Source organism: Salvelinus namaycush, chromosome 13, assembly GCF_016432855.1.
Source record: "Salvelinus namaycush isolate Seneca chromosome 13, SaNama_1.0, whole genome shotgun sequence".
Classification (NCBI taxonomy): Eukaryota; Metazoa; Chordata; class Actinopteri; order Salmoniformes; family Salmonidae; genus Salvelinus; species Salvelinus namaycush.
Window position 1 is genome coordinate 25318966 of NC_052319.1, and position 72089 is coordinate 25391054.

A 72089-nucleotide genomic window follows, 5' to 3' on the forward strand; every position below is an offset into this window, starting at 1 on the left:
TTGTCGAATGAATAAAAAGTGATGTTTGTCCTCCCTGTTGTGAAGGTTTGAAGTTCCCGGGTGGCGACGAGCCCACCTGATACAGGTTGTATAGAGGGATGGACCTGAGGGTTTAACATATTCTCGTTTTTTGGTTACTAATGTGTCCAGGGGTAGTTCTTGGAGTGGTCTCCTTTTGGTCCTTGCTCATCCTTATCGTGGGCAAACTTGCACCGCCCACTCTCGATGGTGCTATCCTTACAGCTACAGGGGTCTCGGGACTTACGAATAATTGGCTATTATTGGCTGAGGAGGCGGGCAAGGCCACCCACCAGAGCTGTGTGGTATGTATGGGAGCCCGTCCACTCCTACGCATTGTACCGGCTACCCTACCTGATGTATGTCTGCTTCCTGTTATGAAGCATGACAACCCAACTGCCAACTGTTCTATGTGGAACAAGGTTTATCCTATTGTTAAAAGTACCAGACGGGCCCCGATGTTTTCTTCTCGGGTTGCCAGGGCTAATTTTACTTGTATAAATATGTCCCTTGGCCCTCCAATGCTGGGAGCACTACCTTATGAATGGTGCAATAACACCCATAATCCTAATGCCCCTTTCCAACCTGTGTCTAGAGCTGATGTCTGGTGGTGGTGTGGAGGAAATCATCTATATGACCGCCTGCCAGGGAATGCCACTGGTCTTTGTGCTCTTGTCTCTCTGCTTCTTCCTGTTTCAGTGTATCCTATGGAAGTAAAGGACCTGATGGCCCGTGTAGAGAGGGACGGGGATTTATCCCGGTCCAAAAGATCAACAGGAGTGGATCCTGGAGACCCCACCTATCTTGATGCCATTGGGATCCCTAGGGGGGTGCCAGATAAGTATAAACTTGTGGATCAAGTGGCAGCCGGTTTTGAGTCATCAATATGCTGGTGGTGCACCATTAATAAGAATGTCGATAGAATCAACTACATTCATTTTAATGTCCAAAAACTAGGCAATTGGACCCAGCAAGGCTTTGAGGCGGTACATGGCCAATTGGCGGCTACCAGCTTGATGGCCTTCCAAAACCGCATTGCAGTAGACATGCTACTCTCTGAGAAGGGAGGTGTATGCTCTATGTTTGGTGAACAGTGTTGCACCTTTATACCTAACAACACCGCCACTGATGGTAGCCTGACCATTGCCTTAGAAGGCTTGAGGACTCTTAATGGTAAAATGAAATCCCATTCTGGTGTAGATACCTCCATGTGGGATTCCTGGATGGATGCTTTTGGGAAATATAAAACCCTGGTGTCCTCAATTTTGGTTTCTATCTCAGTGTTTGCAGCCATTTTGGTTTTGTGTGGTTGCTGTTGCATACCATGCATTCGTTCACTCACCACTAGGGTCATATCTAAAGCCATTGACCCAACAAGCCCTTCCCAGATGTTTCCTCTTTTAGGGGATGAAGGCCCTTCATCTTTTGAGGACAACAACATGCCTGCTGCTTTTACCTTTTTCTAGTTTATGTCACGTCTCTTAGGAGACGTGAAGAGAGGGCATATGAAACTTTCTCTTCAAGAAAGTTTCTGCATATACTACTCCTGCTTGATCCCATGTTTATGTCACGTCTCTTAGGAGACGTGAAGAGAGGGAATCAAAACTTTTTCTTCTGGAAAAAGTTTCCCTTCTTGTGCCTGGATTCGCTTAAAATTTATGTCACGTCTCTTGTGAGACGTGAAGAGAGGGAATCAAAACTTTATCTTCTGATAAAGTTTACTCTAATTTTGCCATTTATAGCTTTTGTCCTAGCTTTTGTCACGTCTCTTATGAGACGTGAAGAGGGGGATTTGTAATAAATACCATTTAAAATAACACAAGCATATTGCTATTACATTGTTATAACTAACTTCTTTCAAAACAGGGTTTCTCACAAACTCATAAACAGATACAGAGACCCACACACACACCCAAGGACAGAGGGCTGACGTAAACCTTTCATAAACACTGATAAGAAAAGGGTGCTTGGGTCTGCATTTCACGAGATAATAAGACACACACACACATACCCAAGGACAGAGGGCTGACTACGCACACACAAAATCTCCTGCTTAGCTGAACATTTGGTAACAAAGAACTTTTGCTACAAGACTCAGAAGGATGACGCCCAGCTCATCAGGACCAATCTGAGAAGACAACAACCTGTCCAGAACCAACCAGAGGACCAGAACTTCCAGACTCAACCTACTTTCTGTGCTGTATAAAATGTCTATGCACTCTGTTATCTGGGCTTTTTCTGGAGGTTCCTTATGAGCTAAATGAACGAGTCCGTATACGCTTGTACCAGATATCTTTACTCTTAAATTAAACTGTCGCTTGTCATACAATTTACCACCTTGTCTGAATCGATCCTTGACCGGCTCACCCTTCTCCATATCCCATTATCAACAATAATCCACCCCCAGACATAAAAATCCTGAAATCCCTGTCAATTTGGTGAAAGACTATGTTCTATCAGTGGGGGGAAAAAATAAAAAAATCTCCGTGATTTAACTTCTCTGTGATCCGTCTGTGAAATCAGGAAATCGTGTAGAAACGCGTCATACATGGTTCTGTCACTGGGGATAACACACTATCGCATTTCATATCGGTTTTAAAACAATTTACTGCACTCCAGCTCGCCAAATCAGCCAAAAGATGGTAAGGGCACACGTGTCTAGAACACATCCATCCGTTTATATCGTCATGACAACGTATATTTCGCTTAGATGTGCTCAATCTAAACAGTGTACCAAATTATTCAACAGTTTCTTCTTTAAGTACCATCTCGTAATGCGCCCTGTGATACTTCACATGCTGATATTGGCTTTGGTATTATTGTGTGTAGCTACGTTTGCTAGCTAGCTACCTTGCTAGCTAGCAAGACCAGCGATAGCATTGTATTGTGGGTTTTGCAGCGATTTTCACATGTTGCTACCAACCTCGTTATAATGACAAAGTGAAACATTTGTTCACAAAAAAACATTATTTTCACATAGCCTATTAGTGTTTTTTTAACACTGTTTAACACTGTTAATCATAATAATTAGTCGTCCGGGGTGGATTATCCCTTGAAGAATGTCTGTGAGTCATAATGACATTACTACCCTGCTATAAGGTTAATGAGCAGGAGCGACCGAACCGCATTCTGAAAATGACAATGCCTCTCGCAGGTGACGACAATCTAATCCCGCCCTGTAAAAAAAAAAGATGATGTTGTTGCATTGAATGGCACCCTATTCAGTATCCACTAGGTCTATTTTGTGAAATAGCCTACACTTATCTCCCTCACTAGCTTTAAGCACCAACTGTCAGAGCAGCTCACAGATTACTGCACCTGTACATAGCCCATCTATAATTTAGCCCAAACAACTCCCTCTTCCCCTACTGTATTTATTTATTTATGCTCTTTTGCACCCCATTATTTCTATTTCTACATTGCACATTCTTCCACTGCAAATCTACCATTCCAGTGTTTTACTTGCTATATTGTATTTACCTCGCCACCATGGCCTTTTTTGCCTTTACCTCCCTTATCTCACCTCATTTGCTCACATTGTATATAGACTTTTTTCTACTGTATTATTGACTGTATGTTTTGTTTATTCCATGTGTAACTCTGTGTTGTTGTATGTGTCGAATTGCTATGCTTTATCTTGGCCAGGTCGCAGTTGCAAATGAGAACTTGTTCTCAACTAGCCTACCTGGTTAAATAAAGGTGAAATAAATAAATGTAAAAAATTTAAAATATTATACTGGTGGTACCCCGCCCTCACGGGTGGTAAATGATTGAAAATGTATATTTAGATTCAATGCAATTCTCGCTGCTGCGTGTGTAGATGGTGCATGTTTTGATTGGCCTAACCCATGTTATCCATATCTACAGTATTAAAAAACAGCAGTTTACAACAGAAATATAATTCCTATTGTGATGCGTAATGTATCTTTGGACCGCCAAAAACTTTTGACCACTAATGGGTGCATGGAATTGTTGTTTCTGTCTCATTAACATATTTTGAGGCGTGCCTTGTAAGAGGATCTATTTGTTGCACCCGTGAGTGGGAATGCTGTAACAATTTAAGTCGACTGTGATTGGTTATAATGTGTCATTAATTTACAATGTCTAAGGGACAAATTGGAATGACAGCTCATCTTAAACCTTAAATATGGTTGAGTTTTTTGATTTGTACTTTTGGTCTGTTTTGCCCTGTAGTTACTGCCAGTTTGGAAGCCTTTCTTAGGCCTCTAGAAGTGTGCCAAAATGACACATTGACAACGCCCACAACCTAATCTCTTGTGGACAACTACAAAACTAAATGGTGTAATTTAAATGAGATTTTCGTTTCTGGGTTGCCAAGATTACCCACAAACAAACAACATAAATATGAGTGTGCATCATGAATGAATGACTACACACTATTAATGTTATTCTGAGAGAAATTTGAGCCGTTTACTGCTTTGGAGCAGGGGCGGCTTCAGCTTGTGCAGGGACCTCTTCGGCTTTTACAGTGGCTGCTTCAGCTTTTACAGGGGCCACTTCAGCTTTTACAGGGACCGCTTCAGCTTTTACAGGGGCCACTTCAGCTTTTACAGGGGCCGCTTCAGCTTTTACAAGGGCCGCTTCAACTTTTACAGGGGCCACTTCAGCTTTTACAGGGGCCACTTCAGCTTTTACAGGGGCCACTTCAGCTTTTACAGGGACCGCTTCAGCTTTTACAGGGGCCGCTTCAGCTTTTACAGGGGCCGCTTCAGCTTTTACAGGGACCACTTCAGCTTTTACAGGGGCCGCTTCAGCTTTTACAGGGGCCGCTTCAGCTTTTGCTGCTCCTTCTTTGGGTGGACATAATTTCCTGGAGAAAACAAGAGGTTTTATTATCATCACGAACTTTGTTGGATGTTTCACCAGTGCTGTGAATAGACTTGTACAGTTTTATTTTTGACTGGAACAAATTGCAAAAGTCACTGAAGTTGGAGACTTATATTTCCCTCACTAACTTTAAACATCCGCTATCTGAGCAGCTAACCGATCTGCTGCAGCTGTACATAGCCCATCTGTAAATAGCCCATGTAATCTACCTACCTCATCCCCATATTGTTGTTTTTACTTACTTTTCTGCTCTTTTGCACACCAGTATTTCTACTTGCACATCATCATCTGCACATCTATCACTTCAGTGTTATTTTGCTAAATTGTAATTATTTCGCTACTATGGCCTATTTATTGCCTTACCTCCTCACGCTATTTGCACACACTGTATATAGACTTTTTTTCTATTGTGTTATTGACTGTACGCTTGTTTATTCCATGTGTAACTCTGTGTTGTTGTTTGTGTCGCACTGCTTTGCTTTATCTTGGCCAAGTCGCAGTTGTAAATGAGAACTTGTTCTAAACTGGCCTACCTGGTTAAATAAAGGTGAAATAAAAAATATATAAAATATATATATTTTTTCAAGGTAATACAAATCTGCTACTTACACTGTATCTGTTGAGTCCTTTACAAAACCACACACTTTGCTACTCTGCTCCAACTGCTGTTTGAGAGTGGTGATCTCCCCAGTCCAAGCCTCCTTTTCAGTTTTGAACGTCGCTGAGGAGACCCGACAAGGAGAGGAGATCAGAAGAGAGGAGCAGAGAAGAGAGGCAAAGGGAAGCCACTTCCGAAATGCACCCAGAGAGAGAGATGCACTACGTTACAGTGGCTGACATGTTACCAGATTTCCCCACCTTGTGGCACAAGTGGCTACAGGAATAACAACTCTACTAGAAAAGACTCACATACCTTCAATATCACTCTGCTCCTTCTGTATGGGTGCAAGTTCTTCCTCCTTTTGTTTCTTTGTGCCGAAGGTGAGAGATAACACAAAACATAGTTAAAGGGGAAAAATAACATTCACGCCTATTGTTTGCTGTACATACTAAAAATCCTTATCTGAGTCCTTCAAATCCTTCTACTCAGCACTTTCCACTGCGCACAGACGTCAATTCAACGTTTATTACACGTTTGTTCAACGTCATTTCATTGAAATTACGTGGATTCATTTTTGATTCAGTCAGTGTATGCCCAGTGGGTTGACAAGCACCATACACCAACCTGGGTCAAATGTTAAATACTTTCAATTGCTTTTTTGATTGCTCTGGTTTAGTGCACCCTGGTCCAAGCTACACAGCCCGAAGCCATTATCATCACTGTTCAATGCTTGGGGTTGGCACTTTTGGGACTATTCCATTGGATCCATTGTACCAGGAAAACAAAATCAAGAACAGCTCCATTATTTGACATACCTGTATGTTCAGTATTCGACCCAGGTCTGTCTAGTGAAGGGCAGCCCTGTACCTGGAGAGCTACTGTCCTCCAGGTTGTCGCTCCAACCCTAATTTAGCACCTGATATTACTTTTAGCTGCTCACCAATGCCTTATCTAGCTGAATCAGGTATGTTAGGTAAGGGTTGGACTGAAAACAAACAGGACGGTAGATCTCCATGAAGAGGGTTGGGCAGTCCTGGTCTAGTCTTTATAGTACACCAATGGTCTATATGTACAGTATTTAACCCAGGTCTGTCTAGTATGTATAGAACAGTAATGATCTGTAGCTCACCTTGTCTGCCTGGCAGGCCTCGACCTCAGTCTTCTTCTTCTCCTCCTCTTCGGTCAGTTTGTTCACCTCTGCCCCCATCTCCTCCACATTCTTCTTCTTCCAGTCTAGCTGCCCCTTCAGCAGGTTTTCCAGCCACTGCCTCTCCTTGAGTTGGTTGACGCGTGCCCGCTGCATCTGACCCAGATGCAGGTTCTGCAGGGTCAGCTTGGCTTCTGTCAGGTGCTGGCCAAAGACGATCAGGGCCAGGCCCATAGAGACCAGGATAGTTAGGCCTCCTAGCACCAATACAACCCTCATGGCTGCCTCTGGGAGTTTGTGTGGGTGTTGGTCCTTTATGTTCTTTCAGTCTATGTATTTGTCCCTGTGTGAATGTATGTGTGTCTGCTGGACTTTTTATGTGTATATACTGTATGTATATCTATATATCCTACATCTTTACAATATTAATTTTGTGTGGCAGAGAGCACAGTGACTATTAAACGGTTTACCTTATTCACTGAGTCAATGATAATGTGTGGTTGTATGAGTGAGTTTCTATGACTCGTTTGTTACCATAGTCCTCCCATAGCCTACAGCATGAAGCCTGAAGCAAATCTATGAACTGCTTTGTATGTAATTGTGTTCCTTTTCCTTTTCTCTACAGTATATCTGAGGCTTACTGTCATTCCTGGTCCTGTATTCTTCTTCCTGGGTTGCCTCTAGCTTTCTTAGTTCAAAAGATGCTTCTTAATCCAAATTGAAAGCACTGTTAAAGAACACAAAAAACACTTCAAACCTCAAAATCTGTGTAAAGAGTGAAGAGGATGTCTTGTCCAGCTCTCTAGCACCACCTCCTACCACTCCCCACCTCCCTTTATCTGGTTGTGTGGTTGGTTATGATTATGGCATAACCAGTTTGACAGTTCCGACAGGTAGGATGGGTCTAATCACGTGGCTAAGGTGTAAGAGAGGATTTCAGGTGAACAAAAGAGCAGAGCAGTCGCGGATAAAGTCAATCATAAATCACTTCGGTTCAATACAAGTTTGCAAACAGGGAGACACCTCTCACACAGAAGCCAAGAAAAACGTCTAACTTGCCTTCTCCAAGTAGGCCCTAATATTCCAGTCTCACAGCACCAATGTTCCGTAAACATCATCCTGGGATCATCCTGGGAGTGACAACAAAAGACAGTGACTTTGCTAGCTGCTACAGAATGACAGTGTTCATAAGGTCATAAATACAATAACATACAGAGTATCAGTGTCCTCGATCCTTGTACATCCAGTCTGGCTTCAATCACTATATTATTAGTTTAGTACATAACATACTGCACCGAGCATATTGACTATCAACCCTGACACCAAATAGAACACTGCAAATCATATTTATTACAGAAAAGGGAAAACATACATCTCAATTTATTTTCTCTTCCAAAAAGAATTGTCATAATCGTGTATTTGCATATATATGCTGTATATAAACAAGTGCTTGACTTGGGCAGAAGCTCACCAGAGCTGAGTACGGGCACCTCAAATTTTCTATACCTGCACCCAAAATGATTATCGGTACCTATTTCAGTCCAAGTATTGTACTGATATAAACTATATGCTGTTTGTACACTCTCACAACTTTACATTTTATTAAGCAGTGAAACAAAGTAACAGCAACAAGGAGGTAAATCATGAGTGGTTCTCCACTGCAAATACACATCTTCTTATTCCAAACCAGTGTTCTTCAATATTCCATTGGGTATTCTATTCTGCCATTTGGTCTATGTATTTACATAGGCCACATGGTTACAGTAATAAGTCAGTAAGGTATGTAATTTTGCCCTCTTTTCATATTGTAACGACCCTAGTTTATAAGGGTGAATATCGTCTCTGCCACTTGAGCATGTTTTTGTGTGGCACAGTCGATGGCTAGCAGGGCTTCGGGCCAGAAGGTTGGGGGATCAAGCCATGCTTCCGGTCTGTTTCATTACAATTTAGTATGAGCTATTCTTAATGGGATAATCCACCCCCAGAAATAAAAATTCTGAAATCCCTGTCAATTTGGTAAAAGCCTATGTTCTATCAGTGGGGGAAATAAAACAATTCTCCATGATTTAACTTCTATGTGAACCGTCTGTGAAATCAGGAAATCGTGTAGGAATGCGTCATACATGGTTCTGTCACTGGGGATAACACACTATCGCATTTCATAACGCATTTAAAACAATTAACTGCACTCCAGTTCGCCAACGTAGCCAATAGATGGTATGGTCATACTTGTCTAGAACACATCCATCCGTTTATATCGTCATGACAACGTATATTTCGCTTAGATGTGCTCAATCTAAACAGTGTACCAAATTATTCAACAGTTTATCCTTTAAGTACCATCTCGTAATGCGCCCTGTGTCTATGGGAAAAGTGTGAAAGGACTCTGTACTTGCTCTGAGCAGAGGCAAACTGCAAATTGAACTCGTGAGATATACTCCTTAATTGATAGTGCAGTTTTTTAGGCGATTTTACAGCTATCTAACTACATCACATGCTGATTCTGGCTCTGGTATTGTGTGTAGCTACGTTTGCTAGCTAACAAGCCCAGAGATAGCATTGTATTGTGGGATTTGCAACGATTTTCACATGTTGCTACCAACCTCGTTATAATAACAAAGTGAAACTTTTGTTCACAAAAAAAATATTATTTTCTCAGTGTTTTTTTTTAAACACTGTTTAACTTAGTGGTTCGGGGTGGAACCAACGGCATTCTGAAAATGACACCTCATTACACAGTACTTGCTTTGATACCGTATTTATATTACAATAGGTGTACTGAAATATTAAATATAGAAGTGAACTTGCTTGCCACCCAGCTGCCTGTAAATTATGCCTACAGTTCAGAAGTGTTTGTGCATATATTATGACGACATTTTGTGATGTTTTTGTTAGTTTTGGACTTTGGTAAGGTTTTTTTCGGCTGTTCGGGCACACCCTTTCGTCCACGATTGGTCAACTGTAGGGATTCTTCAATAAAGTCTTTGTCATTCAACGAGAGACGATTCGTTTTCATGCACATTTTTTTCATAGAAAAATACTGCCTCAAACATCTTAGTTAGATGTAAAATAGCATGACTAAGATCTCCTCTGCAAAAACATCAAAGTTAATGACAGATTTCTTTCAGTTATGTTAGAATCATTCAGACTATTTTGAGGAAGTGTATACTGGCTACAGTGTCAAAATTGACAAACAGTACTATTGTGGTTTTTTTATTTCGTTTTTCAAGTGAAGCATCTTGTTCAGTTCGCCTAGCTCAGGGTTTCCCAAACTCTGTCCTGGGGCCCACCCTGGGTGCACGTTTTGTTTTTTTGCCCTAGCACTACACAGCTGATTCAATTAGCCAACTCATTATCAAGCTTTGATTATTTGAATCAGCTGTGTAGCGCTAGGGGAAAACCCTAAACGTGCACCCAGGTGGGGGCCCCAAGACTGAGTTTGGGAAACCCTGGCCTAGCTGACTTTGGCTAGCCGCCAGCCAAACTGAAGCATGTATTAATTTAGCCGATTTGAAAACGTTTCTCAAACGGAATGAAATTGGGATAAACATACCTTAATTTGTCCAATAAAAACTCTTGTTTGCAACTGTTGGACTAATGATTACACCCTAGATCAGCTAGATGCAGGCAAGAAAAGTACATTCTGTTCATAGCTGTATACTATCTAGTCCTCACCTTCAATGTTTTAAATAAATATAGTGTTTTTGTCACGAATCCCGCTTCCTGAGTCTGTGTTTGCCTGTGTTTCTGTCCTGGAGTGTGTTTCCGGTGTCCTGGAACGCACCCTGTCTGGTTGCCGGGCGAATTAGCTTGTTGGGAGATTGATGTTCACCCGCACCTGTATCCCATCAGTAATCTGCACACCTGTCCTGATCATCACCTCTTCCCTTCAAAAGCTCTGACCTGACATCCATTCCCTGCCGGATCGTTAGCCATGAATAGTATGTGGTGCCATAGTATCAGACTCCAGTTGGATAGTATTTGTTTTGTTATTTTTGTTTACGTATTGCTTGCCTTGAACTTACCTCCGTTTGTTTTGCCTTCAGTTACTCACCCGGATCATTCACCCCATTCCCGCCTGGTCGACGGAGGATTCCGCTACTCCATTGGATTCACCTATTTACTCCCATCAATTCACCACCGATGCCCGCTACGCCACCCGGATCTATCTACCCATTCACATTTTCTTGTAAATAAATACTCACCTTCTTCCTACGCTCCTTGTCCTGGTCTGCTTCTGGGTTCAATTTTGAAGGTCCGTGACAGTTTTAACGTAGGCTATTTATTTATTTGTTAAGGACAGATACAATGATTCAATGTTTTAATTGTATCTATTCCTAACAGATTAGGCTCTCATGATCTATTTATCTATTATTAACTCTACTCTAAAACTCTTATAAACCATCTAATAATAAAAAGTCAAAGTCGTAACAGTTTTAGTTAAAAGCCCATCTTTTATTCAAGCAGACTTTGACATCTCTACACTACGGCCGTGAGGGAGAAGCGGAAAAGGGCGGTTAGGCCAGGTAGGTTACCCGACCTGTCTAACGCCTCCTGCGGCTCCCTCTCCTTTGATGCCAGATCACCCTGGGTCGGCGGCGCCCGCGGACAGGGTGGCTTGTGGGTGCTCTGCGATGACGAACTTTGGGACAGGTAGGGACATCTCAGGGCATTGTGCCCTCTTCTATCCCTCTTCTCCGTTTTATCTGGTTGAAGGTCAGGTTGGGCAAGGTACAAGTGGGAGGGGTGGAGTTCTCCTTTCGTCATCCTCGTCTTGATTTGATTAAAACAAACTTTAATGGATATTTTTTTTTAAAGAAGTAAAGTAAAGAAAATAATAAAATAAAATAGAGGAGGAGGGGTTGGGTAGAGGGTACGAACCCGGTTTAGGGTAAGGGTTTTGTTTTGGGGTAAATAATTGTATTTAAAATTGTCACGTTCTGACCTTAGTTCCTTTTTTATGTCTTTATTTTAGTTGGTCAGGGCATGAGTTGGGGTGGGCATTCTATGTTGTTTTTCTATGTTTTGTACTATTGTTATATTTCTATGTGTTTGGCCTAGTATGGTTCTCAATCAGAGGCAGGTGTCAGTCGTTGTCTCTGATTGGGAGCCATATTTAGGTAGCCTGTTTTCTATTTTGTTTTGTGGGTGATTGTTTCCTGTGTTAGTGTTTGCACCATACGGGACTGTTTCGGTTGTTTGTTTGTACTTTTGTTATTTTGTTCAGTGTTCTGTTGATTTATTAAATATCTCATTATGGACACTTACCACGCTGCACATTGGTCCGATCCTTGCTACTCCTCCTCAGACGAAGAGGAAATTCGTTACAGAACCACCCACCAAAAGAGGACCAAGCAGCGTGGTAACCAGGAGCAGAGGATTCTGGACTCCTGGACTTGGGAGGAAATTTTGGACGGCAAAGGACCCTAGGCACAGCTGGCGGAGTATCGCCATCCGAAAGAGGAGCTGGAGGCAGCTAGAGCGGAGCGGCCCACTACGAGGAATTGGCGCGAGGTAACGGGCACGAGAGGCAGCCCCAGAATTGTTTTTGGAGGGGGCACACGGGTAGATTGGCGAACTCAGGTAGGAGACCTGAGCCAACTCCCCGTGCTTACCGTGGCGAGAGAGTGACTGGGCAGACACCGTGTTATGCGGAGAAGCGCAAGGTGTCCCCAGTGCGCACGCATAGCCCGGTGCGTTACATCACAGCTCCTCGAATCGGCCGGGCTAGAGTGTCTCCAGTACGCCAGCATAGCCCAGTGCGGCCTGTTCCAACTCCCCGCACTTGCCGGGCTACAGGGGGGATCCAGCCAGGACAAGTGGTGCTAGCTCTGCGCTCGAGACCGCCAGTGCGCCTCCACGGTCCAGTGCATCCGGTGCCTCGGCCAAGGACAAGGCCTCCTGCATGTCTCCCCAGCCTGGTGAGTTCTGTGTCTGTGCTAAGCACTAACCCTCCTGCATGTCTCCCCAGCCTGGTGAGTCCTGTGCCTTCTCCCAGAGCCAGGCCTCCTGTGTGTCTCTCCACTCCAGTGGTGATCCATGGCACGAAGCCTCCAGTGATAATCCATGGCACGAAGCCTCCAGTGATGATCCATGGCAAGAAGCCTCCAGTGATAACCCATGGCACGAAGCCTCCAGTGATGATCCATGGCACGAGGCCTCCAGTGATGATCCATGGCACGAAGCCTCCAGTGATAATCCATGGCAAGAAGCCTCCAGTGATAATCCAGGGCACGAAGCCTCCAGTGATGATCCATGGCACGAAGCCTCCAGTGATAATCCATGGCAAGAAGCCTCCAGTGATAATCCATGGCACGAAGCCTCCAGTGATGATCCATGGCACGAAGCCTCCAGTGATAATCCATGGCAAGAAGCCTCCAGTGATGATCCATGGCACGAAGCCTCCAGTGATGATCCATGGCACGAAGCCTCCAGTGATGATCCATGGCACGAAGCCTCCAGTGAGGATCCATGGCACGAAGCCTCCAGTGAGGATCCATGGCATGAAGCCTCCGGTGAGGATCCATGGCATGAGGCCTCCAACGAAGGACGCCAGTCCGGAGCCTCCAGCAACGCCTTCTAGTCCGGAGCCTCCAGCGTCGCCCTCTAGTGCGGAGCCTCCAGCGACGCCCTCTAGTGAGGAGCCTCCAGCGACGCCCTCTAGTCCGGAGCCTCCAGAGTCTCCCTCCAGTCCGGAGCCTCCAGAGTCTCCCTCCTGTCCGGAGCCTCCAGAGTCTCCCTCCTGTCCGGAGCAGCCAGAGTCTCCCTCCTGTCCGGAGCAGCCAGAGTCTCCCTCCTGTCCGGAGCAGCCAGAGTCTCCCTCCTGTCCGGAGCAGCCAGAGTCTCCCTCCTGTCCGGAGCAGCCAGAGTCTCCCTCCTGTCCGGAGCAGCCAGAGTCTCCCTCCTGTCCGGAGCAGCCAGAGTCTCCCTCCTGTCCGGAGCTGCCTGAGCAGTCCATCAGTCAGGAGCTGCCTGAGCCGCCCGTCAGTCAGGAGCTGCCCGTCACTCCGGCACTGGCGGAGCCGCCCTTCACTCCGGTGCTGCCGGAGTCTTCCGCCTGTCCGGCACTGCCGGAGTCTCCCGTCTATTCGGGGCCCGCCGAAAGAGTCCCCAGTCCGAGGTCGGCGCCGAGGGTCGACGCTCCAAAGGCGCCACATAAGTGGGCCAAGACTATGGTGGAGTGGGATCCACGTCCCGCACCAGAGCCGCCCCCGCGGTGAAATGCCCACCCAGACCCTCCCCTATAGGTTCAGGTTTTGCGGCCGGAGTCCGCACCTTTGGGGGGGGGGTACTGTCACGTTCTGACCTTAGTTCCTTTTTTATGTCTTTATTTTAGTTGGTCAGGGCGTGAGTTGGGGTGGGCATTCTATGTTATGTTCTGTTGTTATATTTCTATGTGTTTGGCCTAGTATGGTTCTCAATCAGAGGCAGGTGTCAGTCGTTGTCTCTGATTGGGAGCCATATTTAGGTAGCCTGTTTTCTATTGTGTTTTGTGGGTGATTGTTTCCTGTGTTAGTGTTTGCACCATACGGGACTGTTTCGGTTGTTTGTTTGTACTTTTGTTATTTTGTTCAGTGTTCTGTTGATTTATTAAATATCTCATTATGGACACTTACCACGCTGCACATTGGTCCGATCCTTGCTACTCCTCCTCAGACGAAGAGGAAATTCGTTACAAAAATAGAATGTAGGAGATGGAAACTTCAGGATATGGGAGGGGGTGGTGGTTTGTGAATGGTTGTGGTTTATGTTTTTTGTGTTTTCCATCTTTCAACAGGAGTTGCAGAGAAGATTACGCACATGTCTTCTCCAGAGCAGCAACATACCATCTACAGGGCGTTCTGAATTTTAGGTAAGTAATTAGGTAGGTATTCATGATAAAAGGCCACTTTGGGAAAGTATGCATGTTTTAAAACATGTTTTAAAAAGACAATTATGTTAATTGTTTTATGTAAAACATTCTTAAAAGCTGTTCTTAAAAGCTGGCAGCCTCTGTGCTTCTCCATAGGTGGGTTGAAATGAGTTGGATAGCAAACATTTATATAATGTCAGCCTCCAGTGTTGTTAAGAGTTAACTGAAAAAAGAAATCAACTTACAGTGCAGTAAAACTGTGGTTTAGATTGCGAAAATGTCAGCTTCTATTGCAGTGCCCCACCATCCTTGACAGGTGGGTTTAAAAGGGTATAATGGTTTAAAGTAAGTCCAGTGGTTAAAAAACAGGAGTTAAAATGTTAAAATATCAGCAGGAGAAAGAGCGTATATAATCATAATAAAATGTAACAGATATCCACTCTAAAATGGTTTTAAAAGAGGTTTAGAACTGATAACAATGCTCAATATTTAAGAAGCACATAGAGGGGGGTGCTGGATAAAAATCGGTGTGGGTTGGCTTGTTCATCCTCAATCATGGACTTCAGAGATGGGTTGTCCACTGACCTGAGTGTAAACCTGCACCCAAGAACGGCCATCCTCTCCTCAGCTGTTCTCAGTCCTAAAGGTTCATGTAGTGTGTGTTTGTGTACGTGGGGAGTCTGTATGCCATCTTGATGGTAAGGTTTTGAATGGTCTGAAGTTTTCTGACGTGAGACTTCCCCACTTTACACCAGGCTGGTGTAGCATGCTCAAAGAGCGGCCGAATGCACCTCTGGTAGACTCGATGGCGGTTCCTGGGGAGGCTCCTCCTTTTCTTTTACAGAGTACCCTCAGGTGGTTCAGGCACTTCCTTCCCTCCTTCTCCAGGCAGTCTGTGGGCACGCCAGGACATGTTTTCTTGGAATGTGACCCCAAGGAACTTGACCGTTGGGGTCGTCTGGAGTGCCTGTCCATACAGTTTAAGGTCCACTTGCTTAGTTCCTTTGGGGCGCCTGGAGAAGGGGACGCAGTGGGTCTTCAGGGGGTTAAGCTTGCCCCGCCACAGATTTGCCCAGTTCTTGATCTCTGTTATGCACTTCTGTAGCTTTTTTCCTACATGGGCAAAATTCACAGAGGAGGCCCAATAACAGAGATTCTCTGCGAACTGGGCCACATGTCCCTCTCTTGGGTGGGGGTAATAAATATCACAGATGTACATTAAAAACAGTAGAGAGCTGAGGGTGGAGCATTGAGGTACTTCCGCCTCTGGAGAGAACCTGGATGATGTGGCTTCTCCTACTCCCATGCAATCTCCCGCTGATTTAAAAAGCTGTTTAAAAGAGTAACCATCTGAGTGGGGAGTTTCAGGTTTGTATCTGATAGCCTATAGATGAGCCCATTGTGCCACATCTTATCAAACGCCTTTTCACTGTCGAAGAAGACAGCCACCGCCACCTCTTTTTTTGTTGAACCCACTTTGTACAGCTTTGGCCAGGCTCAGGATGTTGATCTCTTCTTCCTGAAGCTGGCCTGATGTACTCTGAGTGCTCCGCTGTTGTTGAAGTGCCTCTGGAGCCGGCTAGCCAGGACCCTCTCCAGCAGCTTCAAGAGGTTGATTGGCCTATAGTTGGCTGGCTGGTGAGGGTCCTTACCTGGCTTGGGGATCATTGTGACAACCGCCGACTTCCAGGGCTTGGGGAAATGTGCGGTGTCGATAGTGTCCTCCCCTGGTGCCTTGATCTTCAGTTTCTTAATGTGCTCTTGCAGCTCTGTGACAGTGACAGGAGTGATGAGGGGGGTGGGGATAAAAACCTGACGGTCAATGATGGTCTTTCACTCGGGGTCAAACAGGGGGCCACCAGGGCAAGAGTGTATGTTTTTCAGATGGTCTTCAAAAACATTGGCCTTCTCCCTGTCCTCCACTATTTTGCCTTGTTATTTTAGTTTTGTGACCTTGCTGTTGCTTTTCTTCCTGTTGAGTTGGTGGATTTTCTGCCAGAATGTTCTGGGCTTGGGATCGTTGTTTAGGTCTGAGTAAAATGTGTCTTGTTTTCTCCATCCCTCTCTTTCTTCATTTATATTCTTATTTGTGCTCGTAGTTGGTTAACTCTGTGTTTTACCTCAGTTGGCCTTGTTATCATGAATTCTCTCCTCAGCTCCCTTTTCTGGTGGATAAGGAGTAATGGAGCACCATGCACAGACTTCATGGAGACCACTGGCTATGACGAGGATTTGGCCCATCAGGACGGCCCTCTGGTCCAGGCATAGGGGTTTGGGTCACAGGGAGGCAGAACAAGAGCTTTGGTAATTGTGGTTTCCCAGTCTGCAGTTTTGTAATCATGTTGGATTCTTCTATGTACAGACTGGGATTGAAGGCAGAGGGAGGTGAGGATAAGAGAGCAGGGGTCTCTTTTGTAGGGCTTGAGGGGGGCGGGAGTGATGTCATCATGGGATAAATTATGCAATAATTATTAATGACAGTTTGAATTTTGCCTATTCTCATACTGCTACTGCACTGACTACACACACCTTGATGATTTTTGAATGCTTGGCAGCTTTTTTGAAAGCCCTCAAATATCCTATTCAATCTGACAACTGGTAAAGTTAAGTTATTCTGTAAAATAAGCCTTTGTGTAGAATATAATGTTAAGCATGATATGTTTTAAGCATAGTCTTACAAGACAATGGTCAAATAATTACATTCTCTCCAAGAAATCTTTCAAATGTTTGCTTGTTTATTTCACAGGACCCCAATTTTCAAGAAATATATGATAAGCCTCGCAAACCTAAAAACAACAAGCATTATGACTTTCACTGATATGTAAAATACCAATATACAAAACAAAATAAATATAGAATTAATATTTCAATAGCATGCCTCACAATGCAAAAGGCATATGTACTTTATGTATACATTAGAATGACAACTATGAAGAGATGAAGCATAATTTTCCAAATCACATTTTATTAATAAAAACAAAGCCCTGGATCTACCACTCTAATCTAGGTTTATAACAAAGCTCTGATCTTACATTGTACCTTGATGCATACAAGTAACACAGCCTAAATGTCTTAAAATCTGGTTGACGGCACCCATCCATCTGCGCAATATACAACAGTCTGTCTACACCGGAAACAGTCGGCTGGGCAGTTAGTGCCTTATTCAAACGCCTTCAGAATGAATTTACATTACTGACATCTTTTTACACGTGAAGGTATTGCGGGGGAAGAAAAACAACAGTGGGAAAATATAAAATACATTGCTTATAGTCAAACAAGGCAGTCTGACAAAGAGACCGGCCTAGAAACTCTACAGCACCTGTAAGGTAAAAGGAGAGATAGATGATGCTTTGCTTTCTGTACATTCTAGAAGGTTTAGTAGCACCATGTAAAAGCTCGAGTCAACTGTCTTAAGGGCTTTTCCCACTACATGTTCTTAGCCCAGGGCAAACCTTAACCCTGGTTGAAAACTAGCCCTGGGCTACGTGCAGTGTGAACGCGACTTAAGAGGGACAAGCGACAGGCAAGGTAAAGCTTTAAGGGAAATAGTCCATTTCACTACAGTCAGTGCTTTCAGCCTCTTCATTTTTGTTTCCTCCCCTCATCTCCATGTCATGTGCGGTAAGCAATGTAAGTTGATCTCAGAACCATATTCTATCTTTAACTGCTCTTAGTAAGTTAATATGGCTTGGCGAGGCAGAGTACAACAGATGGAAGGAATGCAGTCACACCGGGTGATTGACAGGATTTTAGTTCTGGAGCACGTTATGGTCAGGCGCTGTGTTGACATGATGACAAATGTCAGAGGTGTTCTTTCCTGTCCTGAATCTCTGGTGGACTGCTGGCTGCTGCTGCTCTGTAGCCTGGTCCCAGATCTGTATATGCGGTCTTGTAAACTCCTATGATTGTCACGCCAATGGCCATAGGATTTGTCGAGACAGCACAAACTGATCTGGGACTAGGTTAGCTGTTCAAGGTGCTCCATTAGCTTTTCTGAGTGTTCGTCTCCAGTTCCAGTTCCTCTCCATCTTGTAGTTCTTTGTCCACTTCTTGTAGTTCCTGGTCATCTTGTAGTTCCTCATCTTCTTGTAGTTCTTTGTTCTGGTCATGTATCTGATCATACTGTAGCTGCTCAACGTCTTCTTCATCTTCATCTTCCTCGTGCAGAGTCAGTTTCCTGTCCTCCACCAGCTTCATCTTGTCCCGGATGTGTACAGCAGAGGACGCCATGTCTCCTGGGCTGCCGAAGTACTGCTCACTCCTAAAGGGGGACATAGCGGAGGGAAGGAATCAACAACAAGGCATCAGCTCTCCTCTTAAAGTGGCATGCATCATTAGATCTTCAAACATCTTCATGTACACTCTACATTGATAAATGGTTATAGTGGATGGATAACATCAGTTGCCAGTGTAAATTAAGTTTGGTACTTGAGGAGTAAATTGGAAATAACTTTACCAGCATTGACGTTAATCCGCACCATGACAAGTTTCAGGGAGTCACTAAAGTCATGCAGGTTTTAGTGTGACCTGTCCTCTGTTTCTTACCCATCTGGGAATATAACAGGGACAGTGAGTCTGTCCAATAGAGCCTTCCCCACTGTCTCCACCTCCTCATAGGTCTCCTGCTCCACCTCCACTGGGAGATCACCCTGCTCTGGGCTGGCTTGGACCAGCACCTGGGATGGAGAAGACAGTGTTGTGTTCATATTTCAGAACAACATATGGATTCTTTAGACATTCAGAATGGTGAAAACAGAGAGCCACAAACAGAGAGCCACAAACATCACTAACCCAAACAGGTCTATAATAGATAAAAATACAAAATATGTTACAACTTCCCCGGTCTCCCCTTAATAATAGCCTAGTGAGCGCAACTTTCAAACAATTTCCCCCACTCTTCCCTACCAGCGAATCAAAGGAAATTTCGATGAGCGCAACAAAGTTTTGGATATTTTTCAATGAAAGTAAAGGACAGTAATGTTACCAGTAAAGTAGGACGCCCAGGTTTTAATAGTTGATAATAAGACAGTGTCATGAAAGGAGTGTGGTTGTTTGGCCTGGCAAAGTGGTTTTATGGCTGACTGAATGGGAGCTGATAATTATGAGTCTTTTACTCCGCTGGTCTTGGCTGCTCTCGGGAAGACATGACGAGTCCTCATTGTCCGAGACGAGTCAAGACTAAGTAAAAATGTGTCCAACACAGAGACAAGACCGAGACACTCAATATATGGTCTCGAGACTGGACTCACTACAACACTGATCATTAAAGAGGCTGCTCTGGAGTTCAGTTGCTAATTGTTTACCTAAAATGTTGGATTGGGTGTTGCCTGTCATCACTACCTTCTGTCATGAAACCCCACAACCCATAGGTTTTCCATAGACTCGAAAAAGCCTTTTCTTGGTGTCTCATTCTTTACACAGTAACTATTGTCCATTCTCCACCCACCTTCTCAGCTGCGGTGTGGAAAGAGCATGCCATTTCCAGCCGATGAACCCTCTCCTCAGAGGTGACAGTGAACTGTTTCCAGACCCGGTTGAGGCGTGGCAGGGTGTCACCAGAGGAGCGCGTGGTGCAGCGTAGAGACTGACACAACACCACCGTGGCCTGAAGCAGCTGACGGCCGTAGTCATAGGTGCTCTGAAACACAGAGAGAGAGGGAGATGATCAGGGTTGTGTTAATGTGTTCAGGGTTGTGTTCTGTACATGTATGTCAACAGCTTGCCACGAGAGATCAGTACCTGTGCAACATCCACAAATTTCTTGTGTTTCTCCAGCAGTGCTTTGGTTTCCTGTGCATCGTCCCCGAGCCTGATGTGGGTCTTCAGGAGAGCATCCAGCAGCTCACCAAGCCACTCCACCGCCTGGGAATCAACACAGGTATGAGGTTTACAAGGTCTTCTTAACAACAAAAACAATATGTCAATAATAACAATACAACACATCAGTGACATGTTGAAATATGCAACCCAGAACCAAAGATTAAACTAACAAACAGACTGACAGAGATGAAGAAGGGAAGGTCCATAGACTGACCTGTGATGCATCTTCCTCACACTTGAAAAGCTGGACCATCTGAAGCATCTTCAGTCTCCTCACATCCACCATGTCTTCACATCTAGACAGAACCAAAACACTCTTAAAACATGACAATGGTCATTTCCATGTCAATATCCATGGCAACAGCCAAAATTCTATGATATTCCAGAAATTGTCTGACTCGTGGAAGCTTTGTAAACAACTTCAGCATTATCTGGAGCAGCTGCAGCCCTGCCCGCTCAGGAAAAAAGACAGCTGGGCAAACCTTTGTTTCCGGAGTTGCATGTCCTCCATAACTCCTTGGATATGATCAATGTTTTCTTTGTTCTCAATGGGCACGTCCTTCCCATAGGACCAGGTTGTCTGGTTGGACATCTGATCCATCACGACCTGACCTTTCTCCCTCAGGCCTGCCAGGGATCCCTCTGGACAGAGCATCACAGCAGAGAATATTCCTCAATAACCAAACTAACACTACTGATAGTTATAAAATATTCTAACCAAATCTTATTCTTGCAGTTATCCATCTACAGTTGAAGTTGGAAGTTTACATACACTTAGGTTGGAGTCATTAAAACTCGTTTTTCAACCACTCCACAAATTTCTTGTTAACAAACGATAGTTTGTCGGTTAGGACATCTACTTTGTGCATGACACAGGTCACGTTTCCAACAATTGTTTACAGACAGATTATTTCACTTATAACTCACATTCTCACAATTCCAGTGGGTCAGAAGTTTACATACACTAAGTTGACTGTGCCTTTAAACAGCTTGGAAAATTCCAGAAAATTATGTCATGGCTTTAGAAGCTTCTGATAGGCTAATTGACATAATTTGAGTCAATTGGAAGTGTACCTGTGGATGTATTTCAAGGCCTACCTTCAAACTCAGTGCCTCTTTGCTTGACATCAAGGGAAAATCAAAAGAAAACAGCCAAGACCTCAGAAAAAAAACTGGTAGACCTCCACAAGTCTGGTTCATCCTTGGGAGCAATTTCCAAATGCCTGAAGGTACCACGTTCATCTGTACAAACAATAGTACGCAAGTATAAACACCATGGGACCACGCAGCCATCATACCGCTCAGGAAGGAGACTCGTTCTGTCTCCTAGAGATGAACGTACTTTGGTGCGAAAAGTGCAAATCAATCCCAGAACAACAGCAAAGGACCTTGTGAAGATGCTGGAGGAAACAGGTACAAAAGTATCTATATCCACAGTAAAACGAGTCCAATATCGGCATAACCCGAAAGGCCGCTCAGCAAGGAAGAAGCCACTGCTCCAAAACCGTCATAAAAAAAAGACAGACTATGGTTTGCAACTGCACATGGGGACAAAGATCGTACTTTTTGGAGAAATGTCCTCTGGTCTGATGAAACAAAAATAGAACTGTTTGGCCATAACGACCATCGTTTTGTTTGGAGGAAAAAGGGGGATGCTTGCAAGCCAAAGAACACCATCCCAACCGTGAAGCACGAGGGTGGCAGCATCATGTTGTGGGGGTGCTTTGCTGCAGGAGGGACTGGTGCACTTCACAAAATAGATGGCATCATGAGGGAGGAAAATGATATGGATATATTAAAGCAACATCTCAAGACATCAGTCAGGAAGTTAAATCTTGGTCGCAAATGGGTCTTCCAAAGGGACAATGACCCCAAGCATACTTCCAAAGTTGTGGCAAAATGGCTTAAGGACAACAAAGTCAAGGTATTGGAGTGGCCATCACAAAGCCCTGACCTCAATCCTATAGAAAATTTGTGGGCAGAACTGAAAAAGCGTGTGCGAGCAAGGAGGCCTACAAACCTGACTCAGTTACACCAACTCTGTCAGGAGGAATGGGCCAAAATTCACCCAACTTATTGTGGGAAGCTTGTAGAAGGCTACCCGAAACATTTGACCCAAGTTAAACAATTTAAAGGCAATGCTACCAAATACTAATTGAGTGTATGTAAACTTCTGACCCACTGGGAATGTGATGAAATAAATAAAAGCTGAAATAAATCATTCTCTCTACTATTATTCTGACATATCACATTCTTAAAATAAAGTGGTGATCCTAACTGACCTAAGACAGGGAATTTTTACTAGGATTAAATGTCAGGAATTGTGAAAAACTGAGTTTAAATGTATTTGGCTAAGGTGTATGTAAACTTCCGACTTCAACTGTAAATAAGACAGAGTTTGTTTCTTTTAAAAATAATGATAAATTAATAATAACATTACAAAAATGAATAGTATAGTACTTACCAACACTCTTGAGTTTCTCCTCGAGGTGTTTGAGTGTTTGTTGGATGGCAGCCCCGTCAGTGGGGGCCACGTCTGCACAGAGCATGCCCAGTAGACCATCCAGTTGCTGGGACAGCTGGGAGGGTAAACTGGGGCGTTAGTACAAAGGCAACACAAAGCTGTAGTCCATACAGTTAGTCTATATTGTTATGATTGAATCCCAAATCAACCCCCACTCCTTCACCCCTAGGCCCTTATGTAGATTGGAGGACTTGATAAGTGTAAGCAATATGGGTGGTGGTAGCTCCATCTTGCCATCTGATTGTTGCCATATTGCTTTCACATATCGATCTACAGTACACAAATGTCAAGGGACTGGCCCTAGGTACTGACTTGGTGATTTAGAGTAAGAATCACTGTCGCTCTTGAGGTATTTTGCTATTATCAAATAAATTCAATCAATCAATGAATTCATCCATGAAACATACATCCTGCGCGGTGCCGTGGAACTCGTGTGCTGACTGCAGTACGTTCTGCCTGGACTCCAGTTGGCTGGCCTGTCTGTAACAGACATCACTGAGCTGCTGCTGTAGACCCTTCAGCTCCACTAGGTCCTCCTCGTCTCCAGCACTCAGCAACGCTGCTATCTGCTGGTTCAGCTCCACGTACACAGCAAACCACTCCTGTGGATACACAACCAATAACACACACATTATTACACTGCAAACCATTCCAGGAAATAAACAACCAATAAGACATTATCATACACAGCAAGCAATCTTGTATATACACAACCAATAAGACATTATCATACACAGCAAGCAATCATGTATATATACACAACCAATAACACATTATCATACACAGCAAGCAATCATGTATATATACACAACCAATAACACATTATCATACACAGCAAGCAATCATGTATATATATACACAACCAATAACACATTATCATACACAGCAAGCAATCCTGTATATACACAACCAATAACACATTATCATACACAGCAAGCAATCCTGTATATACACAACCAATAACACATTATCATACACAGCAAGCAATCATGTATATACACAACCAATAACACATGCGTTATTACAGAGCAGAAGAGTCAGACACTACAAAACAAATAACTTATTTTCCTGTGAGGGAACTTATTTTGTGGAGTCACAATTCATACCAGCAAACACAGAAGGTTGTGCTAATACTGTATACTAACCATACAAATTGGTTCTGTATGACAGCTGTTAATGTTCAGTTCAGACCTACTGTGTACAGTAATTGAGTTGAATGCTTTTGTACTGTCATTATTACTTAGAGAACACTTAACATTTCTGATCAATAGCTCCACCTGCTGAAGGCTGTGGGATATAACACCACAACAAGGCTCTCTCTTTCTGCCGGTGTGGGTGTCGCTCTCTGCCGGTGTGGGTGTCGCTCTCTGCCAGTGTGGGTGTCGCTCTCTGCCGGTGTGGGTGTCGCTCTCTGCCGGTGTGGGTGTCGCTCTCTGCCGGTGTGGGTGTCGCTCTCTGCCGGTGTGGGTGTCGCTCTCTGCCGGTGTGGGTGTCGCTCTCTGCCGGTGTGGGTGTCGCTCTCTGCCGGTGTGGGTGTCGCTCTCTGCCGGTGTGGGTGTCGCTCTCTGCCGGTGTTGGTGTCGCTCTCTGCCGGTGTTGGTGTCGCTCTCTGCCGGTGTTGGTGTCGCTCTCTGCCGGTGTGGGTGTCGCTCTCTGCCGGTGTGGGTGTCGCTCTCTGCCGGTGTTGGTGTCGCTCTCTGCCGGTGTGTCTCTGTCTCTAGCCTAATCGTCAATCTTAGCTTTGACCTCGCTCTGGCTTTAGCCTTCCATTCACCCTGGCTAGCTTTCTCTGTTCCGGTCAACAGGGCACGCTCCAGCCCAGAGCAATGATTCATCAGGGTCTTTGATATAAACCCAGCCAGGAGAGACATTAGTTACACCCCACAGCTGTTGCTGCTGCAGTCACTTCCTGGCCTGGACTGCCTCTGGTGATTGAGCAGGAAAATACTAATGCCAGCTGTTATTTTGTTAGTGAAATCACACAAACCTTTTCCAGATGTAAACATTGTACCTTATTTACGTCAATGGTTTACCTACATCAGTTTTATTCCATAGTTTTAGTCTAGTACCGCTTTGTCCCCGCTTCTCAGCCCAGAGAGTACTGATCTATGAAAAGCAGTTACAGAACACTATGTCTTCTGCCAAGTGCCTTCACTACAGTCTCCTGGCAGCTAACACATTCGTCCTAACAATCTAAATCCATAATTATATTCAGTGACCTAATTATTGGGATCTTCAAGACACTCCAGACATGTACTTCTACTGCAGAGAGCACGAGAGAGAACTAGCAGCTATCTATCTCCACAACTCTTCTCTGTGAGCATGAACACTGAACAATGAGTGGTGTAACAGAGCTGTGTCTGTGGTGTTATCGTGTCTGTGGTGTCCTTACGCTGTGTTTGCTCTCTATCTCCTTGTGTTTCTGCTGTTTGGATGGGTTGTGTCTTCTGGCCAACTATGTGTCTTGAGTTGTGTGGTTTCGTATTATGTTGTGTTGTGTCTGTTTTGTGTCTATTGTGTCTGTAGTGTGTGTTGTTTTATTCTGTCCTTACGCTGTGTTGGCTTTCCATCTCCTCGTGTTTCTGCTGTAGGGCCTGGGAGGCCCTGATAGAATCTCCGATCCCCCACTGTGTTCGGAGCTGCTCTGTGCCAGGCCCCTCCAGCCAATTCACAACCTGCATAGCAACAAGAGAGACCCCATTAACACATGATTGGACACAATCATTGATAAACGCTTCATCACTTCCCCCAGGCCGACCAATGAAATACCTTCCAGGTATCAGAGGTCCCTAATTGGTTTAATTTTTTTTAAATCAGTGTGGGTTTCAATCGGGTAACACTACTTAAAAGCTAGCAGGTGACAACACATATAAAGCATGTATTGGCATTTAAAATGTTGTATAATGAGGCTCATTGTTAAAACAGTGTACCATGTGTTAGCACAGCAATATATTATGCCAAGTTACCTATAAAGTAAATATTGTTCACGATATATTGTACTAATGTTTTCTGTGTGTGTCTACTTGAAACTGACATCCCAGGACAAGATAAGGATAACATGATAAACCTAATTCAACATCTGGTTCAAATACAGCATTATTTAAGGAGGATCAAGAAGAGGTGTTAGAATCCACTGAACATTGAAAGAGGGATGATAAAATGGTTGTGTGTTGAGTTTGACAGAGAGGTTTTCGGCATCATCCTTTAGCCTTGCTAAGCAATTCTCCCGCCGGTCTCCTATATAGCTCGGAGAAATACAGCTTACAAACTACTCCCCCTCGCTACACAGCACTACATCTCTACTCCCAGCAGATAAGAACTAGGCCAAACCCCCCTAGTCAAACTAATCCATCATCCTACTGAACAACATCTTCATCCCCATAGCAACAGACTGCTCATTCCGTTAGGATCTAGAATCTAAAATAGAATCCATCCATTCCATGGAACACATCACATCACATCTAAGGATCTGTTCACTTCCTTATAACTTCCTTTTGCACTGGAAAACATTCAAAATGCGGACATCTTTAGATCAGCGGTTCTCAGCCTGGGGCACTAGTACCCCTAAGGGTTTCAGGCAAATCGACAGGTGGTAGCCTATATGGGAAGAATAGTAAGAACATAGGTTAAATGATCAGTTGCACATGACGGAGTACGGAGAACGACTGTTTTAGATGCTAAAGTAGAGTTAAATCTATCGGCCAATGGGAGAAAAGGCATTTTCCCTTCATGGTTACAGACAGGAAATGAGGTAGTGCCAGCTGCCAAGGAGGAAGTGTGCTGAGATGTAGCCATGTGTGCTGACTGCTCATCCTGGCTTTGTCTCAAATCACTATCTTTTCCCTGGTCAAAAGTGCACTACTTTTGACCAGGGCCCACTAGATATGGGACAATTATTAGACTGAAGGTGAGGACACAACAGTTCACCTGACAAGACTGAATCCAAACATTACAATGTTGATTTTATGTGCATTTTACATGAATGTATCCAGGTGCATCGGCTAGGTGCAATAAAATGACAAGCGTTTGAGTGAGAGGTCTAACTGGTGTTTTAAAGTGGCCATACACCTCTCCAAAGTGTGCACAGTTCCTAAGTAATTTCAATGCACTTTTCTAACTCAATTATGAGGTGCTTTTTTGAGCTCTCGTGCCATTGAGGAACACACAGCCCTGCATCCCCGCCTTTACACAATTACTGTTGATGTTTATGCAATATCCAAGAACGGTCCATCATAAATTGCAATCGGGTCAGGTGGGCATAATTGGAAAGCTTATTCTATTGCCAACATGACTAGCTAAATTATAAAATACGATCTTACAGTGTTAGGCTTTCACAAGGCAATTCAGAGAAGCAGATGGTCATTTTGGTGTACATAGAACGGAGTCATGAGTGCATTCTGATGCGTGGTTTTCTTCCCAAAACAACAAACAGGCTCCTTGTGTTCAGGACAACCCTGGGTATAACACCATGTCATCTTGTAACTGAACATCAAACATAGTGATTTTGTATAACCGAGTAAACAAAACATTAAGAACACATGCTCTTTCTATGACATAGACTGACCAGGTGAATCCATGTGAAAGCTGATTCCTTATTGATGTCACTTGTTAAATCCACTTCAAAATCAGTGTAGATGAAGGGGAGGAGATGGGATGAAGGATTTTTAAGCCTTGATACAAGGGTGAATTGGCAAGACAAAATATTTAAGTGCCTTTGAACAGGGTATGGTAGTAGGTGCCAGGTGCACCAGTTTGTGTCAAGAACTGTAACGCTGCTGGGTTTTTTATGCTCAACAGTTTCCTGCGTGTATCAAGAGCAGTCCACCACCCAAAGGGCATCTAGCTAACTTGACACAACTGTGGGAAGCATTGGAGTCAACATGGACCAGCATCTCTGTGGAACGCTCTTGACACCTTGTAGAGTCCATGCCCCGATGTATTGAGTCTGTTCTGAGGGCAAAAGGTGGAGGGGGTTTTGCAACTCAATATTAGGAAGGTGTTCCTAATGTTTGGTATATTCAGTGTATACACAAGTTTTATGATATGGAAATATGAGGTGCACTTTTGGCTTGCTTGTATGACATCAAAGTGGTATTTATTATAATCCTCAACGTATCATCTTTCAAAATACATAGAGTACTCGTAATTTACAGCATTTCCCTCACAAAAATGTGAAAAAAGTTGCCCAATTAGCGGGAGGGATGAGGGCAGCTTTTTGTCACGCGTTGTGTTCAAGTTCAGAATGTCTGTCGTCAAAACCCATACAGAGCTGTGAAACAGAGACCCTGACCTCTGATGTCATGTATAGCATGTCACTGTACAGTCACTGCGTTCCAATTTAGACGCTTATCAGTGTCCAAATGTTCAAACCCTATATGGTGACGAGTGTAAAGGGCTACGACAATTTATCACCGGGGACTGGCTTGAAATACTCCACCGAAGAAGAAAATCAAGTTATGTTGAATCAGGCGCTCCTACACTAGCCTCTGAGTCTAACAACCACTGGGTCCTCCTGGTGAAATGGTCCTCATGTAATCCTGTGGGTGTGTAGCTTGTAAACCTCTCTGAGACAAAGTGCAGAACACAATGGGCAAAAGAGAAGCTTTATTCTTCACGTGTCTCTCAGTCTGGTCACTAGGCTGCTGTTGTTGAAGGTATTGGGCTAAAGTCAAGGCAGTGCGATGTCTGTAATCTGCATTGGTTTGAATCCTGGCATCAGTATTTCACCATGCTGGTGTTTTGGTGCTGTTAGGGCAGTGTGTGTAGGGCACTAGGCAGGTGTTGATGATGTTGGCATTGTGCAGTGTGTTTGGGTGTGTGTAGTATGTTGGTGTGTGTGTAGTGTGTGTTCAGTGTGTATCCAGACTGTGATATCATAGGGCAGTGTGTGTGCAGTGACCAGCTCGTGTGCAGAGTGTGATATCAGGGCAGTGTGTGTGCAGTGACCAGCTCGTGTGCAGACTGTGATATCATAGGGCAGTGTGTGTGCAGTGACCAGCTCGTGTGCAGACTGTGATATCATAGGGCAGTGTGTGTGCAGTGACCAGCTCGTGTGCAGAGTGTGATATCATAGGGCAGTGTGTGTGCAGTGACCAGCTCGTGTGCAGACTGTGATATCAGGGCAGTGTGTGTGCAGTGACCAGCTCGTGTGCAGACTGTGATATCAGGGCAGTGTGTGTGCAGTGACCAGCTCGTGTGCAGACTGTGATATCATAGGGCAGTGTGTGTGCAGTGACCAGCTCGTGTGCAGACTGTGATATCAGGGCAGTGTGTGTGCAGTGACCAGCTCGTGTGCAGACTGTGATATCATAGGGCAGTGTGTGTGCAGTGACCAGCTCGTGTGCAGACTGTGATATCAGGGCAGTGTGTGTGCAGTGACCAGCTCGTGTGCAGACTGTGATATCATAGGGCAGTGTGTGTGCAGTGACCAGCTCGTGTGCAGACTGTGATATCAGGGCAGTGTGTGTGCAGTGACCAGCTCGTGTGCAGAGTGTGATATCATAGGGCAGTGTGTGTGCAGTGACCAGCTCGTGTGCAGACTGTGATATCATAGGGCAGTGTGTGTGCAGTGACCAACTCGTGTGCAGACTGTGATATCAGGGCAGTGTGTGTGCAGTGACCAGCTCGTGTGCAGACTGTGATATCATAGGGCAGTGTGTGTGCAGTGACCAGCTCGTGTGCAGAGTGTGATATCATAGGGCAGTGTGCGTGCAGTGACCAGCTCGTGTGCAGACTGTGATATCATAGGGCAGTGTGTGTGCAGTGACCAGCTCGTGTGCAGACTGTGATATCATAGGGCAGTGTGTGTGCAGTACCTGCATGACCTTGGTCTGTATCTCCTCCAGCTGGGATCGTTTGCTGCGTTGGCGACACACCTCCTGGTACTTAGTGTACTGTTCCCTGAGGGAGTCCAGCAGCTTCATGACCTGAAATAATAGTTTATCTTGTATAGTATTTGTATGTTATGTGTGAATTTTGATGTTATATGTTTACTATACATCTTTACATCTTATCCGACTTGCCATAACTGAAGTTCCCTCTGGGAAAAATGCAGTTATTCTATTGTACCTGTGGCTGGGCCAGTAGCTCGTCATCCATGGGGGACCAGGCCACACCACCTCCCTCTGACCCATTAAACCTCCGCTGCTGCAGCTCTGACAGCAACTCATGACCTGAAGGGGAGAGAGGAGATGGGGATGGTCATAGGGGGAATGGTAGTGAGAGAAATATATATATATGTATATATGTGTGAGAGCGAGACAGCCAGAGAGAGAGAGAGCCAGAGAGAGAGAGAGCCAGAGAGAGAGAGAGCCAGAGAGAGAGAGAGCCAGAGAGAGAGAGAGCCAGAGAGAGAGAGAGCCAGAGAGAGAGAGAGCCAGAGAGAGAGACAGAGACAGCCAGAGAGAGAGAGAGCCAGAGAGAGAGAGAGCCAGAGAGAGAGAGAGCCAGAGAGAGAGAGAGCCAGAGAGAGAGAGAGCCAGAGAGAGAGAGAGCCAGAGAGAGAGAGAGCCAGAGAGAGAGAGAGCCAGAGAGAGACAGCCAGAGAGAGAGAGCCAGCCAGAGAGAGAGACAGAGACAGCCAGAGAGAGAGAGAGAGAGACAGCCAGAGAGAGAGAGAGACAGACAGCCAGAGAGAGAGAGAGACAGACAGCCAGACAGACGAGAGAGAGAGACAGACAGACAGACAGACGAGAGAGAGAGACAGACAGCCAGAGAGAGAAAGAAATGTGTACTACAGTACAGAATGTAGACGACAGCAAGTTCCTCCTTGTCAGCCATTAAGTTGCAATATACATTTCAGAGGTGCATTATTGTGGAGTAGTACTTCGGGGGAAAGATTGGTATTCATTTATTCATAATACCAACATCAACAGCACCCCAACCTCTTTAAACAGAGATTAATTACACTGGAAAGCCTTCCAAGTACGTTCTTCGATAATAGCACATAACAAATAGGACAGAGTATTGTTCTTATATCATGCTCTTATTCTATCTCACGCTGTATCTCCTAGCCTGTCTGTTGTGCCTGTAACAACACAAACAAGAGTGACAGGGCAGCCCAAGCCCTCTTCTTCATTACGCAAGACATTCGCTCAGAGAGCGAGTGAGAAAGAGAGAGAGTATCAGGCGTTGTGTAGGAAGTATCCCAAATTGCACCCTATTCTCAATATGATGCACTACTTTTAGCAAAGGCCCATGGGTTTCTGGTCAAAAGTAGTGCACTATGTAGGGAATAGGATGCAATTTGGGACACATACAGAGTGAGTTCTTCTGTGGGAAGCACAGTACCAGAGACGCGTTGGGCTGACCGTCCATTCCCCAACCACCAGACAAAGCTCCTTTTATTGGGACAGCTCTGCATGTGCTGGCCTTCCAGGGTTATGTCCCATAGAACACCCTATTCTCTTTATAGTGCAGTACTTGGCCCTGGTCAGACATAGTGCACTATGAAGGGAACAGGGTGCCATTTGGGCTCACGACAGCTCTGCTCTGGCCTTCCTCTGAATGGGTAAATATTTTCACTGTAGTAAAACCGTTCAAGTGACACACTACTCGCCACTAGGCCTGCAAATAAAATTACTGGGTCTACGTCCCAAAAGGGTGCCTTTTGGGACGCACACTAGGAGTCTGTTTAATGAATGGTTATGCAGAGTGGAAAATGTCTTCTCTGCTGGTGGCGTGCACCATCTCTGCATCCTGTACCATTCAACTGAAATGGAGTTCAGACTGGTTTAGAAACACACAGCTCTACCAGCTAGGCTACCTGGATTCAGCTATTTGTATTAACAATGACTTGTGCACAAAGATTGGTATAATTACCGGTTTGTAGAACTGTTTCAGGATCAAGCGATGGTAGGAAGTTACTATCTGGTGGCCTGGGAGAAAGATAAGTAAGCAATGTGTTTACTGGCCTGTGTGTTCAATTCCCTTTCCTCAATCATGGATACTTAGAGCAAAAATAGATATAGTCAATACCTTTCTTTGTCTAATTGGTTGCTTTTCTCACTCTCGTTGATGACCACCAGTTCATCTAGAAGGGATGTGGACTCTTTGGTAAACTTCTCAAAGACCTGAGGAAAAACAAATGAGTAACAATGTACATGCATGTTTGTCACATAACAACAGGATTGGGGTGAATTCCATTTAAACTCAGGAAGTAAACCATATTCAAATTCCACATTTTCCTCATTGAAAAGCATGGAAGAGAATTTCAGTGTACTTCCTGAATTGACTGGAATTGACCCCAACCCTGCATAATGTCATTGTTATATACATTTTCATCTGTAGGATTCAAATGTGATGTCCAAATGTGTGCTATTGTACACAGTCACAGTGCATTTGCTCACAAAACTACCTCCAACTTCCTTCATACTGGACATAGAGACATACAAATGGACTCTGGGGAACTAGATAAAAGGGCCTCATTGCCAAAATCCTGAAGTATCCCTTTAAAATGGTGGCTAGGCTTACCAGTCTTTTGTTCAGCCAGTCCATGTGATCATACACCAAACTTCCTCCGAACTCATCAGTCAGCTGACAGGGCTCGATGTAGCGTGTGAGCTTATTGGCAGATACCAGAATAACCTGGAACAAGAGAACAGACAGGGTCAGAGCCAGTTATTAAATCCCCACTGTGGATTAAGGAATTGTATTATTTCATCATCACGCTAATCTCATCCAAGTTTGGACAGTATAAAAGCATGATTCAAGTTCGTAAAATGTAGAAACAATTGATCAAGTGGAGCAAGGCCTAAACACAGCTGGTGGCATGGTGTGACGGCCTTGCATACTGGTTAAGTTAACAACTTTTCAATGTTAACAACTCACACTGACTAGATAGCGGTAAAGTTTTCAGTTCGACACATCAACCTTGACGTCCCAGACAAACTAGATAGGGATTGGAATAGGATTCTGGGAGAGGCCTATACAGACACATCTCTCTGTAAGCCCTGCGCCTGTTAGCTTCTACGGCTGTTCCTCCTGTCAAATACAGGCTTAATACACGCCTGTTTAGATGTAGCAAGGGGATGGGAGGCAACCGCTGACCATACAGATGAGATGAACACAGCAGAACGTTTTCCACCAGGGACAGACTGGACAGGGAGACCACGGCCCATACAGATGAGATGAACACAGCAGAACGTTTTCCACCAGGGACAGACTGGACAGGGAGACCACGGCCATACAGATGAGATGAACACAGCAGAACGTTTTCCACCAGGGACAGACTGGACAGGGAGACCACGGCCCATACAGATGAGATGAACACAGCAGAGGGCCCATATTCAGAAAGATACGTTTTGTCTTTCAGATCATAATGAATAAGACAGCGATGGCCTAATCCTAGATCAGCATTCATACTTTGAGATGATTTATGAATATGGGCCCTGAACTCCAGTCCTCAACACAAACATCCTGGATATGTCCTGTCAGAGTGAAGGAAAATACTTACATCACAATCTCCCAATAACGTCAATTCTCGTCAAGATACCTGCCTGTCTGATGTCATGTGTGGGTGTGTTGAGACGTATCAGATCTATCTGTTTTCAGACACTAATGGAGTGTAAAGTCAGAAATAGATGTCTTGTATTATCACCATGTTGTGATTCATCACCAGCCTATGCTGTGAATATTACTCAGTGAAGATCAGATACTACTTATCCTAACCTGTACACACAGAGACGTAACTCATACTCCCCTCACCCAGAAGATTAAAGTGAGAGCGTGTGCAGCATGAATAAAGAGATGAGAGAGCTTAAAGGTCAAATACAAGTGAACCCTCTGTATCTCAGCAGTCTACCATAATCTGGATGGTTTGTTTTTAATCAAGATTTGCATAATGACATACTCTCCTTTTAAATCCCCCCGGTATGGTGACCCTAAACAAAACATCCTAGCTCCGACCAACCGCATCACACGCTGAAAGCAGAGAACTGACTGGTGTGTGTATCACAATCTGAGAGCAGAAACCTGAGTGGCAGGCTGCCAGCCCCTTGCACACATCCTCAATGTTGGCCATAAGATGCTAAACACACACTCCATCTACAATGTCATCAACCCTGGAGAACTGTGTAGTTAGGCATCAACCCTGGAGAACTGTGTAGTTAGGCATCAACCCTGGAGAACTGTATAGTTAGGCATCAACCCTGGAGAACTGTATAGTTAGGCATCAACCCTGGAGAACTGTATAGTTAGGCATCAACCCTGGAGAACTGTATAGTTAGGCATCAACCCTGGAGAACTGTATAGTTAGGCATCAACCCTGGAGAACTGTATAGTTAGGCATCAACCCTGGAGAACTGTATAGTTAGGCATCAACCCTGGAGAACTGTGTAGTTAGGCATCAACCCTGGAGAACTGTGTAGTTAGGCATCAACCCTGGAGAACTGTGTAGTTAGGCATCAACCCTGGAGAACTGTATAGTTAGGCATCAACCCTGGAGAACTGTGTAGTTAGGCATCAACCCTGGAGAACTGTGTAGTTAGGCATCAACCCTGGAGAACTGTATAGTTAGGCATCAACCCTGGAGAACTGTATAGTTAGGCATCAACCCTGGAGAACTGTATAGTTAGGCATCAACCCTGGAGAACTGTATAGTTAGGCATCAACCCTGGAGAACTGTATAGTTAGGCATCAACCCTGGAGAACTGTGTAGTTAGGCATCAACCCTGGAGAACTATATAGTTAGGCATCAACCCTGGAGAACTGTATAGTTAGGCATCAACCCTGGAGAACTGTATAGTTAGGCATCAACCCTGGAGAACTGTATAGTTAGGCATCAACCCTGGAGAACTGTATAGTTAGGCATCAACCCTGGAGAACTGTATAGTTAGGCATCAACCCTGGAGAACTGTATAGTTAGGCATCAACCCTGGAGAACTGTATAGTTAGGCATCAACCCTGGAGAACTGTGTAGTTAGGCATCAACCCTGGAGAACTGTATAGTTAGGCATCAACCCTGGAGAACTATGTAGTTAGGCATCAACCCTGGAGAACTGTGTAGTTAGGCATCAACCCTGGAGAACTGTGTAGTTAGGCATCAACCCTGGAGAACTGTATAGTTAGGCCTCAACCCTGGAGAACTATGTAGTTAGGCCTCAACCCTGGAGAACTGTGTAGTTAGGCATCAACCCTGGAGAACTGTGTAGTTAGGCATCAACCCTGGAGAACTGTATAGTTAGGCATCAACCCTGGAGAACTGTATAGTTAGGTATCAATCCTGGAGAACTGTATAGTTAGGCATCAACCCTGGAGAACTGTATAGTTAGGCATCAACCCTGGAGAACTATGTAGTTAGGCATCAACCCTGGAGAACTGTGTAGTTAGGCATCAACCCTGGAGAACTGTGTAGTTAGGCATCAACCCTGGAGAACTGTATAGTTAGGTATCAACCCTGGAGAACTGTGTAGTTAGGCATCAACCCTGGAGAACTGTATAGTTAGGTATCAACCCTGGAGAACTGTATAGTTAGGCATCAACCCTGGAGAACTGTGTAGTTAGGCATCAACCCTGGAGAACTGTGTAGTTAGGCATCAACCCTGGAGAACTGTATAGTTAGGCATCAACCCTGGAGAATTATATAGTTAGGCATCAACCCTAGAGAACTGTATAGTTAGGCATCAACCCTGGATAACTGTGTAGTTAGGTATCAACCCTGGAGAACTGTGTAGTTAGGCATCAACCCTGGAGAACTGTATAGTTAGGCATCAACCCTGGAGAACTGTATAGTTAGGCATCAACCCTGGAGAACTGTATAGTTAGGCATCAACCCTGGAGAACTGTATAGTTAGGCATCAACCCTGGAGAACTGTATAGTTAGGCATCAACCCTGGAGAACTGTATAGTTAGGCATCAACCCTGGAGAACTGTGTAGTTAGGTATCAACCCTGGAGAACTGTATAGTTAGGCATCAACCCTGGAGAACTGTGTAGTTAGGCATCAACCCTGGAGAACTGTATAGTTAGGCATCAACCCTGGAGAATTATATAGTTAGACATCAACCCTGGAGAACTGTGTAGTTAGGCATCAACCCTGGAGAACTGTATAGTTAGGCATCAACCCTGGAGAACAATGTAGTTAGGTATCAACCCTGGAGAACTGTGTAGTTAGGCATCAACCCTGGAGAACTGTGTAGTTAGGCATCAACCCTGGAGAACTGTATAGTTAGGCATCAACCCTGGAGAACTGTATAGTTAGGCATCAACCCTGGAGAACTGTATAGTTAGGCATCAACCCTGGAGAACTGTATAGTTAGGCATCAACCCTGGAGAACTGTGTAGTTAGGCATCAACCCTGGAGAACTATGTAGTTAGGCATCAACCCTGGAGAACTGTATAGTTAGGCATCAACCCTGGAGAACTGTATAGTTAGGCATCAACCCTGGAGAACTGTATAGTTAGGCATCAACCCTGGAGAACTGTATAGTTAGGCATCAACCCTGGAGAACTGTATAGTTAGGCATCAACCCTGGAGAACTGTGTAGTTAGGCATCAACCCTGGAGAACTGTATAGTTAGGCATCAACCCTGGAGAACTATGTAGTTAGGCATCAACCCTGGAGAACTGTGTAGTTAGGCATCAACCCTGGAGAACTGTGTAGTTAGGCATCAACCCTGGAGAACTGTATAGTTAGGCATCAACCCTGGAGAACTATGTAGTAAGGCATCAACCCTGGAGAAATGTGTAGTTAGGCATCAACCCTGGAGAACTGTGTAGTTAGGCATCAACCCTGGAGAACTGTATAGTTAGGCATCAACCCTGGAGAACTGTATAGTTAGGTATCAATCCTGGAGAACTGTATAGTTAGGCATCAACCCTGGAGAACTGTATAGTTAGGCATCAACCCTGGAGAACTATGTAGTTAGGCATCAACCCTGGAGAACTGTGTAGTTAGGCATCAACCCTGGAGAACTGTGTAGTTAGGCATCAACCCTGGAGAACTGTATAGTTAGGCATCAACCCTGGAGAACTGTATAGTTAGGTATCAACCCTGGAGAACTGTGTAGTTAGGCATCAACCCTGGAGAACTGTATAGTTAGGCATCAACCCTGGAGAACTGTATAGTTAGGCATCAACCCTGGAGAACTGTGTAGTTAGGCATCAACCCTGGAGAACTGTGTAGTTAGGCATCAACCCTGGAGAACTGTATAGTTAGGCATCAACCCTGGAGAATTATATAGTTAGGCATCAACCCTGGAGAACTGTATAGTTAGGCATCAACCCTGGAGAACTGTGTAGTTAGGTATCAACCCTGGAGAACTGTATAGTTAGGCATCAACCCTGGAGAACTGTATAGTTAGGCATCAACCCTGGAGAACTGTATAGTTAGGCATCAACCCTGGAGAACTGTATAGTTAGGCATCAACCCTGGAGAACTGTATAGTTAGGCATCAACCCTGGAGAACTGTATAGTTAGGCATCAACCCTGGAGAACTGTATAGTTAGGTATCAACCCTGGAGAACTGTATAGTTAGGCATCAACCCTGGAGAACTGTGTAGTTAGGTATCAACCCTGGAGAACTGTATAGTTAGGCATCAACCCTGGAGAACTGTGTAGTTAGGCATCAACCCTGGAGAACTGTATAGTTAGGCATCAACCCTGGAGAATTATATAGTTAGGCATCAACCCTGGAGAACTATGTAGTTAGGTATCAACCCTGGAGAACTGTGTAGTTAGGCATCAACCCTGGAGAACTGTGTAGTTAGGCATCAACCCTGGAGAACTGTATAGTTAGGCATCAACCCTGGAGAACTGTATAGTTAGGCATCAACCCTGGAGAACTGTATAGTTAGGCATCAACCCTGGAGAACTGTGTAGTTAGGCATCAACCCTGGAGAACTGTGTAGTTAGGCATCAACCCTGGAGAACTGTATAGTTAGGCATCAACCCTGGAGAACTGTGTAGTTAGGCATCAACCCTGGAGAACTGTATAGTTAGGCATCAACCCTGGAGAACTATGTAGTTAGGCATCAACCCTGGAGAACTGTGTAGTTAGGCATCAACCCTGGAGAACTGTGTAGTTAGGCATCAACCCTGGAGAACTGTGTAGTTAGGCATCAACCCTGGAGAACTGTATAGTTAGGCATCAACCCTGGAGAACTGTGTAGTTAGGCATCAACCCTGGAGAACTGTATAGTTAGGCATCAACCCTGGAGAACTGTATAGTTAGGCATCAACCCTGGAGAACTGTATAGTTAGGCATCAACCCTGGAGAACTGTATAGTTAGGCATCAACCCTGGAGAACTGTATAGTTAGGCATCAACCCTGGAGAACTGTGTAGTTAGGCATCAACCCTGGAGAACTGTATAGTTAGGCATCAACCCTGGAGAACTGTATAGTTAGGCATCAACCCTGGAGAACTGTATAGTTAGGCATCAACCCTGGAGAACTGTGTAGTTAGGCATCAACCCTGGAGAACTGTGTAGTTAGGCATCAACCCTGGAGAACTGTGTAGTTAGGCATCAACCCTGGAGAACTGTGTAGTTAGGCATCAACCCTGGAGAACTGTGTAGTTAGGCATCAACCCTGGAGAACTGTGTAGTTAGGCATCAACCCTGGAGAACTGTGTAGTTAGGCATCAACCCTGGAGAACTGTGTAGTTAGGCATCAACCCTGGAGAACTGTATAGTTAGGCATCAACCCTGGAGAACTGTGTAGTTAGGCATCAACCCTGGAGAACTGTGTAGTTAGGCATCAACCCTGGAGAACTGTGTAGTTAGGCATCAACCCTGGAGAACTGTGTAGTTAGGCATCAACCCTGGAGAACTGTGTAGTTAGAGGCTATCATAATGTTTTGTTCATCTCTGTAGAGATCAAAGCAAAACACACATACAATCACCATCATCATCATCATGCTGCAGTGAAAACATGATGCTAATGCAGATTATTAACATTTCTCCACATGCAGACAGACTGACTCATTGATAAATATTCATGGTTGTAAAGCAATCCCTAGAGTGTGTGTGTGTGTGTATCAATCCACATTGTTGTGTGGAATCAATGGAGGCCTCTTCATCTGCCTATGACTAACAAGGTTAGGAGAATCACACACAGGCTTTCTGATTGCATGTGCATTTATTTCTATCGCGATTAGCCTCCAAATAAGAAGGAAGAAAACTGTAGCCTGAAGTTTCTAGTTAAATTGTGATGGCAGATTGGCAACCTCCCAAAGAGAAGAGAAGCAGTAAGAAAAACAGAACAGACCCATCCCTTCTCTTCCACTGCCCACTATGTATCAAATGACATCTGGATAGAGACATTTGTACATGAAACCAACCTCAATCTATCCCTCTCTGGGCATGTATTCACACAGTTATAGAGTAGGGGTGCTGATCTAGGATCAGTTTTGTCTTAACTTACATCTTAATGTATATGAATATATGGAGAGGAGGTACCTGGACCCATATCCACAAAGTGCCTCTGAGTAGGAGTGCTGATCTAGGATCTGTATATATAATCTGACTCAATATGATCTAAAAGGAAAAACTGATCCTAGATCAACACTCCTACTCTGAAGCTTTTCAAATATGGACCCTGGGATGTAAACTCAGCTCACAATCCTAATCGAAGTGCTTTGAAACTGAAAGGCAAATCAAGCAGAGCATTTTGTGTCAGGGTTTAAAACCACAGTGGCATTATTGTTCAGTTGCGTCTCAGTGAGTCAGCTCTCTACCATAAGTGTTGCTTTGTCTCACTGTGAGATCATTCCATTAACAGAAGAACGTGTCCCCTCAAAATAGAATGGCCTTGTTTGAGAACATCAAAACCATGATGTATTGTGGGTAAATTGTGACTTACTGACTTAAATACAAATAATAATCAGTACATGTTGCAAGGTGATTTGAAACGCAGTCCATGTCGAACAAACCAAAAAGCTAGTTCCTTGAGGTTGAGGAGGCAGGCACTGAGTGAGACTGTTCATGCCCTGTTACACTTCCACATGCTCCAGTGTTCATACCAGATTGGTTGTGGGCAGTAGAACCCAATACAAGTCAGCCAACCACTTAGTTCAAAGATATTTCATTCTCAACACCTCAACAGTAATGTTAGATGAATAAAAGTATCTAACTAAACTAGGTCAATTTCACAATTTTTAAGTATTCTCCCCCAATTCCCTTTTATTTCCAATCCCAATAAACGGACCACCTCTGCCATCTAACAGAGCCATCTGGTGAAGCAGGGGAGTTATAGGGAGGGAGAGCTAGAGGGTACTTCTGGCCCAGATCATTACGCAACTGTTGGGAGCAAAATCAACAAGAAAGACCTCTACTGAGCAGTCTCAGGAATTAGTGTCAGGACACTTTACACACACACACTAGACAGTAAACTTTCTGTCTTTCTAAGAGACACTTGTATACTGCAGCCTGCATCTGCTCTGGATCTACATGACCGTTGACAAGCAACATGATGATAGTATTAGTCCACGCTGAAGGAGACCATGCTGCAGACAGGTCTGACTGACTACTACTATGTATTCCTACTCCATACTTCCATTACTACCAAACAAACTAGCCTGTATCCTTCCACCATACTTCCATTACTATCGTTCTGTTGTGAGGAGTATTGTGAGAAAAGAGGAATAGAAACTTGTGTGTGTCCCATTCCTCTATTCATATAAATCCTTCAGCAAGTGATGACCAAAGACATATGGGAGGTTGAAATGGAGCAGGATGCATGAATGTTCTGATACAATGCTGACTTCCTTTTAAAATCACCACACAGTGCACTTAAAATAGACTAATGCTGCCATGCTGTCTACCACAACAGACCTTGGCCATCTATCTATCAGCCTCATTTGACAGAGAGCTTCATTACAGATTGAAATATGCATATTGGTCTCTAACATGTTGTCAGCAATTACCAATAAACCCCCAGAGTAACTGATAGGCTGTATTTGAGGGCTGTTGTGGAGCAGGCAACCACAAAAGAACCAGAGAAAATCACTAGAAATCACTAGTCATTGTAATAACACCACCCACATGAGTTACCTATACAGAACAAACAGATCTAAAGAACACCATTGCTGAAGGGGTTAACAACACAAGGCCAAATTGAATACTGACAATTAAATATCTATTCCTCTCTATCAATTTGTTTGCCACCCAACCACCAACGTTGGAATCATTGATTTGTGAAGGAAAGTAAATTGAATTCCGGCCATAATTAGTCCCTCTGGGAGGTGACTGGGGATGCTGCTGCTCAGAGGAACAACATTATTAGGAGAGAGACAGAGAGACAGAGAGAGAGAGAGAGAGAGAGAGAGAGAGAGAGAGAGAGAGAGAGAGAGAGAGAGAGAGAGAGAGAGACAGAGAGAGAGAGAGAGAGGGAGAGACAGAGAGAGAGAGAGAGAGGAGACAAAGACAGAGAAAGACAGACAGAGACAGACAGAGACAGAGAGAGAGAGAGATGCAGAGAGAGAGAGAGAGAGAGAGAGAGAGAGAGAGAGAGAGAGAGAGAGAGAGAGAGAGAGAGAGAGAGAGACAGACAGAGACAGAGACAGAGAGAGAGAGAGAGAGACAGAGGAGACAAAGACAGAGAAAGACAGTCAGAGACAGACAGAGACAGAGAGAGAGAGAGAGAGAGAGAGGAGGAAAACACATAGATGTAGCAAGATAGACAGAGAGGAATAAGACACTCACCTCAAAGCCTAGTCTGTCCTTCTCCTTCCAGAAGCAGAAATGAGTGACCTTCTTGTCCCAGAATTCATCAGGCTTCACCACACACACCAGAGACACCTCTGCTGGAATCACATTCTATAAATAATGGGATAATATGAAGAAAAATAAATAAATAAAATAAGCAAAATAGTAAAGGCTTTCAATGGCTTACTGGACACATTCAAATCCAGAAACAGAAATATCATCCCCAAAACAATTCAGTGTTTTCCCTATATGCATTTAGCAGTGGCGCACCGCCATATTCTAAATTCCTTTACTTTAGATTGTGTGTATTGTTAGATATTACTGCACTGTTGGAGCTAGAAACACAAGCATTTCGCTACACCCACAATAACATCTGCTAATCACGTGTATGTGACAAATAACATTTTGATTTGATGATGGCTGCCACTGCAAATAAATCAATAAATATTTCAATAAAAAAATATTAAAAAATAAAATAGTTTTCGGGATGGTAAAAACATTGTCAGTGTAAACTTAAACCAGATATAAGGCATGTAGAAAAGATAATGAAGCAATCTATTTTTAAATAAGATCATCTTTGAGAACTAACAATCACCAAAATAAAAACTACAGTCAGGTAGAATCTAAAAGTAAAAAATGTCATGGCATGGGGCCCCCATGGATTTTGTTATAACGTTTGAGTCACTCAGGTAGCATAAGAACAAGGCATAAGCCATGACAAAATGTGTATAATTGCAGGAAACTAGCTTTAAAACAGAAAAATTGTGTCTCTGTGGCCAAGAGCAAGGCCTCTAAAACCGCACCATTTTTCAATAACTGTTTAGCACATCAGTTTTTCCATGAAATCCTGCAGTGAATTTCCCCATCCCATCACATGGTAGGCCACTAAATGAGGAGTAGCTTGCAGCAGCATTTTCCCCTGACAGTGCCAGGCAGATTAGTGTCAACAGATAGTACATTTCATACTGTCATCTTATCTTTCCTGGTCCCGTTTCTGCAGAGGTCTATGGATAGCAGGGGACTGGCGATATCTACCAAGAGCATTTTACACCGTATAGTCAATCTGCAGTGACAAAACCAGGTAAGGGCAGACAGGGAAGAATGCAGGCTACAGTACAACAGACCTGGGTTCAAACAGTATTTTAAATCTTTCATAAACCTTGAGCGTTTTCTCTAGCATGCCTAGAGTGCCAGATGGGCGGGGTTTACAGTTTTGGGACTATTCATTAAGCCAAGCAAGCTCAAACAAGCATAGCTAAAGTATTTTAAATGATTTCAAACAGTATTTGAACCCAGGTCTCTGGCAGACAGACTGCAGACCACAGTCTGCTGACATTGACCTCCATCCACTCTGCAGTGTGGCCGGAGCCTGGGTCCTGTTCATTAGGCATCAAATGGAAGAAAATGACTAAAACAGGGAGGGACAATGGTGTAAAATGTTTTACTAGGGTGCCCTAATTAGCACAACACAGAGCCTGGACTTCAGGGAAAAACGCAAAGTATTGTTTAACGGTATAATCAGGCAGCCTCGTCAAGATATTTAATTCCTACTCTTCTTAAAATCTAATCAACTTAGATTCCTTTTTGTCTTAATTACTTTCACTTGATTGCTGGTGATGCATTTGATCTGAGATGTCTATTTATTTGATTCGTTTAGTGAGTTTTTTTTGGGGACCACGCACAATGCATATTGCCCCAGATTTGGCTCCATAGCCCATCACTGTAATGTTTTACGACATTTGGAGGGTTATTATTTATTATGCAGGTAGGGTCAACAGAGACGAGACACCGACAGAACACAACATCTGGGTTGGACCACCATTTTATTTCTCCTCCCAGCTCTTTGTCACATTCTGATTGGTAGAGAGGTGTTAACGTGGTGTGGGTAGACCTAGATCGTTCCCCTGTGGAAACTTCATGCCCACATCTGCTTCTCACTCGGACATATGCTCCTCTATACTGCGCTAATTAATCATTACACTCATGAATATTCACTAGGATAATTATAAATAGAGAGTCGTGGGTTTTAAAGAGTTAAACCTATTGAACATTGTTAAATAGGCCATTGGGAACAGAACACATCATGTTAAAGTATTTTTACATCCTCACCTGCCACTAGTCTTTTTCTAATACAACAAAGCATGGCATTGGAATCGTCTTCTTATCTAGCCTGGGTGTGTTATAGCAGACTGTATAGAAACAGTCAGGAGAATAAAAATTAACACTGTGCTGATTCTCTGTGTCCTACCAGCAACATGAACCCCTTCTTTTTTCAGTTCCTACCTGCAACATCAGTACCACAGTCTTCACGATGTTCCACTGTGACTTTCGTCCGTCTACGATGACTGTGAAGCCTCTTGCTTTGCACTTGTCACTGATGAGAGAAGACGAGAAATATGGTGATTATTTGTCCACCTGTAATAATGTGTGTTCTTGTTCCATGAATTTGACACCAAGGATCCCAGTATAGCTCAAGAGAAGACATCAGATACGTAGAAGCAAGCAAGCATCCCACTGGGAACCCACAACCTTAGCGCCATGTTCTTACTAACTGAGCCAGACAGGACCATAAAGCCTAGATGAATACAGATCAGAAATTGTGTGATCATCATGCAGAAGTCACAAGCTAACATAGCATGATCTTCCTTAACTTTTGGTCCTCTCTCCTACACACCCACGTAGCAGAACTAGCTCAATCCAAATAGAACAGAGTTTAATGTGCGTCCAATACTGTTGCTATGCAAGTGCATTTTCAAAGGCAATGGAGCCAAAATCCCTTTTAGAGGCCTACAGATCAATATGAGAATAATAGAATGTCAGCCAGATAAAGGACAGGCTCTGTGCTCACATTCCATTGGCTAATAAAAGTAGACTACCTTAACAAGCAATGCTCTCTGCCTAATTAAATAATAGTGGTAAGTATTTCCAAATCAAGCTGCTGTGTATGTGGTATTTGGACATGATGAATACAATGATCTATTGAACTGTAAATAATAATAAAATAATAATTTTGGGGGGGGATCTTTGAAGGACCCACTGGAACATGCTCCCAAAAAGCATGCTATACAATTGAAACCCCATTTTAATATATCTATATATTTATAAGTCAGTGGTGATAATACAGTGTGTGCCAGTGATTGATTCTTGCCTGGGGATGCCGAGGAGATAGTCCAGCGTGGAGCTGAGCTCCTCCATACTGGTCTGTTCTGTACATAGTGGAATGGTTAGGATCAGTCCACTGCGTCTGTCTTTGCCTCCTGTGAATGTGAAACAACCAGAAAAATAACTGTTATTAATCTTTATTTATACAGATTAGTCTCATTGAGATAACGTTTATTTTGCAAGAGAGACCTAGTGTATCTACCGTAGTGGGTGTACCCATGAGTGTGCCAGTCAAATTGCTATGGTCAGAGGTTCCAAGGCCATTTTATTCCTTCTAATTCTATGGTATCTACACTGATTCACCTTACAAGTCATTAACAATGAATTTTCAAAGAATGCACACTAAAAAGTGTGTATAAAGAGGACTGTGTGTAAATAACAGTCATATAATGGCAGACTTTGGAGAAGGTCGGGCAGAACCAAGTATTCCAAGTACGGCCGGCCAAGAATAATCTATTAAAGGAGGAGTAGTGTCTTGTAAACGCCACGGACAGCGGTAATGATGGTGGGAGCTCTGCCTCTGGATGTGTCCCAAATGATGTCCTAGTCTCTATGTAGTGCACTACTTTTGACCAGAGCCCTATTGGCCTTGGTCAAAAGTAGTGCACTATATAGGGAATATGGTGCCATCTGGGACATGCCCTCTGACTCAAAAGCTCCTGCTACGTCGCTTTGTTCCTCATAACACAACTGTATAATGATAAGGGGGATGAACCAAAGGAGTGCCTAGTGCCACATGTCAGGGTTAAAGGAGTAAAAGCAATTAAAAGCAACAGTTATTCTCGTCAAAGTTAGTTTTGTGTCCACTAGGAGTCAGTGACATAAAAGCAACAACTATTTGTCAAAGTCAGTCTTCTGTCAAGCCAGTGTGAGTCAGGTAGTCAGATTGTCACTTCCCTGAATGAAAAGTAGTTGCTTTGTTCTTTCTTTGATATGTGTAAGACTCTAAACACAGGAAACCACAGTTGATTGTTGTGATTTTCCTGAAAATAATCCGTGTCTATTGGAGACTTTTACTAGTCTGGAAAAAAACAATAAACTAACAGAAGTCTTTAAATGATGCTCACCGGCACATTTCTTTATTTTATTGTCTAAACTATTATTTTGTCAAAATGTGAAATTGAATCTCAAGAGAAACCCCATTTACTCTCAAACTAAATGTGTGTGAGTATATGCAGTACAGCAGCTCAATCCCAAAACATTTTTCTCTTTGAAGCAAACAAGAAAGAAAATCCATATTTATCCATTTGTGAAATGACCTCTTAGCTAGTATTTCATTAGACTTTAGTGTAACAAGAATAAACATCTATTCTATTCTAATGCCACAAGCATCCATTTTGTTGTGTACCTAGTAAGTCAATGAGACCTTCAACAGTATCTGAACACAGAGTCCCTCCCTGATGCAGCCCTGGTGCTGTGACCTTCAAATCAGCATCATCAACAAGATGAGAAACCTCATTCTGTCAGCAGCAGGCAGGACAGAACAACAGGCTATTATCACGAAACACTGCCTGCCAGAGCCAAGAATAGAGAGGGGGATTTATCAGACCACCCAAGGACTAGCTACTACACTCCTAGACCAAGGACTAACACTACACTCCTAGACCAAGGACTAACACTACACTCCCTTCAGAGGCTAGAGAGGGATGAGGAGCACATCAATAACACAGCAACTTGAGCAACTTGATGAAAATGAGAGCTAGATGTGGGGTACACACAAAGCTTCACAATCCTGGGAATTATACGAGCATGCATAACTTCAAGTTAATTTTTAGTCAACTCTGCCTGCCTTTACTTCCTTGATAATGCTGGCTCTCAACGCTGTACACTTATTTCACTGACTGGGAATGTTCAATAAGCAGCAGAAAAAGTGCTTGAGCCAGTTGCATGAGGACAAAGGTAAAGTAATAGTAGTAGATGTGGCACTACTGTTGGGCATTTCCATGTAAACATAATCACTGGTAAATGTAATGTTAAGCTTAGCAATGTAAATGCAGTGCGGATCATTCCAAGAAGCCATCTCTGTCAACAGTAAAGATAAACAGCTTCGACTGACTGGAGGATATTATTACCTGACAAGAAGGCTAGGCGTTTCTTCAGAATGGGCAGTATGTTGGTAGCCTCCATACTGGCAAGTTCCCCCCTGCAGTCTGAAAAGTAAACATATAGGTTATAGCAAAGCAGGTGATGCACATAATAATCATTAGATGATCACACACGCATACAAATTAGCATATAGCACTGTCATCCCTGTCAATTACAAGCCAACTGACAACAAAACACCAAGATGCTTTACCTTCCTAGAAATCAAAGGTACCTCTTTCAAACATTTCCTTCTGGGCCCATGTTCTGTAATGAGGACACAGAGACAAAAACAAGTCAACACTATAGATAAGTAGCAACTAGCTCAATATTGACAATCATATTGACAAACAAATCATCCACTAATAAGGAATCAAGACATACCTTATTACTGTGTCAGAACAAAAATAATGTCCAAGAACCATTTTGTTAGTCTATGGTTTGAGGCTATGAAGAATGACGTGTGAACTGTTCTAATATATTCTATTAGCCTTAAACACAGTAATAAAATGGCTTGTTTTGCGGTATTGGGAGGATTACCCATCTGGACTGTCTTGTCTTAACTGAATTGAATGATACATAAACCACTGCAGTACATCATCATATCCTTTTGGTCAAATCTGTTCTCAGCATATATTTATCCCAAACACAGCAGAATGATAGATTTACATGGTCACTGGCCAAAACAGCATGGGGAAACATTTGAAACCCATTAGTAGATTGCAATGCAGCAAACTCTGACCTACTGCACAGTAATGAGCCACCCACTGGCATATTACCATTAATTGTCACAAACTGCACCCTTTTACCTACAATGTACACTACTTTTGACCAGAGCCCTATGTGCACTGGTCAAGGTAGTTCACTACATAGTGAATAGGGTGCCATTTGGGATACCATGGTTTAGTGTACATATCTCTCACAAGCTTTCATGTAGTGCATCTGAGTTATCCAGGCAATTATACAAACCATAATAACCATCTATTATTCAATAACCTTATCCTGGAGTCATGACTAAGTAGCTATATTTGTAGGAAAAGTTAGGTTTGCTTTTCTTTCCTGGAAAGTTGGTGTCTTTGAGCTATTCTAGAACAAATATGATTATGATGTGTAGTTCAAACTGGCTACTGTAATTAGCCACTGGTGAATAGTCTTACGCAGTACAAAAAAGTACTCAAATATATGCACTCACTACTGTAAGTAGCTCTGGATAAGAGTGTCTGCTAAATGACTCAAATGTACTCGTTCTCACACTCCAAGAATAAATAGTTATTCCTATTTGGAGGCTGTAATTGATGACAATAACAATGCTATTTATTGTGATGGACAAAAATTACATTATTCCTTCTATTTCAACATTAGACTACTCCTAAAGCATTGCTAATATGTGGCTACAATAGTTTTCACATGCTTCAAAAGTAGAGTAATTTGATATTGGTGACATTTTCAATGACATGGCCACGATGCATAGGCTACGTATGCAAAGGGCATTTAGGAGCAAGGACAACACTAGGTATGGTTGACAATAATCAACAGACATAACTATATTTCATACATTTAGGTTAAATTCCAAGTTCCCGATATGCTCGATATTATCCTTATGTGGTGGCAAATCATTACAATTGTTTTTATAGTAAGCACACAGCAGGCACGAGACAAAAGCCCTAAAATCGAAGGACCCACCTCCCTGGCCTTCTCATCACAAGAGCTCTTTTAAAAAAATCGAAATTGTAAAATCCTTTATACATATTGTAATGTATGAAAAGGATAATCTATGTCCCATTTGCTCACCCGTGCTGAATAAAAATCCGCGTTCGTATCACTTCGTAGCAGTAGCACGAGGTTTTCCCCAACTGACTACACAACCAATGCTAAACTGTTATAGTGAGTAGGCTATGCAGACACAATGACCTATATTCCTGAAATTGAATCTCGCTCTAACCCGTGTTCGCAATATAATCCTTGTATGAAAATGATACCGTTTGTTGCGGCAAAGGGACGATTTCCTTCTTACCTCAGACGAAACAGGACGAATTATGTATGTATCATTATACGACGTTGAATCAATGTAGCCCGTAGGAGGAGTTTCTATTGAAAAATCCCAGTTTATCTGACCGAGCTCCACTGATTTATTGGACTGTAGGCGATCACATCTGTAACATCTTTCAAGGCTTAGAACTCGTTAGAAAAAATATTGTATCGTCAAAAGTTACAACTCCGCCATATCTATACTGGATTGTTATTAAAATATGGTTTGTTTTCAGGGGGCTGGACTGTTACTACGGAGGCAACTCCCAAACGGACAATACATGCAATAGAGCGCCCTCCGACATATGTGAAGCTAGCCATAATAGTGGCATTTATGGTTCGCCTTCAAAATAAAAGGCACTCATTGAAAGTCATGCAAATAGATACAGACAGTGGAATCATGCCATATTTGGACTAGATAATGCTAAACAACGTTGGAAAGTTATATAAATTCAACAAAAGTTAATTTGAGAGAAAGAATACAAATCTTCAGAGTAGCAGTCTACTCAGCGACAACCACATAATACAATTGTGAAGAGTTTATAACAGGGGCACCGGTGGAAAGGCGAGAAGGAGTTGAACGGAGCCCTATGTCAGTCACACCAGCTCCCATGCTTGGCATTCATACTCCAATGCCAGCTGCTCCTGGTATTTTAGGTCCTTAAAGGGCGCTGCAAAATTTGCACGGCGATGCGGTACCGAGCTCAATTTGGCCTCTGTGTGCCTATGGAGACTCCGCCATTGCGTCACACCCTCCATATGGAGCCTCCGACCACATTGTCGGATCAAGCATAAAAAGTACCACATGGTCAATCCCATTTGTGCATTGGCCATGTAGCATTTATGGTGATATGGCATTTGCAGAAGTCGGGGCATTCATACTTCTTGTGCTTCGCCGAGCAGTACAGAGCTGTTGTGAAGGAAGTTGTCAAGGAAGTGAGTTTGTGTTTATACAGAATCCCCACCCACTCCTACCGTCAACCAATCATGTCAATGCGGAACTACACTGAGCTATACAGACCCTCAGCGTTCAAAAAAAAAAATGGGAGGCGCACGGCAATGCGGTATGGAGCTCAATTTGGCGCTCCACAATTGTGTCACACTCCATATGGAGCATCCAAACACATTTTGGATCAAGCATAAATTGGCGTTTACCCAGCCATTGCGACGTGGGAAGTGCATTACAAAGACCTGAAAGTGATTACAAGTGACATTGCATGGTTTTAGTAATTTGCAAAAGATAGTCTTGGAAATTGTGAATTTCACTTATGTCATGTGTTTTTGCAACTAGTAATGTTTTTTAAGGATTTACCTGAGTCCACTTCAACAGACAACCTAAGGCATGGAGAAGTTATTTTATTGTTTTAATATAATTTTTTTACCCTTTTTTCTACCCAATTGGTTGTTACAGTCTTGTCCCATCGCTGCAACTCCCGTACGGACTCGAGAGAGGCGAAGGTCGAGAGCCGTGCGTCCTCTGAATCACAACCCAGCCAATCTGCACTGCTTCTTGACACAATGCCCGCTTAACCCAGAAGCCAGGCCCGCCACAGGAGTTGCTAGTGTGCGATGGGACAAGAACATCCCTGCCGGCCAAACCCTCCCCTAACCCAGATGACGCTGGACCGATAATGCGCTGCCCCATGGGTCTCCCGGTCATGGCCGGCTGCGACAGAGCCTGGACTCGAACCCAGATTCTCTAGTGGCACAGCTAGCACTGCAATGCAGCGCCTTCGACCACTGTGCAACTCAGGAGGCCCATGGAGAAGTTCTTTAAACTATTTTCCTGCGCGATGGCTGGATGGACTGTCTCTAAAGTTGTTACAAGGAGCTAGTAGGCAGACAATATCCGGGACATTGTCTGGCTCTAGGAGTGGACATGAAGCCAAAAGCCAGGCCATCATGACATGTGCGACCAGCTTGGCATGGGCAAAATTTCATCCACTAAGGCAGGGTTTCCCAAATTCTGTCCTGGGACCCCCCCCCCCCCTGGGTTTGGGAAACCCTGCCTTAGATTATTCAAATAATCAAAGCTTGATGATGAGTTGGTTATTTGAATCAGCTTTGTAGTGCTATGGCAAAAACCAAAATGTGTACCCAGGGGTAGGGCCCCAGGACTGAGTTTGTGAAACTCTGCAAAAAGGCAGAAATGTGAGAATCACCAACCACCAGGACAACCTAAGGCAGTGTTTCCCAAACTCGGTCCCCAGGACTCCAAGGGGTGCATGTTTAGTTTTTTGCCGTAGCACTACACAGCTGATTCAAATAATCAACTAATCATTAAGCTTGAATGAATCTCTATAGTGCTAAGGCAAAAACCACAACATGCACCCCTGGGGGTCCCGAGGCCCGAGTTTGGGAAACACTGAACTAAAGAAAGAAAATAAGATATTTTGGTGAAATATATGTCCTAAAACTATCATAGTAAATTAAGATTGTGGGCTGTAGGTGTTACTGTGAAATACAAATAATAAGGGGGAAATAAAACTCAAAACTTGTAAACCATAGAACATGCAATACAAAAGAGAATGCCCTTATTTCTAGTATGTAGATTATTTAGCGTTTATACAGTTATGAAAATTAAACTACTAATCATCTCTTTACCTGAGATATCTCTCGGCCAGCGGGTTTTGTGGTGCTAGGGGCAGGGTTGTATGGCGAATGGGTCCAATTGTTAGCTCTATGGCAGGAAGTTGGGAACAATACGCGTACAGACAGTCTTGCATGACTGAAAGATCAAATGTCATTCATATTATTTTGGCTACATATCACTATAATAACAACATTTATACAGAGCATTTGGCATAGTAGGAAATCAAGGCCCTCCTTTTACTTGTATCATTGCACACCAGCAGAGGGCGACATATTTGAATTCATTTTCGCATTCACTCTGTTGGTAATGCTTACAAATTGGATCATAACTTTAAAACCAGCAGAGATCCCTTACTGGAACTTTGAAATGCCCGTTTGTCAATCTAAGTAACATAATTAAAAAATCCCCATGAAAATATATCATTTTAAACTAGAGATTCCTTGACTAACCTGTACCCCCGCACATTGACTCGGTACCGGTACCCCCTTTATATAGCCTCGTTATTGTTATTTTATTATGTTACTTTTTATTATTTTTTTTACTTTAGTTTATTTGGTAAATATTTTCTTAACTCTTTCTTGAACTTTATTGTCGGTTAAGGGCTTGTAAGTAAGCATTTCACGGCGATGTCATTTACAAAATAGCCCCCAACACTCTACTCAGCAAACTGGATGTAGTCTATCACAATGCCATCCGTTCTGTCACCAAAGCCCCATATACTACCCACCACTGCGACCTGTATGCTCTCGTTGGCTGACCCTCACTACATATTCGTCGCCAAACCCACTGGCTCCAGGTCATCTATAAGTTTTTGCTAGGTAGAGCCCCGCCTTATCTCAGCTCACTGGTCACCATAGCAACACCCACCCGTAGCACGCACTCCAGCAGGTATATTTCACTGGTCACCCCCAAAGCCAACACTTACTTTGGCCGCCTTCCTTCCAGTTCTCTGCTGCCAATGACTGGAACAAATTGCAAAAATCACTGAAGCTGGAGTCTTATATCTTCCTCTCTAACTTTAAGCATCAGCTGTCAGAGTAGCTTACCGATCACTGTACCTGTACACAGCCAATCTGTAAATAGCACACCCAACTACCTCATCCCCATATTATTACTTACCCTCTTGCCCTTTTGCACCCCAGTATCTCTACTTGCACATCTATCACTCCAGTATTAATGCTAAATTGTAATTATTTTCACCTCTAGGACCTATTTATTGCCTACCTCCCTACTCTTCTACATTTGCACACACTGTACATAGATATTTCTATTTTTTTATTGTGTTATTGACTGTACGTTTGTTTATGTGTAACTCTGTGTTTGTTGTTGTTTTTGTTTTTATCTTGGCCAGGTCGCAGTTGTAAATGAGAACTTGTTCTCAACTGGCCTACCTGGTTAAATAAAGGTTAAATAAAATAAAAAATAAAAAAGGTTTACACCTGTTGTAAGATACAGTATCTGTTTTCTTGCATGGGCTGTGTCGCAATCCACTGCATCCGCCTATGTCGGCCTTCCACATCTGCGGTGGAAGTTGGCTGAGCTACAGCGGTATTTGTCAGACCATGAGCCATCCTGAAAATCGGTCATCTCAGGAAAACGTCTGTACCGTCCGAATGGTTTGGCCTACAAAACTAATATGACCACTCTATGGAAAGATGATAATCTCACGAAGGAAATATGAGACTCTCGTCTGAAGGTAACCAATACAAATGAATAGAAGTATGGAGGTAGTTTTGTGCCAACAAAAATAAGGAGTTAAATATGTGAACTTTCTTATATCTCCTAGATATATAGGACAGACACTTCAAAATCTTATTCCTTATGATACTTTTTTTTACTGTCTTTTTTGCCATTTATGAATCTGTTATTCATTCAGTGGAGGCTGCTGAGGGGAGGACGGCTCATAATAATGGCTGGAACGGAGCACATGGAAACCATGTGTTTGATGTATTTGATACCATTCCACTGATTCTGCTCCAGCTATTACCACAAACCTGTCCTCCCCAATTAAGGTGCCACCAACCTCCTGTGTAATTCAATGTGGGTCTATGGGCTATAGTAGTAAAGGGCAAATTCAAGATTTTATCAAATCATTTTCTTTTTTGGGATACCTAAAGGGGTCCTAAAATTCTAAATCAAATAGCTAAATGATCGATGGCATGACCATCTTAAAACAATTCCATGTTAGTTTTGTAGAACCCTCCCCCCAACGGCTTAGACTTTTTATCAATAGTTTGTTTCTTTGTTGCTATTGTTACGTTTCGAGCACACCGACAGCGTCATTGCGCAAAATAGTACACAGCATCATCTGGATATGTATGCAACAAAAAAATCAACATTCACCTTCTGCTGCCATTTCTGTCAAGCCGTCTATACATAGTTTGACGCATACGTTTGATAAATCCAACATATGCACCACACCGAACGCACTGCAACTGCCACTGCAGCGCAATGCTGCAAGGCAAACACAGCGTTTCATTGGAAATGAAGGTAATTCTGGTGTACCAAAATGACGCTATCGGTGTGTTCGAAGCATTAGCCATTCAAAATGTACAGGCCTACAGTGTTCATGTTTTTGTGAGGTAGCCTTAATATAACTATGTCTACTTGAACACAGAGTAAAACTGTAAATGAAAGTTAATTGGATCGCCTATGGAACTGTAATGCATTGAATGCAGTGGGATCCTCATCTCATTTTAGGGTTGGATTTAGGCCTCAGGGTTGGCATACATTTGAATTGAAAGGAATCAAATCAGGTATATACAGTTGAAGTCGGAAGTTTACATTGAGATTGGAATCATTAAAACTCGTTTTTCAATGACTCCACAAATTTGTTGTTAACAAACTATAGTTTTGGCAAGTCGGTTAGGACAACTACTTTGTGCATGACACAATACATTTTTCCAGCAATTGTTTACAGACAGATTATTTTAAATCAAATCAAACTAAAGTTTATTTGTCACATGCGCCGAATACAACAGGTTTAGACCTTACAGTGATGACTTACAGGCTCTAACCAATAGTGCAAAAAAGGTATTAGGTAAACAATAGGTAAGTAAAGAAATAAAAACAACAGTAAAAAGACAGTGAAAAACAGTAGCAAGGCTATATACAGTAGCGAGGCTACATACAGGCACCGGTTAGTCAGGCTGATTGAGGTAGTATGTACATGTAGATATGGTTAAAGTGACTATGCATATATGATGAACAGAGAGTAGCAGTAGCGTAAAGAGGGGTTGGCGGTTGGTGGGTGGCGGGTGGCGGGACACAATGCAGATAGCACGGATAGCCAATGTGCGGGAGCACTGGTTGGTCGGGCCAATTGAGGTAGTATGTACATATGTACATGAATGTATAGTTAAAGTGACTGTGAATATATGATAAACAGAGAGTAGCAGCAGCGTAAAAGAGGGGTTGGGGGGGGGCACACAATGCAAATAGTCTGGGTAGACATTTGATTACCTGTTCAGGAGTCTTATGGCTTGGGGGTAAAACTGTTGAGAAGCCATTTTGTCCTAGCCTTGGCACTCCGGTACCGCTTGCCATGCGGTAGTAGAGAGAACTGTCTATGACTGGGGTGGCTGGGGTCTTTGACAATTTTTAGGGCCTACTTTGACACCGCCTGGTGTAGAGATCCTGGATGGCAGGCAGCTTAACCCCAGTGATGTACTGGGCCGTACACATTTGCCATACCAGGCAGTGATGCAACCAGTCAGGATGCTCTCGATGTTGCAGCATTTCACTTATAATTCACTGTATCACAATTCCAGTGGGTCAGAAGTTTACATACACTAAGTTGACTGTGGCTTTAAACAGCTTGGAAAATTCAAGAAAATTATGTCATGGCTTTAGAAGCTTCTGATAGGCTAATTGACATAATTTGAGTCAATTGGAGGTGTACCTGTGGATGTATTTCAAGGCCTACCTTCAAACTCAATGCCTCTTTGCTTGACACCCTTTTCTGTCATTGCATTGGAATATTATTTACAGTTGAAGTCAGAATTTTATACGCACCTTGCCAAATACATTTAAACTCATTTTTTCACAATTCCTGACATTTAATCCTAGTAAACCTTCCCTGTCTCAGGTTAGTTAGGATCACCACTTTATTTTAAGAATGTGAAATGTCAGAATAATAGTAGAGAGAATGTTTTATTTCAGCTTTTATTTCTTTCATCACATTCCCAGTGGGTCAGAAGTTTACATACACTCAATTAATACTTGGTATCATTGCCTTTAAATTGTTTAACTTGGGTCAAATGTTTCGGGTAGCCTTCCACAAGCTTCCCACAATAAGTTGGGTGAATTTTGGCCCATTCCTCCTGACAGAGCTGGTGTAACTGATTCAGGTGTGTAGGCCTCCTTGCTCGCACACGCTTTTTCAGTTCTGCCCACAAATTTTCTATAGGATTGAGGTCTGGGCTTTGTGATGGCCACTCCAATACCTTGACTTTGTTGTCCTTAAGCCATTTTGCCACAACTTTGGAAGTATGCTTGGGGTCATTGTCCATTTGGAAGACCCATTTGCGACCAAGCTTTAACTTCCTGACTGCTGTCTTGAGATGTTGCTTTAATATATCCATATAATTTTCCTCCATGATGCCATCTATTTTGTGAACTGCACCAGTCCCTCCTGCAGCAAAGCACCCCCACAACATGATGCTGCCACCCCGTGCTTCACGGTTGGGATGGTGTTCTTCTTCCAACATAACGATGGTCATTATGGCCAAACAGTTCTATTTTTGTTTCATCAGACCAGAGGACATTTCTCCAAAAAGTACATCTTTGCCCCCATGTGCAGTTGCAAACCGTAGTCTTTGCCCCCATCTTTGCCCCCATGTGCAGTTGCAAACCGTAGTCTGGCTTTTTTATGGCGGTTTTGGAGCAGTGGCTTCTTCCTTGCTGAGCGTCCTTTCAGGTTATGTCGATATAGGACTTGTTTTACTGTGGATGTAGATACTTTTGTACCTGTTTCCTCCAGCATCTTCACAGGGTCCTTTGCTGTTGTTCTGGGATTGATTTGCACTTTTCACACCAAAGTACGTTCATCTCTAGGAGACAGAACGCGTCTCCTTCCTGAGCGGTATGACGGCTACGTGGTCCCATGGTGTTTATACTTGCGTACTATTGTTTGTACAGATGAACGTGGTACCTTCAGGCATTTGGACATTTCTTCCAAGGATGAACCAGACTTGTGGAGGTCTACAATTTCTTTTCTGAGGACTTGGCTGATTTCTTTAGATTTTCCCATGATGTCAAGCAAAGAGGCACTGAGTTTGAAGGTAGGCCTTGAAATACATCCATAGGTACACCTCCAATTGACTCAAATTATGTCAATTAGCCTATTAGAAGCCATGACATAATTTTCTGGAATTTTCCAAGCTGTTTAAAGCCACAGTCAACTTAATGTATGTAAACTTCTGAACCACTGGAATTGTGATACAGTGAATTATAAGTGAAATAATCTGTCTGTAAACAATTGTTGGGAAAACTATTTGTGTCATGCACAAAGTAGATGTCCTAACCGACTTGCCAAAACTATAGTTTGTTAACAAGAAATTTGTGGAGTGGTTGAAAAACGAGTTTTAATGACTCCAACCTAAGTGTATGTAAACTTCCGACTTCAACTGTAAATAGTTATAAACTGCAGCTACAACCCTTCCTAAAGCAGATGGCTATCAATTAAGTTCTATCACCAGTGGGTGAGCAAAGTTTGCCTCTATTTATATAGTGATCTATAGATCATGATTAATAGATTGTTTTATTTCTAATAAACAGTAATAATAATTACTATAGTAATAATTATAAATGCATTCATTAATGTGTAATTGTGTATTCGTCATTCAGATGCAACTGATTGAATATAAGAAACACTGAGACATGTGTTTTCCTCTGATAAATGCTGAAAATATATGTTTTGAAAAAGTCCTCCCAAGTCCCAACAATCAAACTTTGTCCCAACAATAAATAAATAAATTCAATGTTATATGTGTTTTCTATGGTAATACTCTTACGCATTAAGAGTGAATGTGTCTAAGAAGAACCACTAGATGTCTCTGCCTGTCCAATTTCTCTTAAAAGCTGTGACAAAATGTTCCTTGCTCACATGCAGTAATTCAGTAGCTGTTGCAGATCTTATTCAGGGCAGAAATAGAGATTTGTTCACTGAAATAGAGATTTGTTCACTGAAATAGAGATTTGTTCACTGAAATAGAGATTTGTTCACTGAAGTATCTTGTTGTGTTTTTTTATGAAGCAACATGCTGACTGTTATTCTGACCCTAAGTACCTAACTTACAAAAGCAGTATTAGTGCTTTAAGTACTACATCTACATATCTATATCATGACATATTCCTTTTGATATGAAGGGCCGTGTATAAAATATGACTTGCTGATTTTTTACCTAATTTGATAGAGAGACTAGTTTGTATAAATGGCAATGATGAGATGAAGCGACAAGGCCCACTGTGACTATTGTTCCTGTGGCAGTCTCCTGTGGTTGTGTGGATGTGTACTGTAGATACTTTAATTGCTGTCAATCCCCTGTGTCGACCAAACAGATGGAATGTAACATGGAGTTGTGTGAGCTGTATGTTTAGCTAAACCTGACGTCGTTTCCGAGTCTCAGAGTGTTAAACGTGGAGGTGTGTTGGCTTTGAGATTTGAGATCAGACAGAGAAGGATTTGTAGTTACTTAGTTATCTCAGATGATGTAGTGGGGTGCGTAATTAGCGGCAGAGAAGTCAGGCGCAGGAGAGCAGAACTGGGTAATAACCGGAGATTTATTAAGCAAAAACCAACTGCATCCAGAACAACAAGATAAATGGGCACAAAAATAACCCGTCGGGCGCTCACGGGGAACGTGCACAAGCACTACAATAAACAATCCTACACAAAGACATGGGGGAACAGAGGGTTAAATACACAACAAGTAAATGAGGGAATTGAAACCAGGTGTGAGGAAAAACAAGACAAAACTAATGGAAAATGAAAAGTGGATCGACGATGGCTAGAAGACCGGTGATGCCGACAGCCGAGCATCGCCCGAACAAGGAGAGGACCCGACTTCGGAGGAAGTCGTGACAGTACCCCCTCCCCCTTGACGCGCGGCTCCAGCAGCGCGCCGACGCCGGCCTCGGGGACGACCCGGAGGGCGAGGCGCAGGGCGATCCGGATGGAGACGGTGGAACTCCCGCAGCATTGAAGGGTCCAACACGTCCTCCACCGGAACCCAGCACCTCTCCTCCAGACCGTACCCCTCCCACTCCATGAGGTACTGAAGGCCCCTCGCCCGACGCCTCGAATCCAGTATAGAGTGGACGCAGTACGCCGGGGCCCCCTCGATGTCCAGAGGGGGCGGAGGAACCTCCCGCACCTCAGACTCCTGGAGCGGGCCAACCACCACTGGCCTGAGGAGAGACACATGGAACGAGGGGTTAATACGGTAATCGGGGGGAAGCTGTAACCTATAACAAACCTCGTTCACTCTTCTCAGGACTTTAAATGGCCCCACAAACCGCGGGCCCAGCTTCCGGCAGGGCAGGCGGAGGGGCAGGTTTCGGGTCGAGAGCCAGACCCGGTCCCCCGGTGCGAACACCGGGGCCTCACTGGGCGGTGTCCCATGTCTCCTCCACTCGCCTGAACCAGTCGTCCACCGCAGGAGCCTCGGTCTGACTCTGATGCCAAGGCGCCAGAACCGGCTGGTACCCCAGTACGCACTGGAAGGGGGAGAGGTTAGTGGAGGAGTGGCTGAGCGAGTTCTGAGCCGTCTCGGCCCAGGGCACGAACACTGCCCACTACCCCGGCCGATCCTGGCAATACGACCGCAGAAACCTACCCATATCCTGGTTCACTCTCTCCACCTGCCCATTACTCTCGGGATGAAACCCCGAGGTAAGGCTGATTGAGACCCCCATACGTTCCATGAACGCCTTCCAGACCCTCGAAGTGAAATGGGCACAAAAATAACCCGTTGTGCGCTCACGGGGAACGTGCACAAGCACTACAATAAACAATCCCACACAAAGACATGGGGGGAACAGAGGGTTAAATACACAACAAGTAAATGAGGGAATTGAAACCAGGTGTGAGGAAAAACAAGACAAAACAAATGGAAAATGAAAAGTGGATCGACAATGGCTAGTAGACCGGCGACACCAACCGCCGAGCGCCGCCCGAACAAGGAGAGGACCCGAATTCGGCGGAAGTCGTGACAGATGAGGCAGTAGGCACAACTCATATGAGTAATACCTGCCAAGCAAAAACTAGGCTTTATACAACATTTTCAACACTGAGCAGAAAGCTAGAATTATATATCGCTGTATTGGGAGAAGTGACTAAATATGCAGTGTTGAGCAAACATTATGTGATGACACCTTGCATGTTTTGATAAAGTAGCCACATTCCCTATATAGTAAATGTATCATAATTACAGTTATAGGGATCTCTATCCAATCTACCCAGGGACATTTCAAGTACAAGTGGACTCTTATTAGTCTTGTGTGTGTGTGTGTGTGTGTGTGTGTGTGTGTGTGTGTGTGTGTGTGTGTGTGTGTGTGTGTGTGTGTGTGTGTGTGTGTGTGTGTGTGTGTGTGTGTGTGTGTGTGTGTGTGTGTGTGTGTGTGTGTGTGTGTGATTTCTAAGATATCTACAGTATTCATTTGGCAGATGAAATCCCTATGTCCATGACTGCAAGATTTCCAGCTCTCATACACTCACATGTCTGGCACCGGGATGACTGGGGTCTATGGTCGATAATGTTCCTGAGGCATTACTTCAGTGCCGCTGGGTGTCTGTGGGTATTTATGGAAGCAGTGTTGACTATGTTACATTTGATACTGTTGACCTGTTATTACTGGCACAGACAAAAGGACAAAGGAAGTGACAGAATCTAATGGTGTTTATTTCAATTTTTGCACCCATGCGAGTCATACAATTATTATCTTAATTCAACAACAAAAACTTGAATACATTCTGTCTGTCCTCCTCATTCCACCACAAGCACAGGTTTCATTGAATGAGTCATTTCTGTTTACTACGCCACCCCACATGGTCATAAGATAAAGAATAGTGGAATAATAATGGTGAAATTATGTTGATTGGATATGAAGTGTCAACTAGGATAATGTACGTAGGCTAGTATCTGATGATCTTGACATTGATACTCTGAAGCTTTGTTATCATGTCGTAAATCCCTACTGTATCGGTTACAAATCATCACCTGACAACATGTGCGTTTAGTAACAGAGAACACCTTATATGGAATTGATACTTGATGTATGACATCTTTCTATAATTACATAGAACACAGGTCTCTCATAGAGCAGTCTGTCATTTTAAATGCACTTTCTTTCTCCTTTCCCTCAGAGCCAAGGATGGGTTAGCCATCAATCAGTTATCGTTATACTTACCCTGTGTCATATGTGAGCTAAAGCCATGTAATAAGACCAGGCTTATTCATCAGTGTCATGTTGCAGCTGTCCTTGGTAGTCCTAAATGAACTCATGACATATGTGTACTTATTATAACTTATATAAACATACCAGAACGACAGTCTGATACAGACATCACTGAGGAAATGGAAGGGTAGGGGAGTATCAATTCTCATAGCAAAAAACATTATCCACAATAGTGGAATTTGCACTTCGCCTTCAAAATAAAAGCCCCTTATTGAAGGAGATGCAAACGGATACAAATAGTGGAATCATGCCATATTTGGACTAGATAATGCTAAACAAGGTTGGAGTGTTTTTATATAAATTCAACAAAAGACAATAATTAGTTAATTTAACAAAAAAAGTAACAATCAGTTAAAATGGATACATGTTAACTTCCGCGTACTTATATTTCACTGTTCAGCCTTACCTATGGATTGTGGATCAATGAAATGGAGTACCAGTCTACTCAGTGACACCCACAGAACTGTGAAGAGATTACACAAATATTAGCATTGTAGCTCATATTGCGGGACTCTGAAACCACTGTGAAATGAGCCACATTAAGCTTGCTAGTCAACCTACTAATTGTATTGGACATTCATATTGCACTGTACAGCCTTACCTATAGATTGTGGATCAATTAAATGGGGTATCAGTCTACTCATTGACACCCACAGAACACAACTGTGAAAGGTTTACACAAATGTTAGCGTCGTAGCTCTTATTGCTGACTGTGGGAAATCACTATATAGTGCAATATGAATGTCAATAAGCACAAATTAACTCATCATTTTTGGGGGTTTCATTTAGGCAAACAGCAAATTCCACTATTGTGGCTAATCCTTATTGTTGGTAGCTTACATAGGTGAAAGCTTGTGACTGTACATATCTGTAAAAGTATATTACTAACTAAAACTGGTACTTTTGCAATTATTTAAATTGTACCATTATGAATAGCAAATAAAAATTTATGAATTGATATAGACTGAAATCTATTGACACATAAGTGATAACGGGATCCCAAGTGGCGCAGCGGTCTAAGGCACTGCATCTCAGTGCTAGAGGCGTCACTACAGACACAGGTTCGATTCCAGGCTGTATCACATCCGGCCGTGATAGGGAGTCCCGGCGTCGGCCCAGCGTCGTTCGGGTTAGGGTTTGGCCGGGGTAGACCGTCATTGTAAATAAGAATTTGTTCTTAACTGACTTGCCTAGTTAAATAAAGTTTTTTTTAAATGTAAACAAATTAACATATGTTAGATAGTTTATTACCAGATTCAAACAACATCTAAACTAGGCAAATATAATATAGCTGGACATACTGTATGCTGCCTCTGGCATAGTAAACAATCTGGTCCAGATTAGATATACTTCATATGCTGAATATTAACTTCAATATCTATGTAATGTAATCATTAAAATTGTATGAATAGGACATGATATAAAAACCTAAATTGTATATAATTAATGTAAATGATTAAGAGTTGTGCTTTATTCTATAAACTTTTCATAATGCCTTAAATGTTGACTAACTGAGTAATCAGTCTTCCCTAAAATGTGTTTTTCAATTGAGAGTTATGCTTTATAAACGTTTACAAATATCTTAAACATATAGACTGATTAAGTTATTAGTCCTACAAAATATTAACCAATAACTCAATATAAGTGATAAGTTTGGGTATTTAATAAGACAAACAAAATGTTTAACAAACAAACAAATGATAATACAACCACATATATCAAATAAAACTTAATTTATGCCTCAATCACATCATAGAAAATCATCTGAAAATAAATACTGTACATGTTTACAGAGAGCAGGGAGCAGAGGGCAGGGAGCAGAGGAAAGGAGCAGGGAGCAGAGGGCAGGGAGCAGAGGGCAGGGAGCAGAGAGCAGAGGAAAGTAGCAGGGAGCAGAGGGCAGGGAGCAGAGGGCAGGGAGCAGAGGAAAGGAGCAGGGAGCAGAGGGCAGGGAGCAGAGGGCAGGGAGCAGAGAGCAGAGGAAAGTAGCAGGGAGCAGAGGGCAGGGAGCAGAGGGCAGGGAGCAGAGGGCAGGGAGCAGAGGGCAGGGAGCAGAGGGCAGGGAGCAGGGAGTAGGGAGCAGAGAGCAGGGAGCAGAGGGCAGGGAGCAGAGGGCAGGGAGCAGAGGGCAGGGAGCAGAGGGCAGGGAGCAGGGAGCAGAGGGCAGGGAGCAGGGAGTAGAGGGCAGGGAACAGGGAGCAGAAGCCGATATGAGGATCTTATATCTCGTTCATTTCAACATGCCTTTTATTGACAATCTCTTCGTCAGGTCTCCTTTATAAACTAAATTCAGTTCATAATTAAATAATTTAAAGTTATTTTTAATTTGTGTAAAATACAATTTCAATATAGGAGCAAATCGTCCAAATATATTATTTTATTTTAAAAGGTAGATTTCAATTTCAATGTACAGTCTCCTATATTGGTTCAGAAGACATCACACCATCTTGAAAACAACTGTCATTCTTTCATGTTCAAGTGGATTGTTGTTTTATTTTACTTAAAAAATACAAATACCTCTGTCTGTCTCTCTGTCGATCTCCATGACTAGCATTTTAACGTGGAAAGGGAAACAATACATTATACACTACAGAGAATAAACTGTACCAATTCAATGCTCTGTACATTATTGCATCAGAAAGCCACAACATATTGCAGCATCGTTTCAAACTAGGGATATTACATAGATATAAATGAAAGGCCCATGGTAACCCTGCCAAACAACAGGGTGATGCAAACAGGTTAACATCAGTTTAATTTCAATTCAGTCAATTCAGTCAGCAAACTGAAATTAACTGAAGTTTAATTCCTGAATTCACGGTTTTGAAATGTAACAGACCTCATCCCTGGATACAAATGATGAATACTAATAGATTTGACCTTTTCTCTTAGAAAATAATGACTGATGATTACATAATATACTGCAGAAACAAAGTACTGTCAGGGTCTAATCCTGACTTGAGCTCTGCCCACTTAACTAACATGTTCTTGAAGAGACTTGAAGTCTCCTGTTGACATCAATGCATCTCAAGTTAAGATTCGGCCCTTATTAAGAAACCACGAGAATGGTTTCTCTCTCTGAAGTGGGGGCAATGAGAACACTGTTACTAAATGATTTGTTACTATGGCTATCTACTGTAAGTTGCTGCATCAGAAGTAAAGTAAACCAATAATACAGTTTGATGATAAGAAGAGTTGTGGTGTAGAGATTCAGCTTATTGACTTACATAATACAGACAGAATAGAGACCAAAACTGCATTACTGTGTTACAGTCACTGACATCAAGCAACAACTGAAACATTTGACTGATTTCACACTACTGGGCCAGACCAAGCAGATCCAAGCCAAGCTGCACTGCTCTGGTCTGGTTATGCATCCACCGTAGTTGCTGGAACCGTGCTGGAAAGGACAATGTGAGAAGAAAATATTTAAGCCAGCTCAGTATGGTTCAGGTCGGCTCTATAGTGTGAATCAGGTATGACTGTCCTTCTGTCTGAGGGCTGTTATGATAAACACTGTCAAACACACGTAGCTAGAACTGTCCATTAATTTAATCAAATAGGAAGACTATGGGTATTCAAGTCATTCAGGAAGCGGTTTGATTCTCTTTATTATACCACAAGAATCCAATACTTAGACCCTCAGTGGTCTTAGCGGGCCCACTGAACCTCTGTGCTTCATGCCTCAGGGCAACGCACGCAGCCAGAGAAAGGTAAACAAGTTCAATCAAATAAATACACTGTTGTTTGTTGAAGCTTCGCAGTGCAGTAGTCATCTCAGTTCAGTGCATTGGGTGGGTATTGTATGTACTAGGACATCATCCAGTATGCAGTGCACTCACTGCTCCACAAGGTCAGAGGTCCCCTGGTTCTCTGCTCATGTCAGTTTCCCTCCATGTTGCCTCTGGTGCCCTCTCTACCGATACACTGGGTCGTGTTCATTAGGGTACACCGTAGCAAAATATTTTCACAATGGGAGACAAAAACAAGCATTTCTTATTGGACGAGCTCAAATAGTACCTCAACGTTTTGCTCAGTTTCCTCCCCATTGCACTCAGGCTTTGTCCATTTTCTTCCATTCCCTGCCTACTGAACACGACCCCTGTGTCAAAACCCAGGAATCAATATGGGGTGAAGAGGATAGAGCCGGTGGTGGGCCGGACTGGCCCTGGAGCAGCCCGGAGGAAAGAGGGCATGCAGCCTGGCAGGCCGGCAGTCTGAAAGATGGAGGCGTTGGGCCGCGGATGCAGGGAGATGGAGGGGAGGGTGGTGGAGCAGAAGGGGTTGGAGAGAAACGTAGCAGGGGAGATAGGCTTCACCAGGTCCTTCTGAAGAGCCAGCTTGGCCTGGAGGAGAGGAGAGGACAATGGTTTAATGAGGGAGCAAATCTATTTATAAAGCAATTATTCTTATTGATTAGCTACAAAAAAAACAAGCTATTATTTTCCATGAGCACGAAGGCGTCTTTAAACCCACTGATGCATAAATATTCCTAAACAGTTTTAAGAAACTGCCAATAAATGTATTAACTATTAATCCCTGAAGTCTAAGCAACTGTTCCTGAGAGGCTATGATTAGGAACATAGATGATACATACGGCCAGGACTGTGGAGCTGCGTTGTTGTTTGTTGTAAGGGCTGTATTTGGGCTTCATCGGTTTCCCAGCTACTCTGTCCTTGTGCCTTCTGCTGGAGATGTGCTAAGAAAATATAACAACAAAAATCAGTGATGTTACTATGGCTGAATCCCATGGGCCCTGGTCAAATGCAGTACACTATGAAGGTTAAAGGGTGCCATTTGGGACACATTATGTTGAGCCAATATTAACAAGCTTGTAAGGTCCCTTCAAGCTGTAACAAGACAACAAGCATGGTATACAAATGCCTGTCATGAGAGACTACCTGTTTGAGCTGTATTTCTGAGTTGACGTGGACATCACAGATCTCACAATGGAACGTTTTGTTCTGTAGTCCGGAACCTTTTAGCACGTTGGTGGCCTGTACTTTGAGCTTCGAGCCTGGTCTGGGATAGGCCTTAATTGGACCTGCTCCGTTCCTCGCCTCAAGCATAGTTTTGTGCTTGGAACCTTCAGGGGACAAAATAAATGGCAAAAACATAATTTCGTACATTGAGCACTGAAAATAACCATAGGTAAAACATAAAAAGAACAACATATAATTTGTTAGGATTAAAAGTAAACCAGCTTTTGTTTTCCCATCCAAAATTCATATTGGTCAGCTTGAGTTACAACAGTTTTTTTTTCTGACCTGGGTATGACGTCTGACCTCGCTATAACTACATAACAACGTACATGTCAATGTTAGCTTACATAACAAACATCTGACATATTGTGCCCTTCTGCTTTCAAAGCAATTATGCATTTTTTTTTACAATAAGGTCAATATGGCGTCTATTGTGATGTTGTGGTCAAGTTGTATAGTCGTTGTATAAATATCTTCTGGAAACATTTTGTTGTCTTTTTAACAACCAGAAAAAATATGTCCATATAACAACCAAAATATGACATATTTCCCATGACATCTTGATAAAAAAAAACTCTTTACCTTGTAACAGAGTGTTGACCTTGTAAAACCAGTTTACAACCAAATTATTACAATGTATAGTATACACTGTTTAGGGAGAGTGCTGTGTGAAGGTATTTGTGGACATTATTGTGAGATGGGTGTTAATGAGAGTTAAGGATAGACAAAACAAGAACAAGCTGAAAGTCTCTGGGGGAGTAACCTTAAAATACACACACACAGAACCACACACACACACACACACACACACACACACACACACACACACACACACACACACACACACACACACACACACACACACACACACACACACACACACACACACACAGAACCACACACACCCTCCTCAGAGGGAGTAACACTAACGTTAACACGGCAGTGATGAAACAGAAACAGATGCTGGAACACACCTATGTTGTGGGCCTCCAGCTGCGACAGAGAGTTGACGGCCACTTTGCACAGCGAACAATACAGGAGCTTTTTGGCTTTTTCCTCCTCCGACTCTGGCGTGGTCTGAGTTGCTGTAGCAGCAGCAGTGGTGGGGGACACGAGCCCAAGCTTGGTGCTGCTGCTAGTCTTCATAACATGCCCCTGTAGTTGTGCTGGCGTAGCTGATGGGGGGCTGGCAGGCGTGGGATCACACAGGACGGGATTACAGGGGCTGTGGACGGACATGGCCATTGATGCTGCCAGGGAGGAGGAGGTGGAGATGATGGGGACAAAAGCATTTGGAGAAGCAAAGGTTTTATCCGCCTCACTGGGAGGCACAGTGATTTGCTCTGAGATCAAGAAAGATAAAGGGAAGGGGGGGGGGGGGTAGAGAGAGACACACAACATCTGACAGTTAGTCCGGGAGCGCTATGGAATATTACAACTTTTAGTGACACATTTGTTCATATTTTCATTTTGGTGCGTTGTGTAAGAGTCTGATCCCTGGAGGAGGGAGAGTTCCTCCTGTGTGTGTGTGTGTGTGTGTGTGTGTGTGTGTGTGTGTGTGTGTGTGTGTGTGTGTGTACATGAGTGTGCGTACTGTACGTGTGTGTGTGTCCATGTGTCCCTGTGTCTATGTTACAGAGCCTAGTCATCAATCTCTTGCCCCCCCCCCCCTCTATTGTGACACTGAGACGCCCTTTACCTCCACCCACTCATAACTATGTTGTACCACAACACCATGGAGGACAGGGCCACAAGGCAAGGCTGCCTGAACCAACACCCACACGATCCCTCCACCCTTCCACCATGCCACCCTTCCACCCCTTCCCACACGCCACACCCACCCTCCAAACCCATGATCCCACGCCCTGCATTAGGAACCCTGCACGTAGTTATCTATGAATGTCATTCTGCATTCCTCGTCTGAGAATAGTGTGCACTTTACAATGACTTTACTATGACATCTAAAAGCTACACGTTACTACACTGGTCTATATTTGGTCTAAACTATTGTTTGAAACTTCATTAAGCCTAGCTTCATTAAGTCTGATTTCCATTAAAAGTCCTCTATGTACTCTTTGAAGCCAGTTTGTAAACTTAACATCAAATATCCTAAGATAAGGTTATCAAATACACTTGGGTCGAAATGTCTATCTGCACCAACTGGGTCTACAGCGCAGGAGCTAACGAGGGGTTAGTTATATTAGCATCCCAAAGCAACAAATTAATTCACAGATAAGAGATGGAAGGAAACACATCAAAGAGATATTGACATATATTGGTGCCTGTTTGAATCAGTGAAACTTTGAACTGAATCTAGACCAAAAAATATTAAAGGAACATCCCTGTTTTACCCTTCCCAGGATTTCACCCAGTCAGACTCAAACCTTTAATACAATTACTCGGAAGAGAAAAAAGGTCAGAGATGATTTACAGAGCTCACAATTACATCAATAATCCAGCATACTGTGTTCGTTCGTTTCAAGACATTACATAAAAGAGAGCCTCTTGCGTAAACCGCTAAAGCTAGCAAATTTAACGATTTAGTTCAGGGGTAGGCAATAAGATTCAGCCGCGGGACGATTTTTGTCAGATCACATGGTCGGGGGCCGGAATATAATGTTGCTGTCTGATGAAAACATCTTGTGTCCAAACTGAAACCTTTCAGGAAATTAAAAAAATATACCATATTTTTCCATTAACAAACATATAATTATGAAACTTCAAAAGCTATTTTGAATACATTTTCTTGGTCCTAAAGTCATTAATTGTTCAGAGGGAGATACTGCTTTTGTCACGATCGTCATAATAAGCGGACCAAGGCGCAGCGGGATATGAAGACATCTTCTTTTATTAAAGATGACGAAACACGAAACGAACACTTTTACAAAACAAAACAACCGTGAAGCTACAAACGTAAGTGCATACACAAGCTACAAAACGTTCAACATAGACAATTACCCACAAACACCTAAAGCCTATGGCTGCCTTAAATATGGCTCCCAATCAGAGACAACAATAAACAGCTGTCTCTGATTGAGAACCAAATCAGGCAACCATAGACTTTCCTAAACACCTACACTGAACACAACCCCATACATACTAAAAACCCCTTAAACAATACACACACCCTAAACTAGACAAAACACACAAACATCCCCCATGTCACACCCTGACCTAACTAAACTAATAAAGAAAATCAATATAACAGAGGCCAGGGTGTGACAGTACCCCCCCCCAAAGGTGCGGACTCCGGCCGCAAAACCTGACACAGAAGGGGAGGGTCCGGGTGGGCCTTCCTATGGTGGCGGCTCGAGTGCGGGACGTGGACCCCCCTCCATCATAGTCACTAACCGCTTTGGTGGCGCCTTTGGAACGGCGAGTCCCGGACTGAATACCATCCCAGAGGGCGCCACTGGACGGAGGGGCAGCTCCGGACTGAGGGGCAGCTCCGGACTGAGGGGCAGCTCCGGACTGAGGGGCAGCTCCGGACTGAGGGGCAGCTCCGGACTGAGGGGCAGCTCCGGACTGGCAGATGGCTCTGGCGGATCCTGGCTGGCTGACGGCTCTGGCGGATCCTGGCTGGCTGACGGCTCTGGCGGATCCTGGCTGGCTGACGGCTCTGGCTGGTCATGGCTGGCTGACGGCTCTGGCTGGTCATGGCTGGCTGACGGCTCTGGCTGGTCATGGCTGGCTGACGGCTCTGGCTGGTCATGGCTGGCTGACGGCTCTGGCTGGTCATGGCTGGCTGACGGCTCTGGCTGGTCATGGCTGGCTGGCGGCTCTGACTGGTCATGGCTGGCTGGCGGCTCTGGCTGGTCATGGCTGGCTGGCGGCTCTGGCTGGTCATGGTTGGCTGACGGCTCTGGCTGGTCATGGCTGGCGGACGGCTCTGGCTGATCCTGTCTGGCGGACGGCTCTGGCTGATCCTGTCTGGCGGACGGCTCTGGCTGATCCTGTCTGGCGGAAGGCTCTGGCTGATCCTGTCTGGCGGAAGGCTCTGGCTGCTCCTGTCTGGCGGAAGGCTCTGGCTGCTCCTGTCTGGCGGAAGGCTCTGGCTGCTCCTGTCTGGCGGAAGGCTCTGGCGGCTCCTGTCTGGCGGACGGCTCTGGCGGCTCCTGTCTGGCGGACGGCTCTAGCGGCTCCTGTCTGGCGGACGGCTCTGAAGGCTCATGGCAGACGGGCGGCTTTGCAGGCTCAGTACAGACGGGCGGCTTTGAAGGCTCAGTACAGACGGGCAGTTCATGCGGCGCTTGGCAGACGGACAGTTCAGACGGCGTTGGGCAGACGGATGGCTCAGATGGCGCTGGGCAGACGGATGGCTCAGATGGCGCTGGGCAGATGGATGGCTCAGATGGCGTTGGGCAGGCAGGCAGCTCAGACGGCGCTGGGCAGACGGATGGCTCAGATGGCGTTGGGCAGGCAGGCAGCTCAGACGGCGCTGGGCAGACGAGCAGTGCAGGCGGCGTTGGGCAGACGGACGACTCTGACCTGCTGAGGCGCACAGTAGGCCTGGTGCGTGGTGCCGGAACTGGTGGTACCGGACTGGAGACACGCACCTCAAGGCTAGTGCGGGGAGCAGGAACAGGGCACACTGAGTTCTCGAGGCGCACTATAGGACTGGTGCGTGGTACCGGGACTGGTGGTACCGGGCTGAGGGCACGCACCTCAGGGCGAGTGCGGGGAGAAGGATCAGTGCGTACAGGGCTCTGGAGACGCACATGAGGCTTGGTGCGTGGTGCCGGAACTGGTGGTACCGGGCTGGGGACACGCACCTGAAGGCTAGTGCGGGGAGAAGGAACAGGGCATACTGGACCCTGGAGACGCACATTAGGCCTAGTGCGTGGTGCCGGCACTGGTGGTACCGGGCTGGGGACACGCATCTCAGGGCTAGTGCGGGGAGCAGCAACAGGACACACAAGCCTCTGGAGGCGCACAGGGGGCTTGGTGCGTGGTGTAGGCACTGGTGGTAATGGGCTGGAGACACGCACCTCAAGGCTAGTGCGGGGAGCAGGAACAGTGCGTACAGGGCTCTGGAGAAGCACATTAGACCTAGTGCGTGGTGCCGGAACTGGTGGTACGGGGCTGGGGACACGCATCTCAGGATGAGTGCAAGAAGCAGGAACAGGACACACCGGGTTGTGAAGGTGTACTGGAGACCTGGTGTGTATAGCCGGCATCAAATCTTCCGGAACTTTAACACAAGTTTCAGGCTGAGTACGAGGAACTGACACAGGTGGCATCGGACAGCTAACACGCTCCTCAGGGAAAATGCCATGCATACTCTGCCAAATCAACAGCTCTCTCTCTTCACTCTCCTCCAATTTCGTCAACAACTCCTCGAATGTCTCATAATCTCCCCTTCGTTCACTCTCCTCCAATCTGTCCAATAACCCCTCGACAATCTCAGACTCACCCCTCAACTTCGCCGACTGCTCCAAGTGCCCCCCCCCCAAGAATTTTTTTGGGCTGTCTCTCGGGCTTCCTACCGTGTCGCCGTGCTGCCTCCATCTCTGCCTTGGGGCGGTGATATTCCCCTGGCTGTGCCCAGGGTCCTCTCCCGTCTAGGATTTCCTCCCATGTCCAGAAATCCTGCGATCGCTGCTGTTGCTTTTTATTCCGCCGCTTGGTCCTTTGTTGGTGGGTAATTCTGTCACGATCGTCATAATAAGCGGACCAAGGCGCAGCGGGATATGAAGACATCTTCTTTTATTAAAGATGACGAAACACGAAACGAACACTTTTACAAAACAAAACAACAAACGACCGTGAAGCTACAAACGTAAGTGCATACACAAGCTACAAAACGTTCAACACAGACAATTACCCACAAACACCTAAAGCCTATGGCTGCCTTAAATATGGCTCCCAATCAGAGACAACAATAAACAGCTGTCTCTGATTGAGAACCAAATCAGGCAACCATAGACTTTCCTAAACACCTACACTGAACACAACCCCATACATACTAAAAACCCCTTAAACAATACACACACCCTAAACTAGACAAAACACACAAACATCCCCCATGTCACACCCTGACCTAACTAAACTAATAAAGAAAATCAATATAACAGAGGCCAGGGTGTGACAGCTTTCAATAAACTTAATACAAAAATTAATAATAATTGTTTCATCAAACAGCAACAATAATTATAATAATTTGTGTACTAAGCCCAAAAATATATTGTGTTTGAAAATAACAATAATTTCATACCTTAATTACTGTACATTGAGACATCACATACAGTATGTCTATTTTTTTATTCTTGGGAATACTTGGGAATAGATTTCCAAAATATATACACTACCTGTCACGATTGTCGTCGGGAGA

At 43.9% G+C, this 72089-nt stretch overlaps 2 protein-coding genes across 4 annotated transcripts in view; both read right to left on the minus strand.

Annotated features, from left to right (window-relative positions):
* Nucleotides 1-17183: 17183 nt before the first annotated feature.
* LOC120058362 (SEC14 domain and spectrin repeat-containing protein 1) lies at nt 17184-49620 on the minus strand. 3 transcript variants are annotated; one of them, XM_039006971.1, is made up of 20 exons: nt 48711-49620; nt 46911-46963; nt 46687-46764; nt 44601-44709; nt 43736-43826; nt 41450-41563; nt 32282-32395; nt 31787-31881; nt 31631-31686; nt 29879-29982; nt 29635-29736; nt 25363-25485; nt 23218-23412; nt 22751-22865; nt 20769-20928; nt 20501-20582; nt 20206-20328; nt 19913-20104; nt 19012-19142; nt 17184-18727 (listed from the first exon to the last, which is right to left on the minus strand). In XM_039006971.1, the coding sequence occupies exons 3-20, from the start codon at nt 46739-46741 to the stop codon at nt 18451-18453; spliced, it is 2238 nt and encodes a 745-aa protein (XP_038862899.1). In that variant the 5' UTR covers nt 46742-46764; nt 46911-46963; nt 48711-49620; the 3' UTR covers nt 17184-18450. The 3 variants fall into 3 exon arrangements, with proteins under 3 accessions (XP_038862899.1, XP_038862898.1, XP_038862900.1); XM_039006970.1 differs by having other exon boundaries at nt 29626-29736; XM_039006972.1 differs by lacking the exons at nt 25363-25485; nt 29635-29736; nt 29879-29982; ... (7 more) ...; nt 46911-46963; nt 48711-49620 and adding an exon at nt 24067-24709.
* Nucleotides 49621-64897: 15277 nt separating this feature from the next.
* Nucleotides 64898-72089, minus strand: part of LOC120057933 (zinc finger protein 385B-like) — a 144133-nt gene continuing 136941 nt past the window's right edge. Inside the window, exons 5-9 of the mRNA XM_039006409.1 lie at nt 70247-70300; nt 66733-67099; nt 65678-65862; nt 65374-65475; nt 64898-65122 (exon numbers count right to left, since the gene is read on the minus strand). Of these exons, the coding sequence (XP_038862337.1) occupies nt 64898-65122; nt 65374-65475; nt 65678-65862; nt 66733-67099; nt 70247-70300 (933 nt within the window). The remainder of the gene's footprint in view (nt 65123-65373; nt 65476-65677; nt 65863-66732; nt 67100-70246; nt 70301-72089) is intronic.

Excerpts from the sequence above, each read along its gene's own strand:
- LOC120058362 (XM_039006970.1), bottom strand. The coding sequence starts at position 46,741 with ATGGAGGCTACCAACATACTGCCCATTCTGAAGAAACGCCTAGCCTTC. Across the intron at positions 20,583-20,768 it reads ATGCAACTCCGGAAACAAAG|ATGTGAAGACATGGTGGATG; the intron begins GTTTGCCCAGCT and ends GGTTCTGTCTAG. Across the intron at positions 19,143-19,912 it reads TCCACACCGCAGCTGAGAAG|GTGCTGGTCCAAGCCAGCCC; the intron begins GTGGGTGGAGAA and ends TCTCCATCCCAG.